Genomic DNA, 72,089 nt, shown 5'->3' on the forward strand with positions numbered 1-72,089 from the left:
TTTTTATGATTACTTGCTAAGCTACAACCCTAGATGGATAAGCCTGATGCTATAATTAAAAGTATTTTCTTAAATTATCTGTTGTTTACTTATCTTTTCCAAGAAATAATATATATATATATATATATATATATATATATATATATATATATATATATATATATATATTTATATATATATGATGAGCAAAATTGTACTAGTTAGGGCCACCCATACTAGGATGGTATCTTGTGAGAGATCAGAATAAAATCACCCACCATCTCCACAGTGACCAGTGTGGTATTAAAAACTGGTTAAACACCAAACGGGAATAAGGGCATGTCAGAGCCCCTTGTCCTGCAGTTGAATAGAAATGGCTGCATTTGTTGTTGTTGTTGTTGCATTGTTGTATATATATACTGAATATATAATGGTTATTGTGCTTGTGAACTGAGATATATCCAAGCATGACTTAACGTTAGAAAATTGAATCTTCAAGCAGACACTGTATTGGCCTACCTAAAGATAATATGAGTAATGCGAAGATGTTGACAAGATTGAAGTAGATATGTATCACCAAAGCAGACTTGTAAACTATGCAGAATGCAATAGGCATGTCCTAGACATCCTGTTTCTTGTAAGCCATATTCAATTGCCGCTAACAATGGCATCTCTCTCTCTCTCTCTCTCTCTCTCTCTCTCTCTCTCTCTCTCTCTCTCTCTCTCTCTCAGAGCCTGTTACTCCTGTGTGCATCTCTCTTCCTACCATATTTTTATTTTATTGTATCATTAATGTCATTTCACTTGCAAGCTAACGATCCTCCTATGTTTTTTTTTTTTTCAGGTGGAAGATGGACCATATCGTGATACATAAGGTAAGTAATGTGAAACTATTAATCTGTCTCAAGGTAAAACTTCCGTATTATTGTTATTAATCATCTCCCACTACGTCTATAGGCGCAAAGGGCCTCGATTAGATTTCACCAGTTGTCTCTATCTTGAACTTTTAAATCAATACCCCATTCATCATCTACTTCATGCTTAATAGTCCTCGGTCATGTAGGCCTGGCCTGCGTCTCCCAACTCTTCTTGTGCCTTATGGAGTCCAGTTAAACGTTTGGTTAACTAATCCCTCTTGGAGAGTTCGAACAGCACACCCAAAACAATTCACTAAGATTTATGATGGGATAAAAAGTGCAAATGGTTGTGAAGTTTCCACAAATCATTTTCAAATTTCATTATCATGTAGGTGGGATAATTAGAGAATTTCAATGTTTTTCTCATTTTTACAAAATACACACTGCAACTGTTTTTGAAAATCATCTCGTTTAATTGGTTCCGTTCAAAAAACAGCTGTTTTTTCTTAGTTTTTTTACTTTGCTCTCAGGTTTAAGGTGAATTTTTCTCCACCAAATCACCAAATTGCGTCTTTTGTCCATTAATTTCAAAATCCTTGTCATCATCATCCAGTTTAATTGGTTCTGTTCAATAAACAGCTGATTTTTCTTAGTTTTTTTTTACTTTGCTCTTAGGTTTAAGGTGAATTTTTCTCCACCAAATCGCCAAATTGCGTCTTTTGTCCATTAATTTCAAAATCCTTGTCATCACCATCCAGGGTTTATTGCTATCGCATATTCGTCGTGTTTTCTCGGGAAAACATCTCTCTCGTGTTGTTTGTTCAGTTACCGTATTGACATTTGTGCGACTTCATCTGAGTGTTCTCTCTCTCTCTCTCTCTCTCTCTCTCTCTCTCTCTCTCTCTCTCTCTCTCTCTCTCTCTCTCTCTCTCTCTCTCTTTCTCTCTCTCTCTCTACAAGTATAGAGAACTAGTCGTGTATAAGGAGATAGATAAATAGATAGACGGATATTAACAGCTCGTTCCCTTACGTTTTTTTTTATTTAATCTTATCGTGTAAACCACCCACCATTATTTATTTTCGGTCAAAACTTGTTCATTAAAAATCGTAACTAAGTATCATTATCATCTCCTACGTCTATTGGCGCAAAGGGCCTTAATTACATTTTGTCAGTTGTCTCTATCTTGAGCTTTTAAATCAATACTTCTCTATCCATTATCTATTCACGCGTCATAGTCCTCAGCCATGTAAGCCTGGATCTTCCAACTCTTCTCGTACCTTGTGGAGCCCAGTTGAAAGTCTGGTGAACTAATCTCTCTTGAGGAGTGCGAGGAGCATGCCCAAACCATCTCCATCTATCCCTCATCATGATCTCATCCACATATGGCACTCGAGTAATCTCTCTTAGTTTCATTTCTAATCCTGTCCTACCATCTATCTCCCATTATCCTTCTGAGGGCTTTGTTCTCAAATGTACAAAATCTGTTGGATATTGTTTCATTGTCATACCACGCCTCATGTCCATAGAGTAACTCCAATCTCACTAAATTGATATATAGCCTGACTTTTATATGTAATTTCTGGTGATTTGATTTCCAAATTTTACTTAACCTTGCCATTGTCTAATTTGCTGTTTTCAATCTTCCATTAAACTCCAATTCTAAAGACCCTGTATAATAGAGATCATAGTTCCTAAATATTCAAATGATTCCACCTTATTAGTCCTCTCTCCTTCCAATGATATTTCATCGTCCATTGCATATTCCGTTCTCATCATCTCTGTCTCTCTTCTATTTATTTTGAGCCTAACCTCCTGTGATTTTCCATGCATTCTGGTAAGCAAGCACTGCAAATCCTGTAGTGTTCTGCTAATAAGGACAGCGTCATCAGGATACTCTAGGTCAGCTAATATCCTGTTACCAATCTAGTCTCCAAACTTTCTTCACCATCTCCAGCTGTTCTACGCATTGCAAAATCCATGAGGAGGATAAACAATATAGGTGACAACATATTCCCTTGGTGTTCTCCGCTGTTCACTGGAAATTAATTTTATAAGAATCCACTAACATTAACTTTGCACCAGCTATGGTCATAAACAGGCTTAATAAAATTTACGTATGTAAAAGGAATTCCATGATAACGCAAGACTGTCCACAAAATTTGCCGGTGCACACTATCAAAGGGCATCAAAATTGGATTTCTATATTCTAAGCATTGCTGTGCAATATGACTTTTAATAAAAATTTAGTACAACTTCTACCTTTTCTGAATCCTGCTAGTTCATTTCTCAGCTTTTCATCAATCTTTCTCTCTAGTCTCTTTAGAACAAGCATACTATATATTTTCATGACAACTGACCTAAGCGTGATGCCTCTGCAATTATTGTATTCAGTCAGGTCTGCTTTTGTTTTGCCATTTTCACCAACACTCTTAACTCCCATTCATCAGGATTTGCCTCTTCATGCCACATTCTACAAAATAATCTCAAGTATTTTGAGAGTCACTTCATTTTCGGCCAATATCATCTCAGCAGTTATTCCATCATATCCCGGGGCTTTCTATCTCCAGGTTTTTTTTTTTTTTTTTTTTTTTTTTTTTTTTTTTTTAATAATAATAATAGCTTCGAATTCAAACACTTCAGGTATATCAACCAACTTACCCCCTTCGTATCTCTTGTTCATGACCTCACTGAAGTGTTCCATCCAACGTTGTCTTTCTTGATCTTCTGTTATAACAGATCCATCTCTCTTTTTTAACGGGCATTTGCCTTTTCTTTGCCCTCGTCGAGATTTCATTAATAATTCCATGAACGATTCTTACACCATAGCCACTCCCCTGAATTCATAGCTTTGTCAGCCTTGCCAGTTTTCCTGTCAGAGTATTCTCTCCAGCTATTCCTGGGTTTTCTATTGACTTCATTATCAATACTGGAATGCTTGGCATGTTCTACCTTGTAATTTTCATTACATCCTCGAAAGCTTTCAATTTCTTAGTCTTTGTCATAGTAACCCACTATTTGATATCCATGGTTTTCTCCTTGTAACTGCATGTCTCAAACCTTCACTACCAAATGACTGATATGTTCTTAATATCATACCATTCTTCGGTATATATATGTACTATGGCAAACAATATAATTATCGTTATTCAATATCATGTAAAAACCTATCATCCCAGTACAAAAAAATCCAGATATTTTTACTATATACTCGTTTCCAGTTACTCTATTGGAAAATTAAATTAACTCATATGAATTTCTAGACTGGAGATAGCAACCACTTTCCTCCATCCAGGACTTTCAAATCCAGTCAGTTTTTTCAACGAGTGGACACATATCCAGGTCATATTTTACGAGACCTGCCAAAGGCTGCTCTAATTTGCCATCCTAATTAAATGTCACAGTTTCCATAAAGTTGAGCTTACTCTGGATTTAAGCTTTCTTATTCACACCCTTCTCCCACTTAAGGAGTGCAGGGGACTAGGGGGCATTTCTACCATCTGTCCCTCAGACTTGCTTTAAACCTTTTTGAGATATGTCTTTACGAGTAAAGAACGAAGTGCATATGTATAAATATATTTTTATATATAATATATATAAATATAAATCTTTATATATATAATATATAATATATATATATATATATATATATATATATATATATATATATATATATATATATATATATATATATATATATATATATATATATATCCCGTACTGGTATGTACCACAATGCCATCAATGACAAACTTTCATCTGAAAAAGAAAGATTAAACGTTGAAAGGTTACACCAGCACTTATTTCAAAGTTAACAGTATTGAAATGAACCCACAGATGTGATAGAAGTAGAAGCTTTCAAGGGTACTTCATAGTATCCTTTGTATAAATAGGGTTACAAATTTGGCATTCAACAAAATTAATGTCTTGAATTCTTGGCAAAGGATAGGAGTAAAAATGGAGATACCTGAACTTCCAATGATCCGTAGAAACTAAGTTAGTTTTTCTTAAAAGGATGCAGGGAGAGGCCCAGGAGCTGTCACCGTTCTGCCAACCCATTCCATACAAGAATACACACTTCACATTCCAAAACTTTTTCGTAAAGAGGTAATCTATATAGTCCAGCAGACTGTATTAGTCCCAGGTTTCAATACCACATATGAAACCACAGTTTATGGTAGAGGTACACCTGAAAGAACAAAAAGTTGAAATGATAACTACACTCCTTTTCAAGTTTGGGATATGGTAAATACATGAGATATACTGCAATATTGGAGAGTTAAAATTTACAAAATTAATCTTTTATGGTAGGAAGTTTTATCACCTGTAATCTCAGTATCCATGTATAACTTTCTGAATTTTCACAATCTTCTCTATAGAATCTCTTTAGGATATTCACTGCACCATAGGAACTGGGGAGGCTTCAGTTTATTTTCAGAAAAAGAAACTTTATAAATCAAGTCACTAGTCCAAGCCAAACTGCTCCTTCAGCCACATCATTAGCATCTACTTTGTTAACAAACAGCTTGTCGAATTCAGGTTCCTTCAACACTCATGTAAGCTTTGATAGATTTGTTAGTATCCTTTGGTACAATCATTAAGCTCCCAGCATCCAAGATCCAAGCTACAAGCCTTTTCCAGGGGTAGTTTTTTTTTATGCCAGATCGACCGTCTGTCTTTTTCTAAGGCTGAAGAAATAGGTCCTTCAAGATCTTAAAAGTTTACCCCATGTACTGGTGTCTCACCTTGCTCTAAAAATATCACTGAAGCAATTGTGTTACCGTATATTTCTTCTTTAATTTCTTTCTTCCACTCTCTCTATATATTGCTAAGCTCACTTTACTTTTTATTTCTTCTTTCTTCTTTTCAGTATCCCACTTTCTGGTTTCTGATTTCATTTCTGTCTTGGTCATTCTTCTTAACTTCCTTATGTCTAGACTCTCTCTCTCTCTCTCTCTCTCTCTCTCTCTCTCTCTCTCTCTCTCTCTCTCTCTCTCTCTCTCTCTCTCTGGTATACTGTGGTTTAATTTCATGCCACGTGTCTCAGCTTTCCCAAAGGATTTAGAACTTGCTTTACCGAACAATATGAACAAAATACATTCAAGTTTTCTAGTTTTAAATCCAAAAGAGAGTATCAGTAATTGACAAAATTGGTTATAATTATATCATTTTAGTAATAATTTTGGAAATATAGGTTTCATAATGTTTTTTTAAAGATTGAATAATCTTCAGAAAGGCAAAAGTTGCTATAATTATTTCTGAAATATATTTTTACCAAAATGTATGTCTAAAGAATATACAGTCGTGCATTAGGGCTGTCAATGAAAGTAAATATATTCTTTATTACATACATCTTAGATAAGTTTTATTATATTGGACACATTTTACGTAATATATAATCATTAAATATAATAGATAAGTCAGTTTTTTTTATATAAAAGATAAATGTAAGGTTAAATAAAACAATTGGGTAATCAATTTTGTAGTCTGCTAACAATATTCGTAACTTATTTTGTTTTTAGGTTAAATATATATATTTACAGTAGTGAATATTAATTAATAATTAATTAAATTCAACTTGATTACTATGAAATGCCTTTTTTATAACTTAAAATGTTATAAACAAAGAAATTTGTGTTTATAATCGTAAGCAAAGAGTCTTTGAATCATCAGGAGGCCATTTTATAAGACTTTCGTGCTACGTACTCAACTGAATATAGAAACTATAAATTATAATTTCAGACGAGCTATATAGTTCATTGTATTCGGAAAACAAATCTTTATTAATTTTAAAGTTATTTTATATAATTTACAGGCGTTTATTACGTATTTAGAATAATTTTTAAACATTAATATATCCTTTCACGTAATACTGGAACATCTTCAGAGGGGGCGAACCCGGCAAAGTTTGTTGTTAAAGTGTTGAAGCCGAATTCTGTGTTCTATTTTCGGTGTTTTTCTCCTAAATTAACCTGATGTAAGTTATTTTACATGTTGGTGCGGTGTCTACATTCATTTTATGTTAATTAGATTGTACATTTAATAGGGAAATGTGTAATATACTGCATGAAAATAGCGTAATTCTCCAATCCAAAATGGCTACCGTAAACAGTTCATATTTCGACTAGATTGGGGAGCTTAAGTAGACGCCTTGGTAATTGCTATTTATAGATTCAATTTGGCATTAAAATATACTTCAGGCCATATTTGATCGAAATTTACAACGTGTTATGCAATAATCAATGCTCTGACAGTACCCCAATACTACGATCTTTCTTGGCCTCCCACCCTGTGTTATCCAACGCATAGATTTCGCATATATTTTTTGTACAATTTATTACAGTTACATTACGTTTTGATATTGAAAACGGTATTATTTTATTGTATTACTGGGCAATGTAACCTTGGAAAGATAGTAGTGCAGAACTGATTTAGCTGGAAATTTTTCAACCCCTGACTGAAATTCCCCCCAGGAAAATTGTCCTAGGATCGATTTCCTATTACCATTTTTCCTCCCCTAGGCCATTTCCTCACCCTCCCTTACTGAGAAACTATTTTGATGCATTAAATAATCAACGGTAAGTTTGACAAAATATTAGGAAGATATATGTTGCGACCCATCTCAGAATCTGCACCGTGTTGGAATATTCTCACTTGGCGCTGCACAATGTGAAGATTCCCAGGTCGCGCGACCAAGTTGGAATCGTATTTTGGTCGCTGTGGAGTGAAACAGATTCACGTAAATACGCCGACTGACTCGTTTACCTTATATGGCAATAGGTGTGTTAACAGTATTAGGGTCTATGGGGTGATCTCTTCGTCGTATATGCAGTGATCAGGCCATTATGTAAAGTCAGGTCATTATGTGTGTTTAATTTGTTTCCGAGGCGTGTTAGTTATTGTAGTATGGAATTGCCACCCCTATCTGTCACTTTGTTTAGGCCACTTAGAATTGTTGAATGTCAGCCTCTAATTCACAAACAATGGGGAGGGTGTTGTAGTTAATTAACTAATATAATTTTTTATGGATCTGATATTTTTTAAACAGTGTGTATGTTAATTTTATAATGATTCGAAGCACCGTTAACACACTATCAATTGTCATAAATTACAAATAAATTTTTGTTGCAATAATAACCACATCTTGATGTTGGGAACCCAAGAAAGGATATACAATCTGCTGGTAGTTTTTCACATTAAATCAAATCAAATCAAAGAATGATTTAGAAAGTTTGGCAAATTACTCAGTTATTAGTTATTCCTAGACTAGATAATAATAAGTACTTAACTGGCAATTGAACACTTGTTAGCAGCTTGGCAGAAGGTCGTGACAGACAAGCACTTGACGTTAACCCTTTTACCCCCAGGCTCTTTGGAAATTTCCAACCCTTAACCCCCAAGGTGTTATTTTTTCCCCAGCACATTTTGCAGTATATATTTTTTTAATTGCTCTAACAGCCTTAATTTTTGTCATAGAGAGGTCAGGTTGGTCTCATTCTCTTGGAAAAGGCCTGAATTTTCTCAAAAAATTATCAAAAATATGAAAAAAAAAAAAATTTTATAGCATTTTTTTGCAAGGACGTACCGGTACGTCCATGGGGGTAAAGGGATGAGTTTTGTGAAACGTACCAGTACGTCCTTTGGGGGTAAAAGGGTTAATGTCGTCTGCTTGTGCATTATATAGGCGTCAACACCCGCGGGAACCCAACGCTGTATTCCAACTTTGCCGCACAAAGTACGAATTCTAACATCGCGCGGAACATATATATGTCTACAATGTTACGCAACATTACCAACGTTACGATTCCATTGCTAATGTTAGCAATGCTACGATAATATTAACGTGTATTTTAAAGCATTTGGTAATACAGTAGTTTACAACACCATGCTCTCCATGTACTCCAATATAATGTAATCCTGCAGTTCTCACCTTCTTGCACAGTAGTTAGGTGGTTATTTGAATTCTGGGAAAGCTATAATTAGCAAGATATGTTGAAGAGGGGAGAAGGAGTTATAAAAAGAAAATAGCTCGGTTTCCTCACTAAATGACTTGGAACTGACGTCAACAGTCAACCAAACAGAAGTTCGTGATTCCAGCGTACATTTGATATACTGTATATTCAAAATATACTTAATCAAAAATTGAGTGATAACTCAAAAGTGTCACTATTTGTAAATTGCATATTTTATGGACACTTTTGAGTAATTAATCCATTTTTAATCAAGTATATTTTGAATATACAGTATATCAAATGTACGCTGGCATCACAAACTTCTGTTTATGTACGTTGGCATCATGAATTCTGTTTGGTTAGCGATGTTGACATGTCAGTTCCAAGTCGTTTAGTGAGGAAACTGAGCTATTTTCTTTTTATAACCCCTTCCCCCCTCTTCAACATATCTTGCTAATTATTGCTTTCCCAGAATTTAAATAACCACCTAATTACTGTGCAAGAAGTTGAGAACTGCAGGATTACATTATATTGGAGTAAATGGAGTGCGTGGTGTTGTAAACTATTACCAAGCATTTTTCCACATACCCTTTACATAAAATATAAAAAGGTACAGAACCTAACAAACCCACCTAACCTAACCTAGAAGTTCCCAGGTCACAACCCCTAGCCAGGGGCAATCCCCCGGACCCCTTTCCCGGGTCACAAACTTGTACTGGCAAGAGGTAATGGTGAACTGCGCACTCTAAAAACATTAAGATTCAAGAAATTAATGACTTACTTTTATGTCCGGGTGTAATGGTCTGTTTTTCCCCCCGTTCGAAATAATGGTAACCTCCACCAAGCAAAGGGGGAATCTTGGACCAGAGGGAGGAATATTATCCTGGGCCATATTTCCCCCTTGGGGAAAAACAGACCATTACACCTGTAATATTTCTGTTGGATCCCACCCAGCGCCATTACTGCTTACCAGTACATAGGGTATCATTTCGAACAGAAAATATATTTTATCCTGTAGTAAATAACATGATTTAACTGAATTTGACCTTCATTTTAACCACAAACAAACAGAACAACCAGTTTGACTAACTTAAAGCAGCCGAACTGGTGGTTGTTGTTGTTGCAGTTGAAATTAAGGTGAAAACCGGTTAAATCACGTTAATTACTAGAGGAAAACATATTTTCTGTCCAAATATTTAAATATAATGGGACTTGTTCCGAGCTCACCAGAAAACAAAAACATCAAGAACGTATGGTATCATTTCGAACAGATAATATGTTTTCCTGTAGTAAATAACATGATTTAACCGAATTTGACCTTCATTTTAACCGCAAACAAGCAGAACAACCATTTCAACTCACTTCAAGTAGCCGAACTGGTGGTGGTTGTTCTTGTGGTTGAAATTAAGGTGAAAACTGGTTAAATCATTTTATTTACTAGAGGAAAACATATTTTCTGTCTAATGGGACTTGTTCCGAGCTCACCAGAAAACAAAAACACCAAGAACGTATGTACTGGCAAGCGATAATGTTGAGCTGCGCATGCTAACATTAGCCGTGTCATTCGCATTTAATTCTAGTATAACCCTTTTACCCCCAGGCTCTTTGGAAATTTCCAACCCTTAACCCCCAAGGGGTTATTTTTTTCCCAGCACATTTTGCAGTATATTTTTTTTTAAATTGCTCTAACAGCCTTAATTTTTGTCATAGAGAGGTCAGGTTGGTCTCATTCTCTTGGAAAATGCCTGAATTTAAAAAAAAAAAATATAAATATGAAAAAAAAAAAATTATAGCATTTTTTTGCAAGGACGTACCGGTACATCCATGGCAGTAAAGGGATGGGTTTTTTTAAACGTACCAGTACGTCCTTTGGGGGTAAAAGGGTTATTAGTGATGATATAGCAATTAATAGACTTTGTCATTCCAATGTTCTCGGCGATATAACTACTCAGAAGGACTTAAGAATCTTTTAATAACAGGTTCATATTTTTCAGGTTTGATTTAGGCCAGGGGGACGAGGCTGACACGGGAAGGGGGCTGATACCGTGAGGAGGCTGGCACAGGAGAATTTAAAAAAGGTACGTCTGATCTCTACCAGCCCAAAAAAAAGGTGACTAGTAAATCCCTCCATGATAATATTTACAGGTGACTGATACCACAAGCCAACCCCTACCCAAGCTATGGGTAAGGTTGCCACCTCGCTCCAAAAGTCTAATTGGCGACTACCTTTCAACTTTGCCAAAAGCTATATCTATATATAAATAACTACAGGTTTGTATTAGGGAAAAATACAAGTTATTTACGAATGTCATTTGTTTCGTAACTGGAATACAAACCACACTATTTATTTGGAGTCATACTTTCAGCGGAGCTGAAATGACGAGCCATTAAAATTTAGCGAGGGTTAACTACCCACACCACTAGATAGCAGGGGTTAGGGGTGGTAGCTTGCTACCACTCCCACTCACACACTGGTGATTTAGCTCACTTTTGGCTCGAATGGAGAGTGGTTGTTTCCGCTCTTCCTCGCCTGTTCTGGACTGCCATTAATTTTTTTTTTATACTTAATTTTCCTTATATACAGTGTACAGTATATATATATATATATATATATATATATATATATATATATATATATATATATATATATATATATATATATATATATGTATATAATAAAACATTCTTATTGTTTATGTATATACATATGTATTGAAATGTTGTAAGTTTCCTTTTTCAGTGTTTGTGCTATACGTGTGATTCATATACGACAGGTTCTCAAGACACTTGCGCAAGGCCAGGGAACCTTCCCATCCAACCTCTCCCCCCCTTGTCCATCGGTCTTTCGTTGGCATATAACTACCGTTGGCTCGGCTGCCGCCGCAGGGGAATCTTCATCGTTTGGACCCTCCTCGTTCAACTGTTGTAGTATCGCCTTTCCCTCTTTATACGGGAAACATGGATTACTGAACGAAGAGTGTTTCCTCTCAGAGATTGACTACGGTCTTTCTCTTCTCAAGACCGTTCACCTTTCATGGACCTCCGACAGTCTACTAACGGGGGGAGCACCTTTCCCGTTCGCGGGTTAGGTTGCGATTCCGATAGTTTTCGTCAATTATTTAATTGAAATTATAATTGTTTTTAATTTTAACTTTTCAGCTTCTTCTCCATGTGGAACGCTTCCCTTCGGAGGATAAGTGGTTCTCCCTATTAGTGATTATTTTTCAGGTGATTTAAATAATTGTAATTCTTGTTTTATTACAGGTTCTCTCCACCAAAAGCTATATCTATATTTAAATAACTACAGGTTTGTATTAGGGAAAAATACAAATTATATACGAATGTCATTTGTTTCGTAATTGGAATACAAACCATGCTATTTATTTGGAGTCATACTCTCGGCGGAGCTGAAATGACGAGCCATTAAAATTTACCGAGGGTTAACTACCCACACCACTAGTTAGCGGGGGATAGGGGTGGTAGCTTGCTACCACTCCCACTCATACACTGGTGATTTAGCTCACTTTTGGCTCGTGTGGAGAGCTGTTGTTTCAGCTCTTCCTCCTCGCCTATTATGGACTGCCATTAATTTTTCCTTTCAACTTATATAATAAAACATTCTTATTTTTTATGTATATATATGTATTGAAATGTTGTAAGTTTCCTTTTCAGTGTTTGTGCTATGCGTGTGATACATATACAACAGGTTCTCAAGACTCTTGTGCAAGGCCAGGGAACCTTCCCTTCCAACCTCTCCCCCCTTGTCCATCGGTCTTCCCGTTGGCTCGGCTGCCGCTGCAGGGGAATCGTCATCGTTTGGACCCTCCTCATCCAACTGTCATTGTCTTCACTTTTCCCTCTTTCTACGGGAAACATGGATTACTGAGCGAAGAGAGAGAGTCCTCTCAGAGATTGACTACGGTCTTTCTCTTCTCAAGACCGTTCACCTATCATGGACCTCCGACAGTCTACTAACGGGGGGAACACCTTTCCTGTTCGCGGGTTAGGTTGCGCTTCCGATAGTTTTTCTCAATTAAGTTAAATTATAATTTTTTCAGTTTTAACTTTTCAGCTTCTTCTCCGTGGGGAACACTTCCCTTCTGGGGATAAGTGGTTCTCCCTATTAGTGAATATTTTTTAGCTGATTTAAGTAATTGTAATTCTAGTTTTATTATAGGTTCTCTCCACCAAAAGCTATATAAATATATAAATAACTACAGGTTTGTATTAGGGAAAAATAAAAATTATTTAGGAATGTCATTTGTTTCGTAACTTGAATACAAACCACGCTATTAATTTGGAGTTATACTCTCGGCGGAGGTGAAATGACGAGCCATTAAAATTTAGCGAGGCTTAACTACCCACACCACTAGTTAGCGGGGGTTAGGGGTGGTAGCTTGCTACCACTCCCACTCACACACTGGTGATATAGCTCACTTTTGGCTCGGATGGAGAGCGGTTGTTTCCGCTCTTCCTCCTTGCCTATTCTGGACTCCCATTAATTTTTTATTTTAACTTACTTTTCCTGAGATATATATATATATATATATATATATATATATATATATATATATATATATATATATATATATATATATATATATAAAATAATAAAACATTCTTATTGTTTATCTATATATATATGTATTGAAATGTTGTAAGTTTCCTTTTCAGTGTTTGTGCTATACATGTGATACATATACGACAGGTTCTCAAGACACTTGTGCAAGGCCAGGGAACATTCCCTTCCAACCTCTGCCCACTTGTCCATCGGTCCTCTCGTCGGCATATAACTACCGTTGGCTCGGCTTCCGCCGCAGGGGAATAGTCATCGTTTGAACCCTCCTTGTTCAACTGATGTTGTCTTCGCCTGAGGATAAGTGGTTCTCCCTATTAGTGAATATTTTTCAGGTGATTTAAATAATTGTAATTCTTGTTTTATTACAGTTTCTCTCTGCTAAAAGCTCTATCTTTATAGAAATAACTACAGGTTTATATTAGTTAAGGAAAAATACAAATTATTTACGAATGTCATTTGTTTCGTAACTGGAATACAAACCACGCTATTTATTTGGAGTTATACTTTCGGCGGAGCTGAAATGACGAGCCATTAAAATTTAGCGAGGGTTAACTACCCACACCACTAGTTAGCTGGGGTTAGGGGTGGTAGCTTGCTACCACTCCCACTCTCACACTGGTGATTTAGCTCACTTTTGGCTCTGATGGAGAGCGGTTGTTTCCGCTCTTCCTCGCCTATTCTGGACTGCCATTAATTTTTCCTTTTAACTTATATAATAAAACATTCTTATTTTTTATGTATATATATATGTATTGAAATGTTGTAAGTTTCCTTTTCAGTGTTTGTGCTATACGTGTGATACATATACGACAGGTTCTCAAGACTCTTGTGCAAGGCCAGGGAACCTTCCCTTCCAACCACTCCCCCCTTGTCCATCGGTCTTCCCGTTGGCTCGGCTGCCGCTGCAGGGGAATCGTCATCGTTTGGACCCTCCTCATCCAACTGTCATTGTCTTCACTTTTCCCTCTTTCTACGGGAAACAAGGATTACTGAGCGAAGAGAGAGAGTCCTCTCAGAGATTGACTACGGTCTTTCTCTTCTCAAGACCGTTCACCTTTCTTGGACCTCCGACAGTCTACTAACGGGGGGAGCACCTTTCCTGTTCGCGGGTTAGGTTGCGCTTCCGATAGTTTTTCTCAATTATTTTAGGGAAATTATAATTGTTTTTAATTTTAACTCTTCAGATTCTTCTCCGTGGGGAACACTTCCCTTCGGAGGATAAGTGGTTCTCCCTATTAGTGAATATTTTTTAGGTGATTTAAATAATTGTAATTCTTGTTTTATTACAGGTTCTCTCTGCCAAAAGCTATATCTATATATAAATAACTACAGGTTTGTATTATTTATGGAAAAATACGAATTATATACAAATGTCATTTTTTTCGTAACTGGAGTACAAACCACGCTATTTATTTGGAGTCATACTCTCGGCGAAGGTGAAATGACGAGCCATTAAAATTTAGCGAGGGTTAACTACCCACACCACTAGTTAGCGGGGGTTATGGGTGGTATCTTGCTACCACTCCCACTCACACACTGGTGATTTAGCTCACTTTTGGCTCGGATGGAGAGCGGTTGTTTCCGCTCCTCCTCCTCGCCTATTCTGGACTGCCATTGATTTTTGCTTTTAACCTAATTTTTATATATATAAATATGATAAAATATTCTTATTGTTTTTGTATATATATTTGTATTGAAATGTTGTAAGTTCCCTTTTCAGTGTTTGTGCTATACGTGTGATACATTTACGATAGGTTCTCAAGAGACTTGCGCAAGGCCAAGGAACCTTCCCTTCCAACCTCTCCCCCCTTGTTCATCGGTCTTCAATTCGGCATATAACTACTGTTGGCTCGGCTGCCGCCGCAGGGGAATCGTCATCGTTTGGACCCTCCTCGTTCAACTGTTGTTGTCTAAGCCTTACCCTCTTTCTACGGGAAACATGGATTACTGAGCAAAGAGTGTTTCTTCTCAGAGATTGACTACGGTCTTTCTCTTCTCAAGACCGTTCACCTTTCATGGACCTCCGATAGTGTACTAACGTGGGGAGCACCTTTCCCGTTCTTGTGTTAGGTTGCGCTTCCGGTAGTATTTCTCAATTATTTAAATGTAATTATAATTGTTTTTAATTTTAACTTTTCAGCTCCTCCGTGGGGAACACTTCCCTTCGGAGGATAAGTGGTTCTCCCTATTAGTGATTATTTTTCAGCTGATTTAAATAATTGTAATTCTTGTTTTATTACAGGTTCTCTCCACCAAAAGCTATATAAATATATAAATAACTACAGGTTTGTATTAAGGAAAAATACAAATTATTTACTAATGTCATTTGTTTCGTAACTGGAATACAAACCACGCTATTTATTTGGAGTCATACTCTCGGCGGAGGTGAAATGACGAGCCATTAAAATTTAGCGAGGGTTAACTACCCACACCACTCACACTGGTGATTTAGCTCACTTTTGGCTCGGATGGAGAGCGGTTGTTTCAGCTCTTCCTCCTCGCCTATTCTGGACTGCCATTAATTTTTTCTTTTAACTTATATAATAAAACATTCTTATTTTTTATGTATATATATATGTATTGAAATGTTGTAAGTTTCCTTTTCAGTGTTTGTGCTATACGTGTGATACATATACGACAGGTTCTCAAGACTTGTGCAAGGCCAGGGAACCTTCCCTTCCAACCTCTCCCCCCTTGTCCATCGGTCTTCCTGTCGGCATATAACTACCGTTGGTTCTGCTGCCGCCGCAGGGGAATCGTCATCGTTTGGACCCTCCTCGTTCAACTGTTGTTTTCTTCGCCTTTGCCTCTTTCTACGGGAAACTTGGATTACTGAGCGAAGAGAGTGTTTCCTCTCAGAGATTGACTACGGTGTTTCTCTTCTCATCACCGTTCACCTTTCATGGACCTTCAACAGTCTACTGACGGGGGGAGCACCTTTCCCGTTCGCGGGTTAGGTTGCACTTCCGATAGTTTTGCTCAATTATTTAATTGAAATTATAATTGTTTTTAATTTTAACTTTTCAGCTTCTTCTCCGTGGTGAACACTTCTCTTCGGAGGATAAGTGGTTTTCCCTATTAGTGAATATTTTTCAGCTGATTCAAATAATTATAATTATTGTTTTATTACAGTTTCTCGCCGCCAAAAGCTATATCTATATATAAATAACTACAGGTTTGTATTAGTTAGGGAAAAATACAAATTATTTACGAATGTCATTTATTCCGTAACTGGAATACAAACCACGCTATTTATTTGGAGTCATACTTTCGGTGGAGCTGAAATGACGAGCCATTAAAATTTAGCGAGGGTTAACTACCCACACCACTCACACTGGGGATTTAGCTCAATATTGGCTCGGATGGAGAGTGGTTGTTTCCGCTGTTCCTCCTCGCCTATTCTGGACTGCCATTGATTTTTTCTTTTAACTTAATTTTCCTTATATACAGTATACAGTATATATATATATATATATATATATATATATATATATATATATATATATATATATATATATATATATATATATATATATATATATATATATATATATATATATATATATATATATATATATATATATATATAATAAAACATTCTTATTGTTTATGTATGATTATATGTATTGAAATGTTGTAAGTTTCCTTTTCAGTGTTTGTGCTATACGTGTGATACATATACGAACGGTTCTCAAGACTTGTGCAAGGCCAGGGAACCTTCCTTCCAACCTCTCCCCCCTTGTCCTTCGGTCTTCCTGTCGGCATATAACTACTGTTGGTTCTGCTGCCGCCGCAGGGGAATCGTCATCGTTTGGACCCTCCTCGTTCAACTGTTGTTGTATAAGCCTTACCCTCTTTCTACGGGAAACATGGATTACTGAGCAAAGAGTGTTTCCTCTCAGAGATTGACTACGGTCTTTCTCTTCTCAAGACCGTTCACCTTTCATGGACCTCCCACAGTCTACTAACGGAGGGAGCACCTTTCCCGTTCGCGGGTTAGGTTGCGCTTCCGATAGTTTTCATCAATTATTTAATTGAAATTATAATTGTTTTTGATTTCAACTTTTTAGCTTCTTTTCCGTGGGGAACACTTCCCATCGGAGGATAAGTGGTTCTCCCTATTAGTGAATATATTTTAGCTGATTTGAATAATTGTAATTCTTGTTTTATTAGTTTCTCTTTGCCAAAAGCTATATCTATATATAAATAACTACAGGGTTGTATTAGTTAAGGAAAAATACAAATTATTTACGAATGTCATTTGTTTCGTAACTGGAATACAAACCAGGCTATTTATTTGGAGTCATACTCTCAGCGAAGGTGAAATGACGAGCCATTAAAATTTAGCGAGGGTTAACTACCCACACCACTAGTTAGCGGGGGTTATGGGTGGTATCTTGCTACCACTCCCACTCACACACTGGTGATTTAGCTCACTTTTGGCTCGGATGGAGAGCGGTTGTTTCCGCTCCTCCTCCTCGCCTATTCTGGACTGCCATTAATTTTTGCTTTTAACCTAATTTTTATATATATAAATATGATAAAATATTCTTATTGTTTATGTATATATATATGTATTAAATGTTGTAAGTTCCCTTTTCAGTGTTTGTGCTATACGTGTGATACATTTACGATAGGTTCTCAAGAGACTTGCGCAAGGCCAGGGAACCTTTCCTTCCAACCTCTCCCCCCTTTTCCATCGGTCTTCCCGTTGGCATATAACTACCGTTGGCTCGGATGCCGCCGCAGGGGAATCGTCATCGTTTGGACCCTCCTCGTTCAACTGTTGTTGTCTAAGCCTTACCCTCTTTCTACGGGAAACATGGATTACTGAGCAAAGAGTGTTTCCTCTCAGAGATTGACTACGGTCTTTCTCTTCTCAAGACCGTTCACCTTTCATGGACCTCCGACAGTCTACTAACGTGGGGAGCACCTTTCCCGTTCTTGTGTTAGGTTGCGCTTCCGGTAGTATTTCTCAATTATTTAAATGTAATTATAATTGTTTTTAATTTTAACTTTTCAGCTCCTCCGTGGGGAACACTTCCCTTCGGAGGATAAGTGGTTCTCCCTATTAGTGATTATTTTTCAGCTGAATTAAATAATTGTAATTCTTGTTTTATTACAGGTTCTCTCCACCAAAAGCTATATAAATATATAGATAACTACAGGTTTGTATTAGGGAAAAATACAAATTATTTACTAATGTCATTTGTTTCGTAACTGGAATACAAACCACGCTATTTATTTGGAGTCATACTCTCGGCGGAGGTGAAATGACGAGCCATTAAAATTTAGCGAGGGTTAACTACCCACACCACTCACACTGGTGATTTAGCTCACTTTTGGCTCGGATGGAGAGCGGTTGTTTCAGCTCTTCCTCCTCGCCTATTCTGGACTGCCATTAATTTTTTCTTTTAACTTATATAATAAAACATTCTTATTTTTTATGTATATATATATGTATTGAAATGTTGTAAGTTTCCTTTTCAGTGTTTGTGCTATACGTGTGATACATATACGACAGGTTCTCAAGACTTGTGCAAGGCCAGGGAACCTTCCCTTCCAACCTCTCCCCCCTTGTCCATCGGTCTTCCTGTCGGCATATAACTACCGTTGGTTCTGCTGCCGCCGCAGGGGAATCGTCATCGTTTGGACCCTCCTCGTTCAACTGTTGTTTTCTTCGCCTTTCCCTCTTTCTACGGGAAACATGGATTACTGAGCAAAGAGTGTTTCCTCTCAGAGATTGACTACGGTCTTTCTCTTCTCAAGACCGTTCAACTTTCATGGACCTCCGACAGTCTACTAACGTGGGGAGCACCTTTCCCGTTCTTGTGTTAGGTTGCGCTTCCGGTAGTATATCTCAATTATTTAAATGTAATTATAATTGTTTTTAATTTTAACTTCTCAGCTCCTCCGTGGGGAACACTTCCCTTCGGAGGATAAGTGGTTCTCCCTATTAGTGATTATTTTTCAGCTGATTTAAATAATTGTAATTCTTGTTTTATTACAGGTTCTCTCCACCAAAAGCTATATAAATATATAAATAACTACAGGTTTGTATTAGGGAAAAATACAAGTTATTTACTAATGTCATTTGTTTCGTAACTGGAATACAAACCACGCTATTTATTTGGAGTCATACTCTCGGCGGAGGTGGAATGACGAGCCATTAAAATTTAGCGAGGGTTAACTACCCACACCACTCACACTGGTGATTTAGCTCACTTTTGGCTCGGATGGAGAGGGGTTGTTTCAGCTCTTCCTCCTCGCCTATTCTGGACTGCCATTAATTTTTTCTTTTAACTTATATAATAAAACATTCTTATTTTTTATGTATATATATATATGTATTGAAATGTTGTAAGTTTCCTTTTCAGTGTTTGTGCTATACGTGTGATACATATACGACAGGTTCTCAAGACTTGTGCAAGGCCAGGGAACCTTCCCATCCAACCTCTCCCCCCTTGTCCATCGGTCTTCCTGTCGGCATATAACTACCGTTGGTTCTGCTGCCGCCGCAGGGGAATCGTCATCGTTTGGACCTTCCTCGTTCATCTGTTGTTTTCTTCGCCTTTCCCTCTTTCTACGGGAAACTTGGATTACTGAGCGAAGATAGTGTTTCCTCTCAGAGATTGACTACGGTGTTTCTCTTCTCATCACCGTTCACCTTTCATGGACCTTCAACAGTCTACTGACTGGGGGAGCACCTTTCCCGTTCGCGGGTTAGGTTGCACTTCCGATAGTTTTGCTCAATTGTTTAATTGAAATTATAATTGTTTTTAATTTTAACTTTTCAGCTTCTTCTCCGTGGTGAACACTTCTCTTCGGAGGATAAGTGGTTTTCCCTATTAGTGAATATTTTTCAGCTGATTCAAATAATTGTAATTATTGTTTTATTACAGTTTCTCGCCGCCAAAAGCTATATCTATATATAAATAACTACAGGTTTGTATTAGGGAAAAATACAAATTATTTACGAATGTCATTTATTCCGTAACTGGAATACAAACCACGCTATTTATTTGGAGTCATACTTTCGGCGGAGCTGAAATGACGAGCCATTAAAATTTAGCGAGGGTTAACTACCCACACCACTAGTTAGCGGGGGTTAGGGGTGGTAGCTTGCTACCACTCCCACTCACACACTGGTGATTTAGCTCACTTTTTGTTGGATGGAAAGCGGTTGTTTTCGCTCTTCCACCTCGTCTATTCAGGACTGCCATTAATTTTTTCTTTTAACTTGCTTTTCTCTATATATATATATATATATATATATATATATATATATATATATATATATATATATATATATATATATATATATATATATATATATATATATATATATATATATATATATATATATATAATACATTCTTAATTTTTATGTATATATATATTTGTTAAAATGTTGTTAGTTTCCTTTTCAGTGTTTGTGCTATGCGTATGATACATATACGACAGGTTCTCAAAACACTTGTGCAAGGCCAGGGAACCTTCCCTTCCAACCTCTCACCCTCTTGTCCATCGGTCTTCCCGTCGTCATATAACTACCGTTGGTTCTGCTGCCGCCCCAGGGGAATCGTCATCGTTTGGACCCTCCTCGTTCAACTGTTGTTGTCTAAGCCTTACCCTCTTTCTACGGGAAACATGGATTACTGAGCAAAGAGTGTTTCCTCTCAGAGATTGACTACGGTCTTTCTCTTCTCAAGACCGTTCACCTTTCATGGACCTCCGACAGTCTACTAACGGAGGGAGCACCTTTCCCGTTCGCGGGTTAGGTTGCGCTTCCGATAGTTTTCATCAATTATTTAATTGAAATTATAACTGTTTTTGATTTCAACTTTTTAGCTTCTTTTCCGTGGGGAACACTTCCCATCGGAGGATAAGTGGTTCTCCCTATTAGTGAATATTTTTTAGCTGATTTGAATAATTGTAATTCTTGTTTTATTAGTTTCTCTCCGCCAAAAGCTATATCTATATATAAATAACTACAGGGTTGTATTAGTTAAGGTAAAATACAAATTATTTACGAATGTCATTTGTTTCGTAACTGGAATACAAACCACGCTATTTATTTGGAGACATACTCTCGGCGGAGCTGAAATGATGAGCCATTAAAATTTAGCGAGGGTTAACTACCCACACCACTAGTTAGCGGGGGTTATGGGTGGTATCTTGCTACCACTCCCACTCACACACTGGTGATTTAGCTCACTTTTGGCTCGGATGGAGAGCGGTTGTTTCCGCTCCTCCTCCTCGCCTATTCTGGACTGCCATTAATTTTTGCTTTTAACCTAATTTTTATATATATAAATATGATAAAATATTCTTATTGTTTATGTATATATATATGTATTGAAATGTTGTAAGTTCCCTTTTCAGTGTTTGTGCTATACGTGTGATACATTTACGATAGGTTCTCAAGAGACTTGCGCAAGGCCAGGGAACCTTCCCTTCCAACCTCTCCCCCCTTGTTCATCGGTCTTCAATTCGGCATATAACTACCGTTGGCTCGGCTGCCGCCGCAGGGGAATCGTCATCGTTTGGAGCCTCCTCGTTCAACTGTTGTTGTCTAAGCCTTACCCTCTTTCTACGGGAAACATGGATTACTGAGCAAAGAGTGTTTCCTCTCAGAGATTGACTACGGTCTTTCTCTTCTCAAGACCGTTCACCTTTCATGGACCTCCGACAGTCTACTAACGTGGGGAGCACCTTTCCCGTTCTTGTGTTGGGTTGCGCTTCCGGTAGTATTTCTCAATTATTTAAATGTAATTATAATTGTTTTTAATTTTAACTTTTCAGCTCCTCCGTGGGGAACACTTCCCTTCGGAGGATAAGTGGTTCTCCCTATTAGTGATTATTTTTCAGCTGATTTAAATAATTGTAATTCTTGTTTTATTACAGTTTCTCTCCACCAAAAGCTATATAAATATATAAATAACTACAGGTTTGTATTAAGGAAAAATACAAATTATTTACTAATGTCATTTGTTTCGTAACTGGAATACAAACCACGCTATTTATTTGGAGTCATACTCTCGGCGGAGGTGAAATGACGAGCCATTAAAATTTAGCGAGGGTTAACTACCCACACCACTCACACTGGTGATTTAGCTCACTTTTGGCTCGGATGGAGAGCGGTTGTTTCAGCTCTTCCTCCTCGCCTATTCTGGACTGCCATTAATTTTTTCTTTTAACTTATATAATAAAACATTCTTATTTTTTATTTATATATATATGTATTGAAATGTTGTAAGTTTCCTTTTCAGTGTTTGTGCTATACGTGTGATACATATACGACAGGTTCTCAAGACTTGTGCAAGGCCAGGGAACCTTCCCTTCCAACCTCTCCCCCCTTGTCCATCGGTCTTCCTGTCGGCATATAACTACCGTTGGTTCTGCTGCCGCCGCAGGGGAATCGTCATCGTTTGGACCCTCCTCGTTCAACTGTTCTTGTCTTCACCTTTCCCTCTTTCTACGGGAAACATGGATTACTGAGCGAAGAGATTGTTTCCTCTCAGAGATTGACTACGGTCTTTCTCTTCTCAAGACCGTTCACCTTTCATGGACCTCCGACAGTCTACTAACAGGGGGAACACCTTTCCCGTTCGCGGGTTAGGTTGTGCTTCCGATAGTTTTTCTCGTTTATTTAAGTGAAATTATAATTGTTTTTAATTTTAACTTTTCAGCTTCTTCTCCGTGGTGAACACTTCTCTTCGGAGGATAAGTGGTTTTCCCTATTAGTGAATATTTTTCAGCTGATTCAAATAATTGTAATTATTGTTTTATTACAGTTTCTCGCCGCCAAAAGCTATATCTATATATAAATAACTACAGGTTTGTATTAAGGAAAAATACAAATTATTTACGAATGTCATTTATTCCGTAACTGGAATACAAACTTCGCTATTTATTTGGAATCATACTTTCGGCGGAGCTGAAATGACGAGCCATTAAAATTTAGCGAGGGTTAACTACCCACACCACTAGTTAGCGGGGGTTAGGGGTGGTAGCTTGCTACCACTCCCACTCACACACTGGTGATTTAGCTCACTTTTTGTTGGATGGAAAGCGGTTGTTTTCGCTCTTCCACCTCGTCTATTCAGGACTGCCATTAATTTTTTCTTTTAACTTGCTTTTCTCTCTCTCTCTCTCTCTCTCTCTCTCTCTCTATATATATATATATATATATATATATATATATATATATATATATATATAATACATTCATAATTTTTATGTATATATATATATTTGTTAAAATGTTGTTAGTTTCCTTTTCAGTGTTTGTGCTATGCGTGTGATACATATACGACAGGTTCTCAAAACACTTGTGCAAGGCCAGGGAACCTTCCCTTCCAACCTCTTCCCTCTTGTTCATCGGTCTTCCCGTCGGCATAATACTACCGTTGACTCGGCCGCCGCCGCAGGGGAATCATCATCGTTTGGACCCTCCTCGTTTAACTGTTGTCTTCGCCTTTCCCTCTTTCTACGGGAAACATGGATTACTGAGCGAAGGGAGTGTTTCCTCTCAGAGATTTACTACGGTCTTTCTCTTCTCAAGACCGTTCACCTTTCATGGACCTCTGACAGTCTTCTAGAGGAGGGGAAGCACCTTTCCCGTTCGCGGGTTAGGTTGTGCTTCCGATAGTTTTTCCCAATTATTTAACTGAAATTATAATTGTTTTTCTTTTTTTCTTTTCAGCTTCTCCGTGGGGAACACTTCCCTTCGGAGGATAAATGGTTCTCCCTATTAGTGAATATTTTTTAGGTGATTTAGATAATTGTAATTCCTGTTTTATTACAGTCTCTCCGCCAAAAGCTATATCTATAATATAAATAACTACAGGTTTGTATTAGTTAGGGAAAAATACAAATTAATTACGAATGTCATTTGTTTCGTACCTGGAATACAAACCACGCTATTTATTTGGAGTTGTGCTTACGGCGGAGCTGAAGTGACGAGCCATTAAAATTTAGCGAGGGTTAACTACCCACACCACTAATTAGCGGGGGTTAGGGGTGGTAGCTTGCTACCACTCCCACTCACACACTGGTGATTTAGCTCACTTTTGGCTCGGATGGAGAGTGGTTGTTTCCGCTCTTCCTCGCCTGATCTGGACTGCCATTAATTTTTTTTTATACTTAATTTTCCTTATATACAGTATACAGTATATATATATATATATATTATATAATAAAACATTCTTATTGTTTATGTACATACATATGTATTGAAATGTTGTAAGTTTCCTTTTCAGTGTTTGTGCTATACGCGTGATTCATATACGACAGGTTCTCAAGACTTGCGCGAGGCTAGGGAACCTTCCCATCCAACCTCTCCCCCCTTGTCCATCGGTCTTGCGTTGGCATATAACTACCGTTGGCTCAGCTGCCGCCGCAGGTGAATCTTCATCGTTTGGACCCTCCTCGTTCAACTGTTGTAGTATCGCCTTTCCCTCTTTCTACGGGAAACATGGATTACTGAACGAAGAGTGTTTCCTCTCAGAGATTGACTACGGTCTTTCTCTTCTCAAGACCGTTCACCTTTCATGGACCTCCGACAGTCTACCAACGGGGGGAGCACCTTTCCCATTCGCGGGTTAGGTTGCGCTTCCGATAGTTTTCTTCAATTATTTAAGCGAAATTATAATTGTTTTTAGTTTCAAATTTTCAGCCTCTTCTCCGTGGGGAACACTTCCCTTCTGAGGATAAGTGGTTCTCCCTATTAGTGAATATTTTTTAGGTGATTTAAATAATTGTAATTCTTGTTTTATTACAGAGTCTCTCCGCCAAAAGCTATATCTATATATGAATAACTACAGATTTGTATTAGTTAGGGAAAAATACAAATTATTTACGAATGTCATTTGTTTCGTAACTGGAATACAAATCACACTATTTATTTGGAGTTATACTTTCGGCGGAGCTGAAATGACGAGCCATTAAAATTTTGGAGGGTTAACTACCCACACCACTAGTTAGCGGGGATTAGGGGTGGTAGCTTGCTACCACTCCCACTCACACACTGGTGATTTATCTCACTCCTGCCCTTTTTCGCCAACGGTCTCTGCTCACCAGCGTTTGCCTGCGGGCCAGCATTCCTTCGTGCCCGCGCCAACCCTCTTATGCGCACGCGCGCCAGTTCTCACCCGTAATCGCGTGCCCAGGCACCCGCCTTTGCGCGACCAGTCACACGCTTTTGCACATTCTTGGGAGACTTCACAAAACCCTAAACCCTACACAGTGCCTTACTGTGCGCCAGCGCTCTCCTGCTCACTTGCGCTCTCCTGCGCAGTTGTGGTCTCGGATCCAATGCACCAGCGCTTGCCTGCTCTCCAGCGCTTTTCTGCGCATTCACCGAAAACTGCGCTTTAGCAGGAACTGAGCACCAGCATCATCGCTGCCACTTTTCTTTTGTTTCTTAGCTGGCGCTTGCCTTTTAGTAAAATATTCATCCAACGAAGCTTGTTAAGGCCAGGTTTTTAAAATTTGCCTGAACTAACTCGTGCAAACCATTACAGTACTCAAGCGCACGACCTGTGAGTATTTTTTCTGGGTGTGATTTTTCTACGAGAGCCACCATTTTAAAGTTGCCATCTAGACCCTCTTTAATTTCTGCCGTTGTTAGTGGGTCATCCTCCTCGCCCCCGCTGTACTCTTCCTGAACGATGTTCACTCGCATGGCCTCCAACTCCTTCAGGCCATCTGTCGTAAGTTCCTCGGTGCTCCTGGATAAGCTCATTGATGTCGGCCTCATCAACTTCCAGACCCATGGCCTTCCTGGGTGTAACGATCTCGGCAACTTCAGATTGAGCAACAGGTTTAGGTTCATCAACATTTTCGGAATCGTCTTCAATTTGGTGTGCGTGGAGGCCCTCGAAATCTCGTGCGGAGATGACATCAGGCCACATCTTCTACCAAGCAGAGTTCAAGGTGCGCCTCGAAACCTCCTGCCATGCTTGATCGATCATTTTGAGGCATTTGACAATATCAAGCCACTCCTTCCAAAATTGACGAAGGGTGAGGTTTGTGCTCAATGATTTTGAAACATCTCTCGAAAAGATATTTTGTATTAAGCTGCTTGAAGTTTGAAATCACTTGCTGGGCCATGGGCTGGAGGAGAAGGGTGGTGTTCAGTGGAAGATAGAGAATCTTGATGAAGGAATATTGTGCGGCAATATATTCATGAAGGGGAGGTTGAGCAGGGGCATTTCATAGGGAGACGCTTCTCTTCCAAATACTTTTTCACAGTCGGGCTAAAGCAAATATTTATCCGCTCGATAAACAATTGTCTTGTTACCCAGGCTTTTCCATTAGCCCTCCACAACACGTTAAAAAGTCCAGTCTTGTCGCAATTGAAGACTTGCTGGGGACTGTAGCCTTCCCAGACAGTCAACTTGTTGAACGTCTTAACAAAGGCTCCGGCTGCTTTCGTATCCGACCTTGCAGCCTCCTCATGACACACCACTGAATGAATGCCCGAGCGTCTCTTAAATTTTTCAAACTACCCACGAGAAGCCTCGAACTGGGGGTTCCTGCTTCGATGTTCCTTCTCCTGCGTCGGCTTCGGCCTGAGCAAGCACGAGATCACTGAAAATGACGCTGGCTTTCTGGCAGATTATCGCTTCAGTGATAGTGTCTCCAGCCATTTCTTTGTCCTTTATCCAGACAAGAAGCAGTCTCTCCATCTCATCGTGAATGTGGCTCCTCTTGCTGGAAAAAAGTCACGCCCTTAGAAGGTGTTGCTGCTTTGATAGCTGCTTTCTGCTTCAGGATCATTCCTATCCTAGACGGATTTCGGCCGTATTCCTTCGCGAGCACACTTAACCGCATGCCAGCCTCGTATTTCTTGATTATTTCCATCTTCATCTCCATGGAAAGCATCGTCCTCTTCTTTCCCTTGACATCAGCGACTTTCTTGGGACCCATGGCTAATAATGTATTGCAAGTATCACACACGATAACAGTACATACTGTAAAATTGTTACGAAAGCCAAATCACAAACACTTAAGTCAATGCGCACGATACCGCTGCCGGAACGAAAAGACATAGGAACGCCAATGCGTAGATGCACAATGGGATACAGTACCGTAGATGCCAACCAATAGGAGAGCAGGATCTCATGGTGGTAACTAGCATCCAAGTAGAGAGATAACCAATGGGAACACAGGAGGATGGTAGCAAGTTTACGGGCTGGTGGCGCGCAAATTTTAAATTCCGTCTTGAATACGGTCGGGCTCCCGCTCTGTACCACCTTTCGTTTACCGAAACATTTTTCGTGACCTGAGTCGTGTAAAGTAAAAATTTTGTAAGCTGATTCTTTCGTAGCTTGAGGTTTGACTGTATTATCAATAAAAGAAAGTACTAATTTACCAAGATAAATCAGTTTAATTTTATACAAGAAAAAAGATTGTTTCCAAGGAAATATTTTTGCTATTAGTGTACTATTTCTGATAGACTTTGACTTCATCACCCCGAAAAAAAATGTAAAGTCGAACTGTCATAAGTCGTATAGGTCGTAAGTCAAGAACCACCTGTATTTGGTGTGAAAATGCTTAGTTCTTTAGGTTTTCATCAATGCCCGACCAGCTTGCCATTCATTTAGACACGAGCTTTCATTCTCTGATACCTAATTCCAGTCTGTCAGCAGTGTTAGAGAGGGATTCTAAACGTTTCCTTCTTTCAGCCCATCTAACCGTTTCACTGATCACCCAACATTCAGTTGACATCAGCAAGCTTCGGCTGTGTGAGCGTGGTGGCTGGTCTACCCGTCGCTACTACCCTGGTAGTTAACGGAGGGTAGCTATACCTTGCTATAAAGTCTTTTGACTAGTTTCAGCTTTCATCAATATAATATCTACTGTAAAGAGCTCGATGTTTGTATAGCTAAGAAAACACAAATTATTTCCAAATTTGTCATGTTTATGCTATCTTTTCCCTCATGATGCTTTAGTTTATTTTGATCTTTTTCCAGACTGGTTCTCCAGCTGGTCTGAGCAAATTTTTTGTCAGTCCTGAAGATTCCAGGGCAGTAGCATCATCCATTTAAGGAAATTCCCTAACCTCTTTAGAAGAGTTGTTTATTATATTCTTGTATTGATGTCATGTTCATTTTTTATTGCTTTTCTGCCTTCATCTCCTCATCCTTTCCACCTCTTCCAGTATACCAATAATTTCTATATTATCATTTGCATACGTTTTCCTTTTCAGTCGTTACTTATGTCTTCCCTCTTCTGTTTTGCTACTCCAGCACTTTGGTTTCCTCTGCTGTGATAAGTTTTAGATTATATTCCTCTCACAAGGTATGTTCCTCTTTTTCTGTGCCACCTACATTGAGATTTCCATCCTTTTCTTCATATTGCTGTAATTCTCCTTTTACCATAAGTTATCGTGTGCTCGTCTTTTTTTTATCAATGTCGTTCCACCTTCCTTTCTTCAGGAGATTTGTATCATTGATTATTTCTACACCAATTTTTTTATCCTTTTTGTTATCTTGTTTATTTATTATTATTATTTTTTATTTGTTCATGTGTGGAACACACCTTATTTATTTTAATTAGGAGATGCATTTTGTGAAGTGGCATAACCACTGGATTCAGAACATTTTAGAATTTTTGGGATAGTTCCCTAGCTACTAGCCATCCATATCTCCCTTTTTTCTCTGTACCCGGTGAATTCGAATATGACATGCCTGTACTCCTTGCTCCACTAAACTGTATTAACTCTCCCTCTAGGTTTGGAGCATTGTGCGCTTGACCATGCGTTGAATTTGCTTCAGGAAAGTGAAAAGTGTAGCGGACTGGGCACATCATGTGGAATGTATGTTGGACATGCCAAAGTTTCTGGGATTGGCTATATCATTTGGTAAGTTTGTCTTGGTTTTCCATTGATATACATTCTCTCCTGTTGAGTTGCATGTATTTAATATCCTTTAATGATATATATTGGTAAGAATTTCTCCTAAAAAAGAAGTATACAATTTTACCGGAACAAATAAGCGATTTATCATATATGATATATAAATTTTACCTTTGAAATTTTTATTTACTGTATAATCCTACACTTTTACTTTTGGCTCGGTAGAGTGCAGATGTACCGTCTCTCTCTCCCATTAAAACAAACTGCCTTGACTTTATTACTATTCCTTTTTCTTTGGTGTGCGTTTGGTTATTGTCCCACTATGCGGACATGTCCAGGTATTGAGGGCCGCCACTGCGGTACAGTAGGCCCCTGCCATACGACATTAATCCGTTCCGGAGTTGGTATTGATGGTGAAAATGTCGTGTGGCGGCCAATAGAAAAATTAATGCGTGCAAAACCCCAGGTAAAAACATTGAAAATTAGTACGTAACAATATAGTATAGTAAGCACTGTACTACAGTTTACTTATATATAATATACATGTACTGTACAGTATATAATTAAATAACATTACAGGTATAAATAAAAATTATATACTGTACTTTATTGTAAAGGAAAAATTAAATTTTATTTGCGTTTGGAGTAACGTGACTTGAGCTGGTTAGTGGGTGGAGGCGGGAGGGGAGGCGATGGTAGATATAAAAACGTATCGATGCTAATTATGTTATGCACACTTAATAATAAATTTATTCTTACTACTAAACACTTAAAATTAAAAATGCTTGTTATTATTTTTCTTTTGAAATTTTTTTTTTATTTTTTTTTTTTTAGAACTTAAAAAATTACTCTTTTTTAGCTTTTTTAATAGAATCACTATTATCATCTTTGCTTTCTGACACTTCTCTTTTGGAGAAATATCTATCCAAAGAAGCCTGTCTCTGACGATTCCTCAACATATTTCTAAAATGACTCATACACTTGTCATTAACACTCTCCATAAGACGACCTGTGTTAAGTATTTCTGGGTGTTTTTTTGGTTTTTTTTTTCAATGAAACTCGTAAGGTTTTCATACTAACCGATAGCTTCCCTTATTTCTGACAATGTCGTTTCTTCAGTCTCTTCCCCGTTCTCACCACCACTTGAGCTGTGCTCTTCTTGAATGATGGTCAATTGCATTGCCTCCAACTCCTTCAAGTCTTCAGTCGTAAGCTCCTCCCTGTGCTCCTCGATAAGGTTATGGACGTCATCCTCATCGACAACAAGCCCTATGGACCTCCCGATTGAAATTATTTCCTCAACATCACCCGCAGGGGCAGGATCATCAACAGCCTTGTCTTCGGTTGAGGGATCGAAACCTTCGAAGTCTCGTTCTGCCACAACAGGTGGCCACAGTTTCTTCCATGAGGAGTTCAAGGTGCGCCGTGAAACCTCATTCCAAGCTTTGTCGATCATCTTCAGGCATTGAACGATGTCAAAATGCCCCTTCCAAAATTCACGGAGGGCGAGTTGAGTGCTTTCGGTCACTTCGAAGCATCTTTTGAGCAGATGCTTCGTGTAAAGCTTCTTAAAGTTGGCAATCATTTGCTGGTCCATAGGCTGGAGGAGAGGGGTGGTGTTTGGTGGCAGATAGAAAACCTTGATGGAGAAGTCAGAGCCAGGAGGGTGAGCAGGGGCATTGTCCAGTACCAGGAGCGGAAGATTGTTTTCTTCTAAAAAGTTCTTGACAGCAGGACCGAAGCAGACGTTTATCCACTCAATAATTATGGTCCTCGTGACCCAAGCATTGGCATTAGACTTCCAAAATACTGTGAGCCTCTCCATGATATTTTGTGCCTTGAAGGCACGAGGATTCTCTGAGTGGTATACCAGTAGGGGCTTAATTTTCAAGTCCCCACTGGCATTTGCACAAAATGCGAACGTAAGTCTGTCCTTCATCGGTTTATGACCAGGAAGTTTCTTTTCTTCAGCTGTGATATATGTATGGCGGGGCATTTTCTTCCAGAAAAGGCCAGTTTCATCACAGTTAAACACTTGCTGAGGAATGTAGCCTTCTCTGAAAATTACCTTCTCAAACTTCTTGAGGAATTCTGCTGCTTTCTTGTCAGAACTGGCCGCCTCTCCATGCCTGATGACTGAGTGAATACCAGTCATCTTCCTAAAACGATCAAACCACCCATGAGAAGCCTTGAACTCCTGGGGGGCTTGCTGCGACGTTCCTTCGTCTCTGCCGTCTCTCTGGACTTCCATGAGATTGGCGAAGATGGCGCTCGCCTTGTACGAAATTACCGATCGCATGAGTGTATCACCAGCGATTTCCTTCTCTTTAATCCATAGTAGAAGGAGTCTCTCCATCTCGTCGTTGATTGAGGTCCTTCCACTGGCAAGGACAGTTATGCCTTTAGAAGACTTACTTGCTTTAATGGCTTCCTTGTTCTTGATAATTGTACCAATCGTAGACTGGTTACGGCCATACATACTAGCGAGGGTAACGATGCGCATGCCTTCTTCGTATTTATTATCCCCAGCTTCATTTCCATAGTAATTATCTTCTTACTTCTCCCTTTAACATCACTAGCAATATTGTGACCCATGGCTAACGAATTAAAGTTAGAATTAAGCACTAAAATGCACAAAAAATACGATATCGCAAGCACTTACACGAGATCAAGTCTTTATGAAACGCACAAGATTCTGAACTGAATGCGCATTTAACAAAGAGAGAGAGGCAGCATCTCTCTCAGGCATTGTGAGAGGGATTTCGGCCAATAGCGTATCGGCATCTTAGTGACGCCGACCAATAGCAGACCAGTTTCTTAGTGACGTATGAGTTTGGTGGTAGGCTAGTGACTCGCACAGTCGTACGCGTAAAAACCGCCAAGTTTGAGTTTTGGAATTCGATGCCGTAAGGTGGAAAAAATGTCGTAACGATAGGACGAAAAAACATCGTAGTCCACACTGTAACGTGAAAAAAACGTAAGCTGGGGACGCCGTATCCCGGGAGTCTACTGTACCTTCATGTCGTCCGTGGAGACGGACCCTTACCCTTTATGCCTGGCTTGCTGGGGACGTCCATGTTCGCGGGACAACACCTGTTCCGAGTGCAGGGAGTGGCCTGCCTCCCAGTTGGAGAGGTTTGCATGTAAGAAGAAGTCTAAGCACGAATCTTTGCTTTCGGGGTCTTCTCAAAATCGAAGGAATCGGGAGCTTCTGCTTCCTCTACGCCCAAGTCTGCCTGAAGCTAATTCTCGACCAGGCCCTTCCAGGGCACGGCCGAGCAGTAGCGCAGGGCTTGTGTCTTTGTGGCCATCGCTGGGTGTCGATGGCCTCCCTTCGAAGGAAGTTCTCCTCGAACTCCTCCGAAGGGGAGCAGAGAGAAGGCGGTCATCTCTTTCCTCTGCGGAGGTTGATCCTCTTGTGGGTGCAGGCATTGTTGCCCGTCGGTCAGGCCGAGAGTCTGGTTCTGACACCGAGGAGTTAGCTAACCCACCAGGGGCGGTGGCAGGGCTCTCTCCAAGGCAAGCTTCCTCTTCGGGGGAACATATCTCTCGTTCGCAAGAGAAGATTGCCTCTTTACATCGGCAATCTCCTTACGCTTTTGGTTCTCCTCCAGGGGCGGAACGAGAACCTTGTTATAAGCGTAGTCCTCCTCCTGGTGAACTGTCCTCCCCTGCGGAGGAATTATATGTAGACCTCGATCAGTTTCCCCCTCGGGCAGAGTCTGTTGAACGTTCCTCTCCGAATGTTCGTAGAGTGGAGGGGTGGGTAACCCCTCTCCACCCCGGAGGTTCTCCTCCTCGTGCTGTGAGGAGACGTCTTTTTGAACATGCTGGTTCTCCTCACGTTGACTCTTCGGGGTCTCGTGACAATCACCCTTTGGGCTGGCGTGATCGTGAGCCTTCGGGCTCTCGTCATGCTGATCCTGCGGGTTCTCATGACAGCAGGAGTCCTTCCGGTCTCCGTCGCAATAAACCTTCGGGCTCTCGTAACGATGCTAACGTTGAACCTCCGGGTTCTTGTGCTGTCAGTCACACTGACCCTTCGGGGTCTCGTGACAGATGAACCTCGGTTCCTCGTTACGTTGACCCTTCGGGGTCTTGTAACCTGAGTTCCGTTGAACCCTTGGGCTCTCGTAACTTTAGTCACGCTAACACTTCGGTGTTTCGTGACTGGGAAACTTCGGTTTCTCATTGCGCTGACTCTTCGGGGTCTCGCAACACAGGCCACGTTGGGTCTTTGGTCCCTCGTACCCTTAGTCACATTGACCCTCCGGGGCCTCGTGACAGAGAAACTTCGGTTTCTCGTTGCGTTGATCCTTGGGGTTCGCGCTACATAGTTCACGCTGAAATTTCGAGTTCTCGTAACCATGGTCAATCTTTTTATGACAGATTTTTCAAACTCTCGTTATGTCGATCGTTTGCGCTCACACAACACAAGCTATCGGGAACCTTCGGGTGAGCATAGCAGTGAGTTCTCTCACCAACCTGAGAGCTCTCGAGCGCATACGGCGCGTCATATGTGCGAACATTCTGTGCCGCGCCACGAGCGCAAAGAAGGTAAGAGGGGCGCGCAATCAGGAAGGGCGTGCGCACGAGCACCCTTCTGCCTACCAACAGTTCGGCACGCGACCATCTTGACGCTCACAATCATTCTCTCAAGCCTCTTAGGCCTCAACAGAGACAACAGTTGCCTGCGTGACCGACCCCAGATCCTATCCCTAAGGGTAGGCCTGTGCCGATCTTGCCTGTAGGGAAGCCTCCCTCAGACAAGAGGGTTAGGAAACCTGGCCAGGTTCCTAAACTCAGGCAGCAGTGCCTTCGTAAGGACCTCCCCCTTAGTTCCTCTGGAGGCCTTGACCCCGTGTGGCTTAGCGCCTTATTCATTGTAATGCACCAAGCCATGAAAGGAGTCGTTCCCCGCTCCCAGTCCTTAGGTAACACACTTAGGATCCCCATATTGCCTCCTCTCTTCCCAGGGTCCTCTCCTCCCTCTGCCCTAGGAGTTCAGAAGATTCCGCACATGCGTGTCCTTCTGGCCAGGGAAAACTGTCATCCCCTCGCAAAAGACCTCTGGAGGAGATTAGGCTAGAACCTCAGGGTAGCCCCCTGCAGTTCGAGACACCACAGGCCAGACCAAAGGGGAAAAGGAAAAAGATTCGTCCTTCGGCCCCCAAGGAGGATAGCGTTATTTCCTGTGGAGATGGTGCCTAAGGAAGCACGACCTGCGACCGGACAGGGCTCGACCCATATGGCAACGCACTTACATTCCACCCGTAAGCCGACGGAGCCCTCTAGGCCCTTGGGGACAGAGGACTTCCGGCCTCGTGGGAGGGAACCGAAGGATTTGTTCACCATCCCCAAATCCTCGGCCAGGCTTGCTTCCTCACAGCCTCCCAGGCAGCCGGAAGCGAGAACCTCCTCGCCAGTCTCCCTATCCCTAGTCTATCCAGTTGACGACTTCGACCCACTCCAGGCTCCTATGGATGAAAGCTCAGACGTGGAAGGGTAGAGCAATCTCGAGGACGACGCACTGCCAGCAGCCCCTAGCCCTAAGCTTACGGAGGATGAGAGGAAGGAGACGGAACATGCCCTCTGGCAGGTCCTAGCCTGCATCCGTTCCATCAGTGGACAACCAGATCCATCGGCAGCCCCTCTGAATGGAAAAGAAACTGTCCTTGACCAGTTCTACAGCACTCAGAAACCTCAGAGGACCAGTGCAGCTTTGCCCGGGTCAAAGGGGTTGAAGAGTGAAAAACAGAAGGCAGTATCCCAGGCAACTGGTTCCACCTCCTCTCTCCTCTCCAGCTCGTCCTCCAAGCTCCTACCTCAGTGTGTGTTTCAGAGGAGGTACTTCGAGATCCTAGGGGAATCTCTTCCAACGCTCTCTCTCGACCACTCTATGGAGGCACATTCGAAGGCCACACCCTTCGAAAAACTTACGGGACTTCCAGTCTCCTTTTCGGCCTCTGAAAGCCTGAACGAGGAGAAGGTGGCGAAGTACGCCATGCAGGCTACTTCGTGGCTGGACTTCTGGTTTGGATCTTTAGGACAACTGATGCAGTCTAAGGACCTGTCTCGGGAGTCCTCTAAGAAGTCTTTGGAGACTTTCCTATTGTCTGGCACTCGGGCCATCGAGTTCCTCTCCCATTGGGTAGTGGACCTTTAGACCAACACTATCCTGAAGAGGAGAGACGCCGTCTTATGCAAGTTTCATAGACATCTCCTTCAGGCCGAAGTAGCGAGACTGAGAAATGCTCCTTTCGAGGGCAACTCTTTGTTTCATCCCGAGGATGTTGACCGGGTGGCAGAGAGGTGGAGGAAGTCCAGCCAGGACTCCCTCAACTAAAAGGTCTTAACAGCTAGACGTTACCCCTCTCAGCCACAGCGGAAAGCACAGCAAAACCCGCAACCGAAAGAGCTGGAGACCCAAAACAGCCGGGTAAAAAGTGTGTGAAGCAGGCCTTTCACAGCAAAATGTCCTTTCATGGAGGAAAGGGTAAGAAGGGATCCGGCCGAGGCCGGTCCCAATAAGACAGGCAATCCTCCTATTTGCCCACCTGGGGGTGGGATGCCTGCAAAGCCGCTGTCAGGGGTGGCTTCACCACAGGGTCGAACCCTGGACGGTCAAGGTGGTTCGTTCAGGGTATCGTATCCCGTTCACGCTCTCTCTCCCTCCACTGACTCGAGTGCAGATTCCATCGAACTCCTGTGCGCAGGGATCCGCACAGGAGTTTGCCCTCAGGGCAGAAGTCCAGTCTATGTTGAAGAATGACGCTCTCCAGGAGGTCTACAACAGGTCCCCAGGCTTTTACAGTCGACTCTTTCTTGTGAAAAAGGCGTCTGGAGATTGGAGACCAGTCATTGCCTTCTCAGTCCTGAACAGGTTTGGCGAACAGACACCTTTCAGGATGAAGACGGCCGACACAGTCAGACAAGCGATAAGACCTCAGGACTTCATGTGCACTTTAGATCTAAAGGACGCATACTTCCAGATCCCAATTCACCCGTCTTCCAGGAAGTACCTGAGATTCATGTTTAATCGGAAGCATTACCAGTTGAGGGTATTTGGACGACTGGCTGATTCTGGCAGACTCGGAGACGGCCCTTCTCCGCCACCGAGACGAGCTTCTAAGGTTTTGCCAGGATCTGGGGATCGTGGTAAACCTCGAGAAGTCTCACCTGCTCCCCTATCAAGAACTGGTATACCTAGGCATGCGATTAGACACCCTAAGGCTCAAAGCGTTTCCATCAAACGAAAGGATCTAGAGACTGAGGGAGATAGCACAGGTCTTCCTCAGTTGGGAAGAGCCTTCTCGGGCACCTCTCTTCCCTGACCCGACTGGTCCCCAACAGTCGCCGAAGGATGAGATCCCTCCAGTGGCGACTAAAATCCCAGTGGAACCAACACTCCGATTCCCGGGATCACCTAGTCCGCATAGGGCTAGAGGAACAGTCGGACCTCAGGTGGTGGCTTGTTGAGCCGAACCTCTGCAAAGGGATCAATCTTCTCGTCTCCCCAGGAATTGATGCTTTTTTCGGATGCATCAAAAGAAGGGTGGGGGGCTCACGTACTCCACCATTACATCTCCGGCCAATGGTCCGAATCAGAAAGGTACTTGCACATAAATCTCTTAGAGATGAGGGCAGCCTTTCTGGCCCTCAAAAAGTTCCACCTGGTCCTGGTGGGGCACTCCATGGTGATGATGAGCGGCAACACCTCTGTAATAGCTTATCTAAGCAAACAGGGCGGTACCCTTTCGCAGCAGCTGTGCCTTCTTGCAGTAGAGATACTCAGATGGGCAGAGGACAACTCGGTGACTCTTATCAGCTCGCTTTATTCCGGGCAAGCGGAATGTGCTAGCGGACAAACTGAGAAGAGCAACTCAGGTAGTTGGCACCAAGTGGTCTTTGAATCCTCTGATAGCCAATAAAGTCCTAACTTTGTGGGGTTCCCCGACTGTGGATCTGTTCGCAACGGCCCTGAATTTCAGGCTCCCGTTGTACTGCCCCCAGTCCTGGATCCCCAGGCTCTTTGGCAATAGGCTTTCCAACAACGGTGGATAAACCTGGACGCTTATGCGTTTCCCCCATTCTGTCTGATGAGAAAAGTCCTCGACTAGGTACGGGCAAGCAACAACTTGCAAATGACCCTCATAGCTCCGCTATGGCATCACGGAGAATGGTTCCCGGAACTTCTGCATCTCCTTACGGAGCTCCCGAGGGAGCTCCCTCCACAGCAAAACCTCCTCAAACAACCACATGCCAACATCTTCCACAATGCCATAGCTTCACTTCGACTTCACGTCTGGAGACTATCCAGCACCTCACACAGAGAGGCTTTTCGCAACCGGTTGCGAAAAGAATGGCTGGACACCTCAGGAGATCCACAGAGGCAGTCTACCAGGTGAAGTAGTCAGTTTTCTGTGGTTGGTGTCGTGGAAGGGGTATCTCTCCCCTCAATGCCTCTGTTCCAACTAAAGCGGAGTTTCTTCTATACCTACGGGAAGAAATGCTTCTCTCGGTCTCGGCAGTCAGATGCTACCGCTCGGCCTTGAGTCTCGCCTTTAGACTGAAAGGTGTCGATATTTCCTCCTCGTTGGAGCTTTCTTGGCTCATACGTAGTTACGAGCTTACTTGTCCTCAGGCAGAGCCGAGACTTCCCCCTTGGAACATGGTTTCGGGTCCTCAGGTCTCTGAAGGGCTTCCCCTATGAACCACTACACCAGGCATCCAATCCCCACATCACGTGGAAGACTGTGTTCCTGCTTGCTCTGGCTTCGGCCAAGAGAGTCAGCGAACTTCATGGTCTATCTGCTGGTGTCTCCCATTCTAGGAGATGGGGGGAAATAATCCTCAACTACATCCCTGAGTTTGTAGTTAAGACTCAAAATCCGGGTGTGCCGGACTCTAGGTTCGGCCCATTTCGGATAGAGAGTCTTCGTTCTGTAACCGAAGATCCAGACCAACTGTTACTATGTCCAGTAAGGAGTCTGAGGTGTTACGTAAAAAGAACAGTAAAAGCTCGCCCCCGTGTACAAACACTTTTTGTCAGCACGGGGAAGGTCAAGAGGAGGGTCACGAGGAATACTATTTCCTCCTGGATAAGGAAAGTAATTGAATGCACTCTATATCCAGACCCTCCTCTGTCCAACCGACCCAGAGCTCATGACGTCAGAGGCATTGCAACGTCTCTGGCGTTCAAAAAGAATTTTCTGTGGCACAGGTATTGCAAGCGGGCGTGGAAGCGTCAGACGACCTATACAGCCCACTACCTGAAAGACGTAACCCACAGGAGCATGGAAACCTATTCCATTGGGCCTGTGGTGGCCGCACAACAAGTGATCTAGTGCCTCAGGCTCCTTGATGGACAAGTAGCAGAGGGCTGAAGTTACCCTGGTTAGTCTGGGGTGAATGAAAAGAATGTCTGGCTCCCTTCTTTCTTTCACCTCCCCCCCCCTGGGGAAACAGCTCCGCAAGACCGAAACGTAGCCGACCTCACCCCTCTGCAGGTAAGATTCATCTCCCTTGTGCATCCTGAGTATGAATAAATACTTTGTTACGTCACCAATACCTCGTGAGAGATGGTATTGGATATGTCTTAGAACGCATGCTTATCCTCGAGTTCTTACACAAAGACAAGCCACGAGTCTCTCACACAAGCTTCTGCAGGCCGCTGTCATTGAGTTACCTTGTAACTAATTTGATTTTAGCGAGGGTAGGGTTCCTACTAATTAGATCAAAGATCAATTAGAGGGAACCCCAGGTCATGACCAAGGCCAGTTGGTAGAACTTCCCCCTAAAAGTAAGTCACCCTATAAATAGCGAAGGTTTGTATCTGTGTCGGAACAAATGACAAATTTGGAAATAATTTGTATTTTTCCCAACACAAACCTGGAGCTATTTATACAAATTGGCCTGCCACCCTGTCCTCCTAGAAGTCCTGCCAGAAAGCAAAAGTGGTTACTCAACCGACAGGTGTGAGTGAGCGGGGTAGTCAGTCTTCCCCAACCTCCTCCCGCTAACTAGTGGATGGGGTAATTATCCCCCACTAAAATGACTTGGCTGGTTTTCAGCGTTGCCGAAAGTAGTACCTTATAAATAGCTCAAGTTTTGTATGTTAGGAAAAATACAAATTATTTCCAAATTTGTTATATTACAATTGTTTTTATTGTACATTTTATATTATCAAATATTTAATCATATACTGTATATTTTAAAGCCTCTTTTAATGATTTTCATAAGTAATATCATTATACAGTATAGGTATCATATACGAGTACTAAATAATTTGGAGGTTTAGGTAATAAAGATTTTGTGTCGTATGGTTTCTCATTAGCTTTATTATTACTGTATTAATATTATCATCGTCATCATCATTGTACTGGACAGTTTTACTATTATTTTTATTTTTATCATACAGGACAGTATCCTGTTTTTACTACAGCCCTTCAGAGACCTGAGGACCCGAACCACGTTCCAAGGGGGAGGTCTCAGCTCTGCCTGAGGATAAGTAAGCTTGTAACTGCGTATGAGCAAAGAAAGCTCCAACAAGGAGGAAATATCGACTCCTTCCAGTCTAAAGCCGAGACTCAAGGCTGAGCGGTAGCATCTGAATGCTGAGACCGAGAGAAAAATTTCTTCCCGAAGGTATACAAGAGTAATTATTTTAATCTTTTATAATCCCAAAAATGTCTTATATAGTACTTGTATTTTTATTCTGGACTGCTTAGTGCACTGCAGCATAATGAAAGGCATATACATATATGAGAGAGAAATAGGTGGGGATATTAATATTGGCTGTATAGGATTTTAATGCAATACTGTATAGTATATTATTACAATAAAGTACAGTACATTTAGTGCTGTAGAATGATATACATTTAAATTGCAATTACATTACTTATTGGGCATATTTTTCTTTTGAGTACAAATACACTGAATAGTCTGGCCTATTCTTTTCACATTCTTTTCTGTCCTCGTACACCTAACAACACTGAGATTACCAAACAGGTCTTTGCTCAAGGGTTTAACTATTACACTATAATTGTTCAGTTGCTACTTGTCTCTTGGTATGGGTAGTAGAGACTCTTTAGCTATGGTAAAGAAGCTCGTCTTGGAGAAGGGGACACTAAAATCAAACCAGTAGTGCCATAGCTTCTGTACCATGGTCTTCTACTGTCTTGGGGTAGAGTTATCTAGCTTGAGGGTACAATCGGGCTCACTACTCTATCTTATTTCTCTTCCTCTTGTTATTTTAAAGTTTTTATAGTTTATATATGAAATGTTATTTAAATCTTGTTACTTTTCCTGAAATATTTTATTTTAGTTGCTCATTACATGTAGTTTATTTATTTTCTTTCCTGACTGGGCTCTCTTTCTCTGTTGGAGCCGTTGGGTTTATAGCATCTTGGTTTTGCAACTAGGTTTGTAGCTTATCTAGTAATAATTATAAAAATGATATAATTCCTGTTGTGGGAGTCACTTTGTGATGTGTTGCCTATGTGGCCCCCTTCCCAGCTGTGTCATTTAGGGGCATAGAAGAAGAGATCTCTGAAGGACTCCTAATTATGATTGTGGAAGCTGGGATACAGGACTCCTCCGATAATGCTAGGAGAGCTCTTCGGGACTTATCTCTTACAGTCTCCAGCCGTTCGTTCAGGTACTCTTGTTTTCTTTCTGAAACTTCCCAGCTTGGTTATAATGTATTAGAGGATGGAGAAAGAAGTCTTATAGGAAGGACTCTCGCAGGAACTTTCGTCGAGCTTCTAACGATTCAACGTCTTATTAGGTGTATGCAACGTTTATTCTTGGATAGCCCTGATCATCAGAGGCAGGTCTTGTGATGCGTAGCCACTGGCATATCATTTGTCGTTGATCATTAATGGGTGACCTCGATTTCGGACCTCGGCTAAACCACTCCTTCATTAGCACAGAGCTTTCCCCTTTGCTGCCTCCCTGGCTCTTGACAGTTTACTTATTTTTTTGCTTCATTCTCTGAGACTTGGCATATTTTTCAAAATATATTTCTTCATTTCTGTGAGATTATGTTGGTTAGGTAGATATGCCTATGGTGCAAGCTGGGCTCTGTCATGGAAAGTCATCAACCTTTTTAATTGCAAAGTCTTTGTAAGTCCTGTATATCCCAGAGCCATAGTTACGAGGAACCATAGTATACTTTTTATGCTCTATGTGAAGTTTCTATTCATGCTTTGACAGATTTTGTAGTCATTTGGAAAAAAATCCTTCTATTTACTTTTGCAATACATAAAAAACAAATGATCAAACAATAGTAGAAAAATATTTGATGATTTCTGAAAACTGCATCACTGCTTCAATGTTGAATCTAGTATGGATCATGATGTATCATTATGTCTAAAGGGATCAAAGTATTAACCAATTCAAAGCCTCGCTCTTTCCTTGGATGTATCAGTAGATAGACATTGCTGGTGCATGAGTTGGGTTGAGAAACATCCCCTAAGGTTTTCCTTGTGGATCTTTAGTTGTTTACTTTTTAATTAACTGACAATGACTATAGTAAGAATGGTGTTTTTTTTTTTTTTAATTCCCCCTTTGAGGAGTGTGAAGGGTGTATTAGCTTTGCCTACCAGCTGTACAGTAATCTCTCGGCTCTTTCTGGTATTACAGTCCAGGTTCATCCCCATGATAACTGAAAAACTGCGAAGTTGATACAGAAATTTTATTATTTTTATGATAATAAAAAGGAGGTGTCCTCTTTTTTGTTTCATTTGTTTGATGTCGGCTACCCCTCAAAATTGGGGGAGATGCCTTGGTATATGTATGTATGTATAATTTTTCATATTTTTACTATAATCTATAACTTAAAGCTTTATAAGCCCAAGAATAATTATTTTAACCTTTTGTAATCCCAAAAAGGACTTATTTTAAGCTTTTTGTTAGGCGAAAAATTACCAATTTAAACTTATCAACCACAAAATGGCTATGTTAAGGTTTTGTATGGCAAAAAAAATGACTATATCAAGCATTTTTAGGGCATGAAATTACTTATTTTAAGCTTTTGCAAGTAGTCTGGGATATAGATTTGAGACAGCCTTTTAACGCAATGACCAAGAGAAGAGGGAAGGTTGTTTCGCAGCAGAGCAAAGCACTGCCCAACATTGGATTTGCTTAGTAACTTGATATAGTTATCAGATAAGCACCCTTTTTGTTTTGTCTGGTCGTAAAAAATTGCCATAGGAGTAAACTAAAGTTTGTATTACTAGGAAAAATACAAATACAGTACAGTACTAAAAATTTGTAGTATTTATAAATCTGCTTTGTACTGATGGAATATGTGAATCACAATTTGGCAAGGGATTAATCTACAGTTTTATGTTGCTCTATTGTTTTTACATCCTGAAAAGTTGTTGTTCACCATTTTACCCCCAAAGGACGTACTGGTACGTTTCACAAAAGCCATCCCTTTACCTCCATGGACGTACCGGTACGTCCTTGCAAAAAAATGCTATAAAAATTTTTTTTTAATATTTTTGAAAATATTTTGAGAAAATTCAGGCATTTTCCAAGAGAATGAGACCAACCTGACATCTCTATGACAAAAATTAAGGCTGTTAGAGCAATTAGAAAAATATATACTGCAAAATGTGCTGGGAAAAAAATAACCCCCTGAGGGTTAAGGGTTGGAAATTTCCAAATACCCCGGGGGTAAAAGGGTTAACATTGCTCGTTGGGTCCTCTCTGGCCACCGAGAAACATAACGGACTGGTCTGGTTGACATAATGAATGATGATAATCATAGTAATAATTACAATGCTATTCATATAAATTGTGTATTTGAGGTTCCTAGAAATTAATTTAAAATTTCATTTCAGGTTACAGAAGATGAAAAAAAATATATTTTTTCCCCTGCAAGAAGAATTTTTGGGACATTGGCATGGCATTCTGCTGGACAGTTCAAGACATGATCAACATCGAAATTTTCCAGAAGTTTGAACCCGTCACCTTGATTTTAATGTTTTTAGAATCCATATTTAATTAATTTTTTTTTTTATCACTAAACTTTTTTACTGTATAAATTTTTTTTAAATTAATTTTTTATCAATTAGTAATTCCATGTTTAAATCATTTATAGTATTTTATCTCTTCTAAAGTTTTTAAAATTATTTTTTATCAATTAGTAATTCCATGTTAAATCATTTACATTATTTTATCTCTTCCAATTTTTGTTTTAAATTATTTTTTATCAATTACTAATTTCATGTTAAATCATTTACAGTATTTTATCTCTTCCAATTTTTTTCTGGTCTTGTCTGTGATAATCTATCTATCTATCAAGGGACTTCCTCCAATTTGGAGGGGTAGCAGACATAAAAAAAAAAAAAGTGGGGATAAGGCTTAAATTATTAAAGGCCAAATGCAATAACATTTCCATCATATAATTCTTAGCTCTAGACTTTACTATACAATTTTATATTTTAATTTTTGTTTCAAATTCATAAAGTAAAATGAACGAGTTAACAAGATATTTTATGTAGATATTGAGGGCTGAATTGTTTTAGCTTGTTCTACAAACCCCATTAACCCTTTCACCCCCAAAGGACGTACCGGTACGTTCTTGCAAAACACTGTTAATTACATATTTTCACATTTTTTTTATAATTTTACGAGAAACTTCAGGCATTTTCCAAAAGAATGAGACCAACCTGACCTCTCTAGGACAAAAATTAAGGCTGTTAGAGCAATTTAAAAATAATATACTGCAAAATGTGCTGGGAAAAAAATAACCCCCTGGGGCTTAAGGGTTGGAAATTTCCAAAAACCCCGGGGGTAAAAGGGTTGATTATTGTTTCAAATTCATAAAGTAAAATGAACGAGTTAACAAGATATTTTATGTAGATATTGAGGGCTGAATTGTTTTAGCTTGTTCTACAAACCCATTAATCTAGAATGCCTTGCGTTCATAGGAGCTAAATCCGCACCTATCTGTCCAACTACAGAATGCGCAGCTGCGTCTGCCCATAATCTGCCAATGTCACTTTCTGTGGTCACAGAGTCACAGTCTCTTGAGGCTTTGTGAGGCCAATGTTACACCCACTTGTACTTTCTGTCATCTGCGATTTGTTCCATTCATTCTGCTTCCATTTTATTCATCTCTTTCTTTACATTTTCATATGTTCTTTTTTAAGTTTTGTGTTTTCCTATTTTGTCTTGCTCTCTTCATGAATTTTCCTCTTTGGTTTACTGTACAATATGTCAGTAATATTTCTTTTGGAATTGCCTTAATTTATTGACATTTTCTATTGACATTCTTCTTCACCTAAGGGGTTACTGCACTGTAATTGTTCAGTGGCCTTTTTCCTCTTGGTAAGGGTAGAAGAGAGAGACTAGCTATGGTAAGCAGCTCTTCTAGGAGAAGGACTCTCCAAAATCAAACCATTGTTATCTAGTCTTGGGTAGTGCTATAGCCTCTGTATCATGGTCTTCCACTGTCTTGGATTAGAGTTCTCTTGCTTGAGGGTACACTCGGGCACACTATTCAATCCTATTTCTCTTCCTCTTGTTTTGTTCAAAGTTTTCATAGTTTATATTGGAGATATTTTTTTAGTGTTACTGGTCTTTTAAGTATTTATTTTTCCTTGTTTCCTTTCCTCACTGGGCTATTTTCCCTGTTGGAGCCCCTGGGCTTATAGCATTCTGCTTTTCCAACTAGGGTTGTAGCTTAGCAATTAATAATAATAATAATCCCTTAATGGTCGATGGTACAGCCTGTGATGCTTAGCCTCATTTTTGTTAAGCAAGTGTCATCAGTTTTATTCCTTCAATTTCGGTCTTACTTTTAGCCCTGTTGGTTTTTGTTTCCTTTGCAGCATTTGATATTAATATTTTTTTGTAACAGACAAGTTTTAAAGGTGTTCCTTAAAGATTCAGCTTTTTTTATCTTTTTTATACACCATTCCCATAGATTAATTTTGAGAAATTTCCTAGTTTCATTATAAACATAGCTTTTCTCTTCTTAATTTTCACTAATTAATTCTTTGATATTAGGTGAAGATTATTAGTTAGATTTGGTGGTTTTAGATGCATGTATTTTACAACTACGCCCTCCTCCGCCATGCCGGTAAGTCAAAGGTGTCACCTGATGAGGTGATACACTTCAGGGTAAGAACTGTAAACATAAGGTGTCCCATTCACTTACCAACCCCAGCTCACTGTAGGGCCTGATTTACAAAAGCCTAAAAAATATAAGACACCCAAGAACTCCGGCCATCAGCAAACTGTCATTACTTGTCTGGCAGTCTTTAAGAGCCATCCACATTTTCACTAGGTTCTGTAGCGTGTTAGTTTTCTGGTGTATAGTATATGTCTCAACTATGTATGTTGGTGTGGGGGCCAAAATATACAGCTCTTTTATGTCCTTCATTTATAAGGACCTGCTCTCTTCCTTGTACTTCTTTTTGAAAGAAGTGGTGTTCTACCCTGCCAACATCCACTTTCATGTAAGGAATGATCTGTGATCGGTGGTTCTGACACGCATGCCAAGACATCGTTTTGCTCTTGTTCTTCCACCTGAAAAGCGGAATGTTTTTTGACAAGGTATTGGGTGCCACTATGCATCTCCCAACTTTCTCCTTATTGAGTAAGGCTTCTCAACATATTTCAATGGATAACGTAGGGTATATTAAAGGTTCAAGCTCAAAAACACTTAACATTTCTCCTCAAATAGTTGACAAAATTTCAAAGGTTTCTTAATACGAATACAGTATAGCCCCTAGTATCAACTATATATAATACTTTTTAAATCTTTTATCTATATTTATTCATGAATAAATCTTAGCCTATTTTACTTAATATATTAACGCTATATTTTAACATATGTCTTGCCTCTTGACTCCTAAATCCAGTATACTACTTAATTTCAACCACTGTGAAGCTGTTCACCAAACTTTCTATATAGCAAGACTCACAGCAATTTGATATGACACATCATTAAACTTACAAATGGGGAAAATATTCTCAGTATTATCACTCAATAAAATCTTTGGTCTTTTTGGAAACAAAGTTGTGTATCCTTTCAGGTTTTGCCTATAGTACAGTATTACCAACTTTATTTTAAAGGACCTTCCATTAGTATTTACTCAGCATATCAATCACAGTCTCCTATTTTATGATCCTTCATTTGTGGTGGAAGATGGGAGGGAATGATTTTGGCACCCTAGCAGTACCAGTCAAACTTGGCTGAGTTCCTTATCAGGCAAAAAATAATCCCATGTTTTTTTTTTTTTTTTTTTTTTTTTTTTTTTTTTTTTTATTTAATGTTGGCTACCTCCCAAAATTGAGGGAACTGGATATGATGGATAGATAGGTCTGTGTTGTTGAATGTCTTAGCCTCAAATGCTTTGGTGTTACCAGTAGAACGGCCCACAATTTCTATGAGCGGCTAACGTCGTTCGCCATATAAAGCTCTGTTATTTTGACAAATGTGGCAGATTGGCCGTGGTTTTCTAATTTTTAATTTTGCAATTCGAAAAGCTCTTGTTTTTTAATATAAACTGTTATGTACAGTAAATGTAAAACCTATTGTAAAGCTTTTCAAAAGGTATAATGCAGTTAAAATTAATTCCATTTTTTGACCAGAAAGTACTGGAGTGAATTTTATTTTGTACTTGACTTTGAATAAGTTTTATTTTTTAGATTTTAAGGTAAATAAAATATTTTTTTGTGTTTTATTAATCTCTCTCTCTCTCTCTCTCTCTCTCTCTCTCTCTCTCTCTCTCTCTCTCTCTCTCTCTCTCTCTCTCTCTCTCTCTCTCTCAAAGATGTTATGTAACCCCTTTTATGTTAATACTGTATTAAGAAACAGATTCTGAATCCAGTTATAATCAGTGTAAATATTTGATGGTAGAATCAAACCTTTGTAAATTTTTTTCATTGCATTTGTTTAATTTTGGAAAGATGATATTAAGTTATGTAGTGTCTTGCAGGTTTGTGAGATATCCCCAAAGTGTAAAAATATTCACCTATTCCTATATTCCATATGTTTACATATACTGCTAAAATTTTATGCAAAAATTTGTTCAGCCATCTTTTTCCCATTTATTTATGACTATATTCATAATTGTTAACAAAGTACACATAGTTACTATATGTCAGTATATTCCTGTTGTCTCCTTGTATGGCCGTAACACATCTACACTCTGGTGGCATTCTTATTAATCTTATTTTAATTGCAAAGGTAGAATTATTCCTTTTCGTGAAGGCACAAGCCACACTATTCCGTGTCTCATAAATTCCTTAGTGTAGTCGCCAGTAATATATTTTTCTCATCCTGAGTCCGTTCCTTCCAAATTCCCTTTGAAATCTATGCATCTAATGTGTAGCGTTTTACGTTTCCTGCGTAGAATCACGGTCTGAAATGTAAACACAAAGATTTGCGAGTTTTTTTCTTGCTTCCTCCCTTTTGTCTTCTTTCATTTTAGTGGAGCTTTACCTGTTTCTTCTATGTGAAAGATTGTAGTATACTTTTAAGTATTTCTCAGACCATGTCTACACAGCAATTTTCTTATCTTTAGCCTTAGGCTCCTATTTCATACATATTGCATTGGCTGTTAATCTTTTACGTATCTTTATAACAGTTTGGTCATTCTACCAAATAATGATAGTTTTTGGGTCTTGTGCTCCTTCCATTCAACTTCGTTCAGGAATCTCTTCTATTTCCCAGGCATTTTAGCTGAATATTGTTTATTGCATCATCTTTTCAAGTTTGTGTACTTCTGTTTTTACTGTTCTTTTTAGGATATAGTTCTAATTTTCAGGTATTGATGTTGATTTCCTACTGAGATGTGTTAACTTACAGGTTATTATTTTCAAACCACCTGTTTTTTTTCTTGTCATCTTTCGAATTGTATGAAATGTGGGCCCACCTCTGTTTGGGGAAGTGATTCTTTCGTCCCCCTGTCATCTTGCTTCTGTTCACATTTACTTTGTGTAAATGAAAGTATTGTTAATTTTTTTCTTAATTATGAACTTTATCCTATTTTTCCGATGTCACTCTTTATATGTTTTCCATGAATTCAACCAGTTATCTTTATCCTTCAAATGCCAGATGTGTTGTTTATTTTGAATCCTTTTCCTCGCTTTTTCTGGGAAACAAAAAGTTTTACTCCAGTTTAAACAGGAATTTGGCTGTTGTCATATCTCCCTTTGACGATGACTTTGTGTCAGGTTTATTGATGCATCATCTTCCAGTAATCTAAATTCTAATAGGACCTCATGGGTCTCTCTCACTCATGCTACTCCTTTCCCTGCCAAGATGTTCTTTTGACATTCTAGATAATTTTAAGATGAAGTATAGAACTCATGAAATTACATTACTTTTTCTCGTTCAACGTTTCTTCTAAATCCACTGACTGTGTAGCTCATGATATTTGTTTTCAAGTTAATCAGATTGTCGGTAATTCCTCTCATTAACTTGTGCTTTAAAAGTTTCCAATTCTACATTTTTGTCAGTTTCCCAGTTAGTAATAACTTCACTGACATTAATGGATCTGTTGTTAACCTCACTTTCATTTATGGTCTTGAGTCTCTCCAACACCACTACTACTTTCTCTCCCTCTGCTGTTAAGAAAACTACTATACTCTACTTTGGTATACCAGTAAACTAACTAATTTTTATAAATCCATCTGTTTTATGCACAGACATCTCAGTCTTTCTCATTACTTCTTCCTCTGTACATTATTTTTGTTATCCTGCCCTTTACCTTACCTAGTTATGACTTCCAGGTTTTGTTGTCTGTCATCAGCATTTATGCCATAAAGATTCCTATTCATGTTTGCATTGAACCTTTTGCTTTCCAAACATTTGCCATAATTGACATATCTTTGTATTTTCTGCTTCTGTCTATCATTATGGTCTAACTAGTTCCCTTGATATTTGCCGGGGCTGCTTCAGAAAGTTCATCACTGACCATTACAAATGTTTTAAGTGCTTTGAGCTTTTACATTCCCTCAAATACCACTTCACAAATGATTAAATGGCTTGCTGTAAATCAGGAACTCAAATGCTCTTGGATTTTGTGTAAGTCATGCCATTGAATTAGCACTTTTCTCTGTTGTATTGGAGTATCAAGTAATTCTCCTATCCCACTGCCTTTTTAAGCTCAGGTCTGTATAACTCATATCTGATGCAGTATTTCTGTTTTTTTTTTTTTTTCCTCCACACACCTTTCTCTTGTACTCTTTCTTCTTCAATTCCTAACAGGTATTAGTCTTCATTTATGGCTTTCTTTTAGGCCTTCTATTACGAACACACTTAATGAATTTATGACAGACCTTTCCTCGTCTCTAGTTCAAGCCCTCTACATATTTGAGGTCTTGGTATGTATTTCAACGTCTTGACACCACGTCTCACCAGAACCTTCATATTCATAGTACAATGTTTCCACTTTTCTGTGGCCACGGATTTCAACATTCTGTAGTCACACCCTTTTGAAAAATCTTTTAATGACATTTTCCATGATTTTGTTTCAAAGAGTTTTACGAGTTTTGTGCAGCAAGTGAAAGCATTCACTGGTTCTATTATAATGGTACTATTTTATTTATTAGTAGCCTAGTTATCGCCCCTTTTATGAAATGCTTTAACTCCCCGTTTTCTTATTGCCTCCTCACCTTCACAGTTCAGTTCCTGTTTCCTTACTGATCAACATACAAATTCATTTTAGGGTACACTATTCTCCTAGGATAGTTGAAAATCAAATGTATTTACTCCTGTTGTTAGGTATTTATTTCATGTTGTATAAATATATTTGTCTCATAACCTAACACATTTCCTTATAATTCTTAGTGAGATAGTGTGCTGCTTTTAGTTTTAGTGATCAACACTCCTCATGCAGCCAAGAATTGAACAATATTACTATTAAATATTCTACTTGTTTATTTTATGATGCCTTTTTATAGATTCTACTTGCTTAACAGTTGTAGTTTCTTGTATCTAAATAGATGTTCACTTGCATCTTTCTCTTTCTTGCACAGGTTGTAAAATTTTTTCTATATGAAAATTTGCTTTATAAACTTCTCATCTGCACAGCTTTGCATTTTCATAGTTCATTCAGGTACAAATTCTAGCTTCTTATTTCTGTAAACCAACGGGTTTATATATGCCATTTTCTTGTAGTTTTCCTTCAATATCTTGTCATTTTCCCCCATATGTCTTTAATCTTGGGGTTTTTTGTTACATTTCTCTTTACTTAAAAGTATTCTTACCATTGTCTGTGCTAGGTCTTTAGCATAATTCCTTGGCTTTTCCATCTCCTAAATTATCGCATAGAATTTTCGTACAAATGATCCAGCAATTTTCATGATGGAGATAGAAGTTGTTCGTTTTCCCATGCTTCTGTTAGCAGTTTCTCATCCGATTGGGTTGTGCCTTGATGCGTCATTTTCTTGTTCGGTATCCTGTCTGATTCTCTCTCTGGTTCGTAACTAGCAATGAGATGTGGTTACTGAAATGCATTGAAGTTAACTTAATTACTTTTTGCCTTATTGATCTGCTGTATTCTCTTACATAAAGTATTCTCTCAATTGTCTTAGTAATATTCTATTTTTGCTAGGTCTTTTGCATAATTTCTTGGGTTTCTTGTCTCCTAAATTATTGCGTAGGATTTGCATATAAATGGTCCATCAATTTTCATATGAAAATTAAAGTTGTTCATTTTCCCATGCCTCTGTTAGCAGTTTCTCATCTGACTGGATTGTCTTTATGCAACGTCATTTTCTTGTACTGTATCGTGCCTGATTCTGCCACTTTTTCCTTACTGGCAGGGCAGTGCGTGGTGGTTAATGAAACCCATTGTAGTTGACTCTATTACTTTTTGCCTTATTGGTCTGCTGTATTCTCTTAGTTCTGCACTGTGGGTATTTTGCTTTTTGGTTTATTTAGTTTTCCTGCGTATATTTACTTATTGAACTATTTTCCTTGCCTTTAATCTCCATGATTAATGTCAATTTATCTTAATATAATAACTTCTCTCTGACTAAAGGAAATATAGCACCAACACTTTAGTATTTATCAAAACTGTACTTACATTTTTTTCATGTTTTGAACTAAAGTATTTATAATGGTATTGTTTGGGACTATATATTGCAACTTCATTTCATTTTCTTTCTTATTTGACCTTGTGATAATTTAGTGCACCAGAAACTGCTTATAATTTTTGTAATCCAGAACACAGATTGTGACAATGTCTGTTTCGTTTAGTACTGTACATTATCACTGTAATTTTCACTTGGTTTCCTTTTCAGTCTCTATATTCTGTGCTTTTCAGTAGTCCTTTATTCATTACAATCTTCCACATAATATTCATTTCAAGATCTGTTTTCTCAGAATCTCATCAACACTAGGTTCTATATATAGAGCTTCTAGGAGCTACCCATTCAGTATTCATTTATAGCTTTTCTCAGTGGTAATGTAAACAGTAAAAGCCTTAGGGCTAATCTTTGATGGACACCAACAGCTGTCCATAGTTCCTTCTTTTAGGCCTTCTATTACTACCATACCTTTCTGAATTTATGAAAGACCGTTTCTTGTCTTTAGTTCAAGCCCTCTACATATTTGAGGTCTTGGTATGTATTTCAACTTCTTAACACCACATCTCACACAGCTGTCCATAGTTCATCTAATACTCCAGGCCCTGTCTTTACTCTAGATTTAGTGTAAAAGTGGGATAACCAACTTGACCCTTTACTTTCTTTTTATTTTATTTTTACTTTTGTTGTCTCATTATAGTGACTCAAAGTGGATCTCCAGCATGTAGCCAAACTCACATTAGTCAATTTTACCACTCAGTCTTTTGTTTAATGCCTTTTCCCTGACTTGTATTTACATACCATTTTTCAAGCAGTGTTATTCAAGTTCCACTTTGCAGTTCATCGCCATTTCCGTTGCTTACCATTAATGTAAAACTTTCCAACTCACTTAGTCTTGTCTACTTTATTTCGTCTTTAAATTTTCTGGTTCCCATTTCCTTTGCATGCCATTGATATTAGACTTTTTCCAACTCATTTAGTCTTGTTTACTTATTCCAAGAATATACTTTCTGGTCTCCTTTTCCTTTTCATATCATTATTGTAAGGCTTTTTCCAACTCATTTAGCCTTGTCTACTTACTTCAAGTCTGTTTTCTGGTCTCGTTTTCCTTTGCATACCATTAATGTAAGACTTTTTCCAACTCATTTAGGTTTGTCTACTTATTCCAGGAATATATTTTCTGGTCTCCTTTTCCTTTGCATACCATTAATGTAAAAGTACTCAGTCTTCTTGTCTACTTTATTTCAAGTCTGAATTTTCTGGTTCCCATTTCCTTTGCATACCATTAATGTAAGACTTTTTTTCCAACTCATTTAGTCTTGTTTACTTATTCCAAGAATATACTGTCTGGTCTCCTTTTCCGTTGCATACCATTAATGTAAGACTTTTTACAATGCATTTAGTCTTGTCTACTTTTTTAAGTCTATATTTTCTGGTCTCAATTTCTTTGCATACCATTAATGTATGACTTTTTCCAACTCATTTAGTCTTGTCTACTTATTTCAGGTCTTTATATTCTCTGGTATCCATTTCCTTTGCATACCATTAATGTAAGACTTTTTCCAACTCATTTAGTCTTGTCTACTTATTCCAAGAATATACTTTCTGGTCTCCTTTTCCTTTGTATACCATTAATGTAAGACTTTTTACAATGCATTTAGTCTTGTTTACTTTTTTAAGTCTATATTTTCTGGTGTCCATTTCCTGTGCATACCATTAATGTTAGACTTTTTCCAACTCATTTAGTCTTGCCTACTTATTTCAGGTCTTTATATTTTCTGGTGTCCATTTTCTTTGCATACCATTAATGTTAGACTATTTCCAACTCATTTAGTCTTGTCTACTTATTTCAGGTGTGTATTCTCATTCGCTTATTTTTTTTATTTCCAAAATTATATCTTTTACACACTTCTGTTGCTAATCTCTCTCATTCTTCAGTTAATCTAATTCCTTCAGAAAATTTTTGGATTTACTCTATCCATACTTTTAGTATCGTCCATTTACAATCCTGATTATTTTCTCTTTCCCTCTGCTGTGTTTAGATTCTGATTTCATTCCTCCCAACTCCTCATCGCCCTTTCCACATGCCTTTTAGCCTCTGCTTCTCCCTGTACATTACACATTTCTCTCTTTTGTACTTGATCTGTATTCCTTTCTCTTTAGTGATTTGTCCATCACATCTTAGTATTCGTGTAACTCCAATCTGATGTCACATCGTCCACTACATCTGACAATTATTTGATGCTGTCTTTCAGCGACTAATACAGACCAGTTTTGCTGCTGTATTTTGTCAACACTTTCTCTTGATACTCCTATTTTAGCTTATTTTCAGTTTTACTATATTTTTTGCAATAAAAATTTCTTTTTTCATTTAACTTTTGTCTGCAACATCAACTTGCAGTCTGTGCATGCATCTCCAGGCATGACAGCAAAGCCCCCTTTTCTCTGCTGCTGTTTGTACTTTATGATACAATAACGTTGATCTATGTTGAAAGATTGTATTCGGAAACTGAATTCTTGGCATAGGCAGAACTCTGACTGTTTCTCGCTCCTGGATTTTGGTTGTGGGTATACCACAAGAGACCCTATCCAGCCAAAAGGGCCGGCCAATCCATCGAACGAGTTCTTAGTAGTGTCTCCTCGTATGCTGTACTATCTGATCATGTCACCAACAGCAGCTTTATCCATTCCTGTATGTTCATTTTGGTCTCTTATCAGTGTTTCATCTGACCAAGGCACTTGTGTTACTGAATGTAATAAGCTGTCCATAAAACCTTTCTTTCCTTTTGCCCAAGATCATCTTAATTTTCATAGTTCTTTCAATTATATGCCCTGCTTCTTTCATTTCAGCAGCCATTTTATCTTAGATTGGCATTTGTATTATTTTTTTTAGACTGTCTCACTGCTGTTCCATCAGAATTAACATTTCCCTTTGTTACTCCTCTTGAAGTTGACACAAGCTCTTTTAGAAAACCATTTTCTCTTAAAGATGAGATGCTTATTTTTCATCCCTTCAGCATTACCACACCTCCCTTACTTTTTTTCAGATTGTCTCACTGCTGTTCCATCAGAATTAAACATTTCCCTTTGTTACTCCTCTTGAAATTGACACAAGCTCATTTAGAAAACCATTTTCTCTTAAAGATGAGATGCTTATTTTTCATCCCTTCAGCATTACCACACCTCCCTTACTTCCCCAACATAGTTTTCACATATAGTAGTGTTTATTAGCTTGTTTTTAGATAAATTTTCACATTTAGTATTGTTTACTAACTTGCTTTACTAAATCCTTAATAGTGAATCCTGTTTACAATCTTTGGTAAATATAATCGTCTTGTGACTACCACATTCCATATCCAAATTTAGTTATATTTTCTCATGACTTGAGATGACATGGTTTTGTTTCTTAATTTAATCTCGTTGACTCACTCTTGCTTGAATACTTTCATATGTTTTATTATCTTTTAAGAAATGTCTCATCCCCTTGATAACAAATTTCTCATGTTTAGGTCTTCGCTACTTCCCACTCTGCTACTTGCTTTTATCTCCTTGTAAAGCACGGCCAGCCAACCTTGTTTGTTGTTGCTTCATCGTCTTCCAACTGAACCCTTGTAAGTTCATCTGCTTATATTATCTGTCCAATCTTTTTTCCTCTTCATAAAATGTCCTGGCCATACTCTGCCCAATTCATTTGACGCTAATTCCCTGACATTTCCATAAAGATGCAATGTACTGTATCTAATGGAAAGTCTTAGGTGTTTGCAATCATGAAATCACCTTTTTCCTCCTAAATTTGGCTGCTTTCTTATCTATCTAGGGAACTCAGTACTTGTTATCAGTCAGGATTTTAGCCATCTATTCCCCTTCTTTGCAAAAGAAATCTGTTTCTTGTACCTTTGTTGAGAAGTATGTTTTAATATTTTTCCTTCTATTAATATATTATTTCATCTTTTCATATTAAATGATGGATTTTATTCAACAGTTAATAAAACTCATGTCATATTTTTTCCTCATTCTCTTAGCAAAGACTTAAATATTTAATGTCATCTTTCTAACAAAATTCCTTTTCCATGGTTTTATTGGCCACTAAAACCCTAAATTCCCCATGTACAGTATACCGTCTCAGCCTATCTATTATCCAATGTCAGTTTGTTTTTAAAGTTAGCTGCATAAATATGCATAAAGATAGTCAAATTATTCTTGCCAACCACTATGGGATACGTCTTTGCTCGTAAGACTAATTTAGAGATTCTATCCGAAGCACTGTGGTATACGTGTCTTTGCTTATAAGAATAAGAAGTTTCAATGGCCTATGTTGATTTTTGCATTGAGTAATCATTTGAGCATCCCGAAAGGGTATGATTCTGTATTGCATTTTGATTAGGATAATTAACTTTTTAATTTGTTACTGTGATTCAGAACCTGCATTATCTTACCAGAATTAACATTAAAGGTGGTTAAAATAATATGTATGGAAAAATTTTTTATATCTTATCTGTTCCTTTCCAATCTTTGATTATACTGTATGTATGGAAAACTGTTTGATATCTTATAATCTGTTCCTTTCCAATGTTTGATTATTGTACTTTTTGTTGTCAACCTTGCACTCTCTCATACTACCTCCCCAGTGCTTGGCTTAATGCCTAAATCCCATATTCAATTCAATTCTCATACTACCTGCTGAATTACCTTTCAATCACCCATGTTCATACAAGCTAATGCTTTACAAAAGATATAAACTCCTGATTTCCAGTGATTGGTGTTATTTAGACAGTTATTTTTGTATTTGTATTTATTATTTGCGATGAATTTACCCTATGGTGATGTTTCACAACAAGCCTTGATTCACAGTGTGGAATTCCCCTTGTGTTGTATATCCTATTTTCTCTTATAGTGAAATATTTTGGTTTGCAAATAAATGTTGCTTTTGAGCTGTTTTTGTGGCATATGCTTTTGTTGTAATTTCAGTGTTAAGAAATAAGTTTCCCAAGATCATGTAGTTACAGTCTGTTGAGTGTTTGGGGTCTCTCTTGAGATAGATCTTCCTCTCTGTGTTTCCTTCTGAAGAGTTGCGTTGTGCTATAGGACACTTTTGGGCATCGGTTGACCTTTGGTCCCTCTTTGCAAAGCATACCTGTATTATCTTTTCAATCATAAAGGGAATTTCATACTAATATAATTCATTTCGTTTGAACTAGGTTGATTAAAATAGAATTATTTTCTTGTGTGGAAACATGAGTAATAATTAGGGGACATAGCTTGAACATTCGGAAGGGAAGGGAGGTTCGACTGGTTGACATTCTCGTGTTCAAACTTTGCACGGAAAAGTCTATTTTTATTATTAAAGTCTGTTGATGTTAATTCATTATTTGATAAGCTGTTTACTGAGTTGAATAATTGTTGGCTCTTGAGCCAATATTACAAGCTCCTAAGATTGCAAACTTCAGAAGTTTGCAAATGTTTTTCAATTTTTTTTTAGAAGATTGCATTGCTTATTTGATATTGGAGTGACTGCATAGCCTTGAGCACAAATGCCAAAAAAAAAAAACTAAGTTGATTTTTTATTTGGTGTTTTATTATTGGTAGGTGAAATTGCTGTGAATTCCCTTGCCTCTTCTGCTTGTAAATCTTTTATCTGTATTGGAATCCTCTTTGTCTCATGTTAGATCTCAAGAGTATCAATTCTCTAGTGATGTTCCATTACTGGTTGCTGTACTTGTTTGCTCACCACTCCATTGTAATTCTGAAAACAATACTGTTCTCATTATTTAGAGATAGCTTTAGTATTGCTGCTACTGGCCCAGCCCTTTCACCTCCTCTGCATAACAGCCTGCACGTGTATATTCTCTTGTAAACTAATCTGGGATGCTCGTTCTTTAGCGTTTATGCTATTGCTTTGAACAGTGCTGCTTTCCATACCATCTTGATTTTTAAAGGAACACTGGTTGCCTGTTGCTTTGATGATTAATTACGACAAAAACAACAACTGTTGACGTACAGTGCCTTGACCAGACTCCTCAGATCTAAAAGAATCTTTATGCCTGGGTGGCAGGTATGTTTCAAGAGCATCTATATTATATAATTGCCCCTCATTGGTTTTTTTGGCTGCATCATCATCTGTGCTCCTGCCATTACAACTGCTTGTTTTCTGTGCTGTTCCTGCAGGGAATTGATGCCTTACCAGGCTACCGTTGCACATTTTTATGGTCGATCTCCAGCCTCTTGCTGCTGCTTTGGTGTCTTGACTTAATTGCTGGTGAAACTAGTATTTTTTAGGTACATACAGATACTGACGCTGTGCTTGTTTCTTTTGATTCTGTACCTTTTTCTGAGGTTTGTTTCTCTTTCTTTCGATACTGTTTTGACCTTATTTTTACTGCTGAACACATTATCGGAGGGGCAGTTTCATTTGTTCGTATGCAGAGGTTGGCATCTGCTCCTCTACTACTGTATTCCTGTAATGTATTGTGTCTTTTTCATGATTGCCATGAGTCAGTTCTGTCTTGACATCTGCTGTATCTTTTCATGGCTGCCTTCTCTGCTATTCGTCACTCCTCTACATAGACAGATGTAACACCCTGCCGTGCGAGCTTTTTCACGCACCGAGTTTCTGTATTGTACTGCTTAGAATGCTCTGCCAACCACTTTAATGGACAGAATTCTTCTTTTCTGGATTGTTATCAATGACAGTATTTTCTGCCTTAGTTGTGTGGGCGTGTTACATTTCTCAATCAGGTTATCCAAAAGCTTCACCTCATATTCTACTCATTTCTGGGGATTTGACTTCCATGTCTAGTTAACGTCATTCTTCTGAGTCAACGTCCAAATTAGTTTTCAAGTAGATGGTGTTTCAAGTTTTAATTTATCATCTGTAGAAAACATCTCTCGGGTTCTTTTTGAAGAAAGACCCCGTGCTAGAGGTTCTTGCTTTTAAAGGAATATCCTCTACTAGAGGTTGGGGTTTACTTAGGGTATCAAGTGATATGTACCCTGCAATGAGACAACTCTCTTATGTTTCAGCCTCTAGTATGATCTACCGGCTAATGGAGACATCAAAGAATCTACTTGTTCCTTATAGGAGTGAGGGTTCAATTATGACTCAAGTGTGCTTGCTCATACATTTGCTCTCTAGTTGATTTTGTAGCGATAGTTCTTTCATCTTTATGCCATCCATTAGATGGTATTATAGCCGGTTTACTATACTATTTCTTTGATTCATTTTGCTCCCTTTATCATCTTGATTTTAGAAACGACTGCTCTGCCTTTTCACGTCGCTTTGACGTTCGATTGCAACCACAACCACTGTGTTGTCGTACATTGTCTTTCATAGACTGCTCAAATTCAAGTGAATATTTTTTACATTGATATCAGACATGATTCAAGAGTATTTATATAATATAAATGTCTCAGTGCATTTTGTTGCTGCATCATCTGTTCCGCTGCTAATGTAAAGCTAGTAATTCCTCCTTTTAATAATAAACTGCTGGTATTACTAGTATTGCAGAGGTTTATGTTGCTAGTAAATGATTGATTCTTTTAATGCTACACCTGTTCTAAGGTTTGTCACTCAGATTTTTGGTGCTGTTTTGAACTTCTATATTGCTGCAATTTTAATCAGTATGACAGTTTTCATTGGTTCATTTGAGGAATTAGGGGTCTTCAGCTATTGCAATTCCTGTAATGCCTATAGTGTTAGGTCCATGATTGCTATGAACTTGTCTGTCATAACATTTATGATTTTACTGGTGTATCTTTCTGTGGCTGCCTTGTCAGTTACACATCACTCCTTCATTTCATTGACAGGAGTAACTCCCATGCCAGCTTTTCCACCCACAGTTTGTGTATGCTATTGCTTCTGAGAAGGCTCTGCCAACCACTCTGTCACTTTGATGGACTGAATAATTCTTTTCCATGATTTTTATTGCTGGCAGTAACTTCTGCTCTATTTGTGTTGGCAGAAGTCGTGTTTTTCAGAGATAGGTTATCCAGAAGCCCTCTCGTACTGTAAATTGCTTTAGGGATTTTGATTTATTCCTATGACCATTTCACGTCTATTAAATGTCAGTCTTCTAAGTTTTTCGAGTTTATCCAGAAGCCCTCTCGTACTGTAATTGCTTTAGGGATTTTGTTTTATATGTATGACCATTTCACGTCTATTAAACATCACTCTTCTAAGTTTTTCGAGTAACATCAAAAACCAACTTGCAAGGATCTGATGTTTCAAGTTTTAGATTTACTATCTTTGAATTTGCCATTGTTGGAAACATCTTCCCTGTGATCCCTTTTAAGAGAGGACATTCTGCCAGAGGTTGAGCCTTGCATATGGTTACCTTTATTACTGTAGTTCTTTCCCCTTCTTAACTTTCATCAAGTTGTGGCGAGGCAAGGCTCTTTTGTTTCAATCCAGCTTTTGGTATGACCTATAGGTACATACATAAATATACCCAGGCACTTCCCCCAATTTTGGGGGGTAGCCGACACCAACAATGAAACAAAACAAAAAAGGGGACCTCTACTCTCTACGTTCCTTCAGCCTAACCAGGGACTCAACCGAGTTCAGCTGGTACTGCTAGGGTGCCACAGCCCAACCTCCCACATTTCCACCACAGATGAAGCTTCATAATGCTGAATCCCCTACTGCTGCTACCTCCGCAGTCATCTAAGGCACCGGAGGAAGCAGCAGGGCCTACTGGAACTGCGTCACAATCGCTCTCCATTCATTCCTATTTCTAGCACGCTCTCTTGCCCCTCTCACATCTATCCTCCTATCACCCAGAGCTTTCTTCACACCATCCATCCACCCAAACCTTGGGACGAGGGGGCTGGGAACCCCCTCTCCTGTATAAAATTCCTACGAGACACTGACCTATAGGTAGGAATTATTAAATGGAGATATCAAAGAATGTATCTATTCTTTACACGAGTGAGGGTCATTTTTGGAATTATGGTGTGCTTGTTCATACATTCACTCAGTAGTTGATTTTATAGTGGTGGTTTTTTTTAGCTGTAAGCCATCCGTAATTTTAGTATAGTTCGCTATTTACTATTTCTTTGATTCGTTTTGCTCCCTTTACTGTCTTGATTTTAGAAAAGACTGCTGTGCCTTTTCATATTGCTTTGATGTTTAATTGCAACCACAAGCACTTCTGTGTTGTCATACATTGTCTTTAATAGACTGCTCAAATCCAATTAAATATATTTGCATTTATATTATGTAAATGTCTCGTTGTACTTTGTGGCTGCATCGTCATCTGTTCTGCTGCTAGTGTAAGGCTTGATAACTCCTTTTGATAACAATGAACTACTTGTGTTGCTAGTACTACAGAGGTTTACGTAGATAATGAATGATTTTTTTAGTGCCATACCTGTTCTTAGGTTTGTCACTCAGCCTTTGAATGCTGTTTTGACTTGCTTTTATATCCGCAACTTTGATGAGTCCTGTAATTAAATATTTGTTCATATGACGTGATAGGGGTCTTAAACTATTTTAATTCCTGTATTGCCAAAGGTGTTTGCTCCGTGATTGCCACGAGTCATGTCTCGTAACATTTATGATTATTTTATCTTTCAATGGCTTTCTTGCCAGTTATACATCACTCCTCCATGACATCGATAGGAATAACTGCAGCTGTGCCAGGTTTTTCACACCGAGTTTGTGTATGCATTTGCTTCTATTCCTGCTGAGAATGCGTTGCCATCCACTCTGTCACTTTGATGGACTGTATTCTTTTTTTCCATGATTTTTATCACGTGCAGCATTTTCTGCATTAGTTGGTAGGGCAGAAGTCGTGTTTCTCAGTCTGGTTATCGAGAAGCCCTCTCGTACTGTAATTGCCGTAGGGATTTTTATTTCTATGACCATTGCACGTCTAGTAAACTTCATACTTGTGTTTCTTTCGATCAATTTCAAAACCTTTTTGCAAGCATGCAATGTTTTGAATTTGAATGTGTCAGCTGTTAGAAACATCTTTCCTGTGATTCTTTTTAAGAGAAGACCCTCTGCTGGAACCTGTGGTTTACGTAGGGCCCCCTTAGTAGCTCTTTCTCTTTCTTTTTAGCTTTAAAGCAATATGTACCCTACAATGAGGTAAGGTGTGCTTGTATATCATCTTGCCATAGTTATGATCTTTACGTTATCAATAAATAAGCTTATCCTTTACAAGGGTGACGTCTCATTTATGGATCTTAACATGAATGCACATGCATTCACTTGGTAGGTTTACTTTCTGCAGGTTCTCATTACCTGTAGGGTGCTGTCTGAAATTGCTAAAAGCCTGGCTTTCACCAAACTTTGTAGTCTTTTAAGTTTACAGCTGCTCCTGTTTCCTTTCTCTCTTTGCCGACCAACCTCTTGTTAACTTGCTTTATAGTCGAACGGTGTAGTTTTCCTCCAATTGTACATTGGTTTTGTGCCATATGGCGTAAATTCTGTAAATACAGCCATCCATTTGCAAGTTTTTATAGGTTAGTATGTCTTGGGGATTTTACACTGCGAATTAAGGTCAATTATGATTGATAGGATTTTGAAAAATATCCCTATGCTTAGACCTTAATTTACTCTCAAAGATAGAAACTCAATGCATCATACCTAATGTTTTTAGAGTAGGTTTTGTTTATCCTTTTGTTACTCGGATTTTCTTAAATTGGATAAGATTAACCATCTCAATAAGTTAAACTCAACTCTGAGCTGGTGTTGCATTTGGCAGTAGCTGCACCCTTGACATCTTAATTGACTTTTATAGAGACTTTCCAGTCTTGGGATAAGTTAGTACCAACCTAATTGAACAAGATTAGAGTTTCTATGGTCCTTTTTAGACTTTGAGAGTCTGATTAGTCTTATTACTCGGCTTCTTAATTGGATAAAAAGCCGTTGGACGGTTTCTCCTGAATGTATACAACCCTTTGCGTCCCTTGCATTTCATACTGTAAATATTTCATAGGGGTCATTGCTGCCTTACATCAGTTATTGAATTAATTTTTTGTCGTACTATATCTGTTTCAACTTCTTTGGTTGATCTTGCTGTCTAACTGCTTGTAGGTTTCCTCCACCCCAGTTACAGCCGTGAAAGTGTTGCTCTTTTTCAGTTTGTGAAAGGTACTTCCTGTCAACCTTAAAGAACAACTAAAAACTCTAATCAGACTTTATCTGAGCTTGGCCAAAACTAAAGCCACCCTTATGTATGGTTATCTAATTGTTTCTAATCTTCATCCATTGTTGAATATTAGGTTGTCGGTTAATCAGGTCTGTGGCCAGTTTTTCTGCCGAGGTTGTGGAAATGTTTACCGATTTTTCCTAAAAAAAAAAAAACCCTTGAGAGAAAAGTGTCCTAGTTACTGATATTCGTACTATATGATAGTGCTCGATGTTTGCGTATCGCATGATCAGCAAAGTTGTACTAGTCGGGGCCAACCTTATTATGTTGGTTATCTCACATTCTATCGGTACTGGGCTGTGGTGATGAAAACTGACCAAATTCCTGACATGTCTGAGGTCTTTGTCCCACAGTGTACCAGAAATGGCTGCATTTATTGGTGTTAACGTTTGTGCCTTGCTAATGCCAGTTAGATCATAGTTCTTGCTTTACTGAATATATTTGTTGAAAAATATGATTTTAATGATAACCCTTCCTCCATCTTTGCTCTACTGGTATTATTGAATATCTGTTGTAATTTGGCAATTGGGTAATATGGAAATCAGGAGTTAATATTGCTTGCTGCTAGGACACGAAGTGGCATTTGTAACATTGAAAGGTTTGCATTGGGTGATTATTCAGTTTCCCTACATGTAAATTCTGTCATTAAAGTCTCCATTATTAATATCTCTCTCTCTCTCTCTCTCTCTCTCTCTCTCTCTCTCTCTCTCTCTCTCTCTCTCTCTCTCTGAACCACTTAGAAATACAGGGAGTCTCTCATTCTCTCAACAGGTTAGTAATACAAGCAATCTCTCTCTCTCTCTCTCTCTCTCTCTCTCTCTCTCTCTCTCTCTCTCTCTCTCTCTCTCTCTCTCTCTCTGAACCACTTAAAAATACAGGGAGTCTCATTCTCTCAACAGGTTAGTAATACAAGCAATCTCTCTCTCTCTCTCTCTCTCTCTCTCTCTCTCTCTCTCTCTCTCTCTCTCTCTCTCTCTCTCTCTCTCTCTCTGAACCACTTAGAAATACAGGGTCTCTCATTCTCTCAACAGGTTAGTAATACAATCTGTCTGTCTCTCTCTCTCTCTCTCTCTCTCTCTCTCTCTCTCTCTCTCTCTCTCTCTCTCTCTCTCTCTCTCTCTCTCTCTCTCTCTCTCTGAACCACTTAGAAATACAGGGAGTCTCATTCTCTCAACAGGTTAGTAATACAAAAAATCTCTCTCTCTCTCTGTGAACCAATCTCTCTAACTCAATAGGTTAGTAATACAACTCTCTCTCTCTCTCTCTCTCTCTCTCTCTCTCTCTCTCTCTCTCTCTCTCTCTCTCTCTCTCTCTGTGTGTGTGAACCAATCTCTCTAACTCAATAGGTTAGTAATACAACTCTCTCTCTCTCTCTCTCTCTCTCTCTCTCTCTCTCTCTCTCTCTCTCTCTCTCAAGTAGTCTTAGTGAAACAAACTACGGGTAAAAAGGTTTATAGGCTAAATTTCAAAGGAAACGAAAAATCTATATGGTGACCACGAATATGAGTTATTACGTCATAATGTTCCATAAGTGACGTCATTGTTCATATGACGTCACTAGGCCAAGTTTCAAAGGGTGAAAAAAGCTATCAAATAGCCAGAGTTATGACGTCACCGTGCTCAAGTGACGTTATCTATTTAGGACGTCACAATGTTTCATAAGTGACGTCATTGTTCACTTATGACGTCACAAGGCTGTTTCAAAGGGTAAAAAAAAATCAAATAACCAATGAGTTATGACGTCACAGCTTAATTTCAAAGTAAACAAGAAAAGACTAAATAAATGAGTTATGACGTCACAATGTTCCATAAGTGACGTCATTGTTCACATGACTTATCAAGGCCAAGTTTCAAAAGGGTATAAAAGCTATATTAAATCAGTTATGACGTCATCTTTTTAGGACGTCACAATGTTTCATAAGTGACGTCACAAGGCTACTTTTCAAAGGGTAAAACTCAAATTACCAATGAGTTATGACGTCATTATTCACTTGTAACGTCACAAGGCTGAATTTCAAATTAACAAGAAACTGCCATAAATAACCAATGAGTTATGACGTCACAATGTTCCATAAGTGACGTCATTGATCGCCTATGACGTCACAAGGCTGTTGCCAAGTGTAAAAAGCTATATCAAATAAACAGTTATGACGTCACCGTGCTCAAGTGACGTCATTAGTTATGGCGTCACTGCTAAATTTCAAAGCAAGCAAGAAACTACCATAACCAATGAGTTATGACGTCACAAGGTTCCATAAGTGACGTCATTATGACGTCACCTTTATAATGCACTTATTCTTGTTGATGTAACTTATGGGAAAATAAAACTTAAAATTTTACTGCACACCATTTTATTTAAATCCTTAAAATACATTTCATTAATAAAGTAGTTACCCATAGAAGCAAGAGGTAAAATTAAAACTTTTTTTTTTTTTTATTTTTGTCACTCCTTGAAGCCAGCATTGCAATGACCCAAGGGAGTGTTCTCGGCAGGGAGTAACCAGCCAGTTATCAGCTTCGAAGCAGATACAAAGACCCGTTTTCTAAGCTGACAGCTGATTCCTGAGATGGGAAAAGTCCCTATCTTCCCTTGTGCTCTCCCAGATGTATACCTATTTTCTCTGTGACTATTGAGGTTTGTCAGTACCTTTCTAATGTAAAGGAAAACGGCTGTGTACAGAAGTCCAAGGGGGTTGGCAGGGGTACCCCAGAGAAGAGCCAGAGCTTACGTTCCCTCTCATGGCTGTTATTTTGTACGTAGGCAAACACTAGTCTAACACGTAATGTATAATGAAACAGGGCGTAAAAAACCCGTAGAGTTTTGCGACAGAATTTCGTACCACTGACGAAGCGGAATTGACAAAAAATTTCCAAGTCCAGTTCCTCTATGAATAAACCAGAAGGAAATCTACGGGGTGCAAAACAATCATCTCGACACTTCTTTCGTTTTCCTTACGATTTTCACAGGAATTTATCTGTTTTGTTATAGAAAATGGTTGTTGTTGTCTTAACCTCATAGAAAACTACGAAACTTAGCGCTAAAGAAAATTAAACTAAATGTTACCGAGCGCAACACTGACTTTATGATAGAAAATTTAACGAACCACAATTGGCGATTTAATCGAAAATGTTACTCGATATAGCTATCTTACCACTTTTTACAATTAAATATAATCAATATTTACTTTAATTTATCTATATGAACGATTGACTGAAGTTATTTGGCAAGCTTAGAGGACTACACACAGACTATTCCCTGACATTTACAAGGACTTTAACGACAAATTTGACATCAATATGTCAATAAATGTGACGAAATATAAGCTATTTCATGATTATGTGTTATAATCACGAAATACTTTAATTTTGCCACCAGAATTGACTATTTGATGTAAAAATCTATCGGTAAAATGTCCGATTTTGTCCGAAAATATGCCCGTTTAACACCGCTAGTATACAGAAAATTCTTACGATTTCTTGAGCTAAAATTACGAAGATTTACTTTACATTATCAATACTAAATTTCGTTCTTTCAATTGTGAATTTGATTATTCAATGCTTTTAATTTTGACATGAAAATTAATTTTGTGATTAGACATATTATTTACTATTTTCAACAATTGAACTGTACGAGTTATCGACTTCATCATTAATATTAAAGTAGATTTCGTTCTTTCAAATATGACTTGACTTGAAAAACAGAGTTTTATTACAGAAATTATTTACCGGTTTTAACAAGTAGATTGTAAGATAGCTATCGACTCAGACTATCAATATCAGCTTACGTTCTGTCGAATATGAATTTGATTATTCTTTGCTTATAATTTTGACTTGAAAAACACCAATTTTCATTAGACAAAATATCCATAATTTTCCATTGAATTGTAAATTTTAAGAGATACACAAGTGCTAACTTATTCTACTTTACATTTTTTTTTTTATTACTTTAAATTTTGCTAGAATATCATTATTACTATTGCTAGACATCACATCTTTAGTTAGATAATAGTTTACTTTATTTCTTTTTAAAAATTTAGCTGCATCTTTATATATTGATTTTACTTTACTATTTTATTGATTTTACTTTACTATTTTATTGATTTTACTTTAAAAATTTGATTATTTCTTATAACTTTAATCAAATATCTTAGAATTTTACGTAATTCTGTTTAATTCTTAATAAATCTAGCATCTTTAATTACTCCATTCTTGTCTTATTTCACAAGCTTAGCTTATCAAGACACGTTACTGCTGATATAAGCAGCAATCTTACTTGAATCTGTTAAAGAAAATCAATACCTGAACAAGCAATTGGGGTTTTCAAGTCAAAAATACCGGATTTAACGCTCTCATAGACCTGTTATACACACTGATTTTTTTGCATTATGATAAGCAGCACCTTTTCACGTTTTCCTCCACTCGTGTTTTACGCTTTTAAGAGACTATTTAATCAATTTATATATCCTTAGGCTTCCAAAGTCATATTGACTTACATAATACTTGATTAAATTTAGTGATTGGGCTAAAAAGTGAAAGCAAAAAAATTTCATATAAAATGGGTGTTCTTGAAACTTTAGTGCACTATTGCATACTAAACCCATGTCTTATAGGGAGGGGTAGCGATAAATTAATTTTTTACCAAATTACATATTTAAAGGCTTATACAAAGCTCCTTTGGGAGACGATAAATTACGTTATTTCATCAATTACTTTTAAGCTTTAAATGTTTTATAGGGCAAATTACGTTATCTCTATTTGAAAGCTAAAACATTTGATGGGGGTAAACTACGTTATTTCATTATTTGAAAGCTTAAAAATTATTTATGGTAGCCAATTACGTATTCATCTATTCAGTCAATTCATTGCATTACTAATTTCTAAGGGGAACTAATTTATCGGTAATTATTTAATTAAACATTCTACATAAAGGCTTACTGGTGATTTTAAAGGGATAAATTTCGTATTATATTAAATTTAGACTTAGCCAATCAGTTTTAAAGGATATTTTTCATTTAACCAAATTACCTATTGAACTTCTTAAACTTTTTTTTTTTGTGGGGATTACTCTTGTAATTTCATGAAATTGCCTATTTTAAGGCATACTTCAAACATGAATAAATCATATGCTTAATTTGGTGCTACTTTCATAAATACCAATTTACATGACTCAACAAAACCTTGCCAAGTATGGAATATATTCAAGCCTATTCCTTTCAGATGTCTTTTGATAAAACAAGAGTTACAGGAATTCCACAAACCAAACTCCAATCAAATTTAATTTTATTCAGAATTACAAGTCATCCTTCAGTTTGTTATAACAATACATTTAATTACACCAAGACACACACCGTCCCCCCAAAAGCAGACAAGCGACCAAAACAACTACATCGTCTTGTATCCCAACACCATTCCATGTAAGTGATTAAGTCGGGTAAATGGTACGAGATGTGCAAAGTCTTCGCCATACACATCAACCACTGGGCTATTTTAGGATCTGTGGTGTTGACCTTACGAAATTCATCCAATTGTCAGTTAATTAGAATTGTCCGTTTTATTCTGACATCCCTTTTTGGTGTCTTGGTTATGGTATGTCAATTCCTTTTCACTTTATATTTGAGTTCCAGATTGCTCAGTAAACCAGGTTTCCAAATAAGTAAATAAATGGTTCCCAACTACAAGAGAACTATAAAAATAGGTTCAATACTGCTTCATCCAAGATGTTTACGAGACCAAAATGTTCAATTGTCACTAGAACAAGACAACACCATAACTGTTACACTTCATACTGTTGATTAGCGCAGATTTATTGCTACGTTCATGACTAACTGGCATTCGTTTGCAACATACTTCTTGGATGGTTTCCTGTTCATAATTTAGATATATCTTAAAATCTTTAGAAACGATATTCTACGGATATACCTGAAGTATACTTTCTAGAATATTGACTCAATTTTACTGTGAACTTCTGAGACAGCTGCAAAGTATTGCTATCATAGTGTTTGATTAGTTCATGTCTATTATTCAAATTAATTGAGCCAACTCTTAATTACACAGCTACCTTTTGTACCCAAAATTTCAGAATTTCTACAAAGAAAAGACCTCAACACCGAGACATCTTTAGCAAATAACTCGTAATGGCTGTCCCCTACAGAAAAAAACCTTCATACTTTTAGGCTCTACAAAATTAACTTGAACTGGCCGTTTTTCTCGAGCCAAAAGCATTCTTAGTCTGACAAATATTGTAGGTAAAAGCTTCCTGAATCTGACAAACTGTATGCAAAAGCTCTCACATTGATTGTCATCTTTGAAAGACTTGATCTTTTGTTTTCCAAGAAAACTTACTTTCTAGGGAACAAACATTCTCTCAAACTTTCAACATGTCTCCTGGCAAAGCAAATTGAAAACTTCAGGCTTTCCACAAAAATCCTATCAAAATGGAGACGGATTTTTTTTGGACAGCTATTGTAAACGGCCATCTTGAGTTTACAATCTTCCTTGAAAAATACTCAAACTGAAACCTTCCAAGGCAAAATAATAAGCACAAACTGACATTATTTTCTTAGCCAAACCTCAATATATGCTTGAAGCAACACCAAAAGTAAACGTAAAAACAATATAACAAATGATACACTTTCTAGGAAGAAAAAGTTTTTGCTAAATGGAGAAAAAATAGGCTTATATAAATTAATGCTATATTCCTTGAATAGAAACATTCTAACAATCTAGACAAAAATATTCTACTTCCTATCAAACTCTCTCCCCACTCTCCAAGTAGAAAATATCCGGTACCACGTAGAAACCCTTTTTAAGTAAACATCACCACTTTTTAGGGCAAACTTCTCTCCATTTTATAGGAAAAGCTCTCTCCATTTTATGGGCAAAGATCTCTCCATTTTATAGGCAAAGATCTCTCCCTTTTATAAGAAAAGATCTCTCCATTTTATAGCCAAAGACCTCTCCCTTTTTGTAAGCAAACTCCTCTCCATTTTCGAAAGCAAAGTTCTCAACTTTAGTAGGAGAAACCTCTGCACTTTCTATTCAAAATCATGTTACTTCATAGACTACCCAAGTCCTTATTAGGCAAAATCTTTCTCCGTTTCCTAAGAGGAATCTAATCACTTTATAGGCCAAAACACCCACACTTTGTAGGCAAAAAGTCTGGACTTTCCCAACAGAAAATTCTCCACTTTCTATGCAAGAATTTATTTACTTTCATGAATGCAAAAGTGTGGCAAAAAGATTGGCAAAAAGATTCATGAATGCATGTTTGGCAAAAAAAAAAAAAATCATGAATGCAAAAGGGGCAAAAAACTTCCTGAATACAAAAAGTGTAGCAAAAACTTTCATGAATACACGTGTGGCAAAAAGATTCAATGAAAAAGTTCGGCAAAAGAGATTCATGTATGGAAAAGTTTGGCAAAAAAGATACATGAATGCAAGTGGGCAAAAAAGCCTCATGAATGCATATGTCTGGCAAAAAGTTTCATGAATGCATACGACCAGCAAAAAGCTTCCTGAATGCAGACATCTTGGCAAAAGCTTCATGAATGCATAATTCTGGCAAAAAGCTTCATGAATTCATAATCATGCCTAAAAGCTTCATGAATGCATATGTCTGGTAAAAAGCTTCATGAATGCATATTTGTCAAAAATCTTCATGAAGGCATCAGTCTGGCAAAAAGCTTAATGAAGGCATCAGTCTGGCAAAAAGCTTCATGAATGCATACATCTGGCATAAAACTTCATGAATGTATGTGTCAAAAAGCTTCATGAATGCACACGTCTGGCAAAAGGCTTCATAAATTCAAACCTCTAACAAATAGCTTCATGAACACACGTCTAGAGAAAAGCTTCATGAATGCGTACATCTGGCAAAAAGCTTCATGAATGCAAAAGTGTGGCCGAAAGATGTGGCAAAAGACTTCATGAATGCAACATTTGACCACATGCGTTGTGAATACATACTGTGGCAAAAAGCTTCAAGAATGCAAAACATAAAAAAAAAAGCTTCATGAATGTAAAAGAACATCAAGAATGCAAAAGAACACCAAGAATCTAAAAGGGGTCAAAATAATCATGAATGCGGAAGTAGCAAATATAGTCATGAATACAAAAAGTATGACAAAATAATCTTGGATTCATGAATATCATAATGACAACTTACTAATAATAAGTAATATTAAAACTTGAGACATCTAGAGATGTATAAATTATCACCAACTAATGGAAGTTTGTATATCCAAAGACTACCTAAGTGTAGTTCGACTTTGAAGCCAAAATAAAAACTAAATAAAATAAAAACCGTACTTTCTGAACCCTTCTTAAAGACAGGTTCAAGTAACCAGAAACAAAGACCTAATGGAAAATATCGTAGGCAATGAATGTTTTCTGAATCCCAAAATAATTGTCCAAATAATTGGTAACATATAAACTACAAACTTTAATTATTAACTCCCTGTACACAGAATATGATCTATCTCGATTGTCATCATTTGTAAAAGACAATACTTGAGCCAACATAAGCCCCGGCCCTGATGGTCTACCAGCTGAACTATTCAAGGAGGGGGCTACTTACTCCATCAACATCTCCACAACCTTATTCTCTCTATTTGGAACATGGAAGAAGTCCCCCATGAGTGGCTTGTCTCAGACATTGTCACCATCTACAAACGTAAAGGGGACGTTCCCTCTGTGACAATAGCAGAGGCATCACCTTGCTCAGCATTGCAAGTAAAATCCTGGCAAGAATAATGCTTGCAAGACTTTGCAAACACATTTCAGAAAATGTACTACCAGAGACGCAATGTCGCATTCGTAAAGAACGCAGTACTTGTGACATGATATTCGTGGCCCGACAACTACAAGAGAAATGCCATGAGCAAAACCGTGATCTTCACATAGCCTTTATCGATCTAACAAAAGGCCTTCGACACGGTGAACAGAGACCTTTTATGGACTGCTCTCTCTAAATTTGGAGTACCTCCGTAATTCCTCAACATTCTAAGGAACTTACACAATGATATGCAAGCCTGTTTAAGTATGGGTGGTAGTAAATCACAACTTTTCAGGGTAGAAACTGGAGTAAAACAAGGATGTGTCCTGGCTCCAGTGATATTCAACATCTACCTCACTGCAGTCACCCTCCTGAGCTACCAACAAGTCAACGAAGAAGATCAATTGAAAGTGCAGTTTCGACTAGACGGAAACTTATTCAACCTTAGGCGCCTCCAGTCTGTGACAAAAACAACAATGACACACCTAATGGAACTCCAATATGCAGATGATTGCGCTCTAGTGGCTCACTCACCAGATGCCCTCCAACGCAGCCTTACCATTGTCTCATCAATTTACCGAGTCATGGTGCTCAAAGTTAACATCAACAAAACTGAAATCCTATCCCAGCAAATAATTGCAGGAGATCCCCCAGTATTTCATCTGAATGGGGAAGCCATCAAACAAGCTGATAGCTTCATCTACCTTGGAAGCATCTTCACTAAAAAACACAATATTGATGAGGAAATAGTTGCCCGGATAAATCATGCCTCCGCATCTTTCGGCCGACTCAGGTCCAGAGTCTTCCTAAATCACCACCTCAAGACAGAAACTAAAGTAGCTGTGTACAGAGCTGTCTGCATGTCCACCTTGCT

The 72,089-nt window shown here is 38.4% G+C and overlaps 2 long non-coding RNA genes across 2 annotated transcripts; one reads left to right on the plus strand and one right to left on the minus strand.

Moving 5' to 3' along the window:
- The first annotated feature begins 6,725 nt into the window (after positions 1 to 6,725).
- LOC137635459 (uncharacterized) lies at positions 6,726 to 43,340 on the plus strand. The gene is made up of 5 exons (XR_011042682.1): positions 6,726 to 6,811; positions 10,781 to 10,864; positions 29,107 to 29,236; positions 39,651 to 39,877; positions 43,081 to 43,340. It is a non-coding gene; the product is annotated as an uncharacterized lncRNA (long non-coding RNA).
- Positions 43,341 to 52,044: 8,704 nt separating this feature from the next.
- LOC137635460 (uncharacterized) lies at positions 52,045 to 58,955 on the minus strand. The gene is made up of 2 exons (XR_011042683.1): positions 55,967 to 58,955; positions 52,045 to 55,909 (listed from the first exon to the last, which is right to left on the minus strand). It is a non-coding gene; the product is annotated as an uncharacterized lncRNA (long non-coding RNA).
- Positions 58,956 to 72,089: the final 13,134 nt, after the last annotated feature.

The sequence above is a fragment of the Palaemon carinicauda genome, unplaced genomic scaffold, assembly GCF_036898095.1.
Source record: "Palaemon carinicauda isolate YSFRI2023 unplaced genomic scaffold, ASM3689809v2 scaffold127, whole genome shotgun sequence".
NCBI classification, from domain to species: domain Eukaryota; kingdom Metazoa; phylum Arthropoda; class Malacostraca; order Decapoda; family Palaemonidae; genus Palaemon; species Palaemon carinicauda.